This window comes from Leuresthes tenuis, unplaced genomic scaffold (genome assembly GCF_036924035.1).
Source record: "Leuresthes tenuis unplaced genomic scaffold, fLeuTen1.0.hap1 SCAF_10, whole genome shotgun sequence".
NCBI classification, from domain to species: domain Eukaryota; kingdom Metazoa; phylum Chordata; class Actinopteri; order Atheriniformes; family Atherinopsidae; genus Leuresthes; species Leuresthes tenuis.
The window spans coordinates 35017731-35089819 of record NW_027325364.1 but is presented as its reverse complement, the minus strand read 5'-3'; the positions used below and the strand labels follow the sequence as shown (position 1 = coordinate 35089819).

Here is a 72089-nt window from a genome sequence, read left to right as displayed (position 1 = left end):
TTATAAAAATTTGTACACTTCCAAAATTGATGCAGACTATATCGCTATGCAGAACTTCTTAGATAAATGTAATCTCACTCAACTTGATGAACATGAGTCAGCTCAGCTGAACTCTGAAATTTCTATCGAAGAAGTCAAAAAAGCCATCACTTCACTTAAAAGCAACAAAGCCCCAGGCTCTGAAGGCCTTCCAGGTGAGCTGTATAAAAAATTTAACGAAACTCTCTGTCCTTATCTATATAAGGTGTTTACTCAAGCTCACACTGATGGTGTCCTACCTCCTACCTTAACAGAAGCTGTCCTTACAGTGATTCATAGAAAGGGTAAGGACCCAGAAGAGGTAGGCTCTTTTCGTCCCATTTCCCTGTTAAACCAAGATGGGAAATTATTTTCTAAAATTTTAGCAAATAGACTAAGCCCCTTCTTAGAGAAATTAGTGCATCCAGACCAGACTGGTTTTATACCAAGCAGAAATTATTTTTTCAATCTTAGACGCTTGTTTAACGTAATGTATGCTACTAACAGACCAAAGGAAGAGTTAGCCATTATCTCACTCGATGCTGAGAAGGCATTTGACCAAGTTGAATGGCCTTATCTATTTGAAATCTTAAAAAGATTTAATTTTGGTGAGAGATTTATTTCAATGGTGAAACTTCTTTATAACCCCTGTGCTCAGATACTCACAAACCAAATATTGTCTCCCTGTCTTAATCTACATAGAGGAACAAGACAAGGGTGCCCTCTATCGCCCTTGATTTTTGCTTTAGCAATCGAACCCCTTGCCGAGAGTATCCGCTCAGATCCCTTAATTCATGGTTATAATACACAAAAATCTTTAAACAAAATTTCATTATACGCTGATGATGTTTTGTTATTCATCTCTCAGCCACAAGTCACGATTCCGCAGATACTTGATAAAATCAACACTTTTGGGTCCTTCTCTGGCTATAGGATGAATTGGAATAAAAGCGAGCTAATGCCCGTGCACGTACAGAATAATGCCTGGTTACAGAACCTCCCTTTTCGTGTATCTCCAGAAAAATTTACATATTTAGGGATTCAGATCACAAAGTGTCACTCCCAGTTATTTAAGGAGAATTTCCAACCACTGCTGTCTAAGTTACAGTCAAATATACAGTTCTGGAAGTCCTTGCCAATATCATTAGTGGGCAGAGTCAATGCCATTAAAATGATTTTCTTGCCCCAATTACTTTATTTATTTCAGAGAATTCCAGTGTTTCTTCCTAAATCCTTCTTTGATAAAATAGACATGATTGTGCTCCCTTTCCTTTGGGACGACAAAACCCATAGAATTCGTAAGAAACACCTCTGCAAATCTAAGATGGAGGGGGGCTTGGCACTCTCAAATTTTTTTTCATATTATTGGGCCTCACAAATTAGGATTATGGCATACTGGCTGGATGACACAGCAATCCCACCAAACTGGCTCAAATTAGAACAGGAGACATGCCAGCCTTATTCTTTGGGTGCCATTCTCCTGGCACCTTGCACTATTGAGAAGTCTTTATATAATTGCAATGTGATGATCCATAGTACAGTGCGCATTTGGAAACAAATTAAGTCACACTTTAAGCTGAAACCCATATCTTATGCACTACCTATCGCTAGAAACCCGACCTTTCCACCATCCATTATGGATGATACTTTCAATCTCTGGAGGACTATAGGCATCCATACAATAGGAGACCTATATTAAAGGTATGTTTGCATCCTTTGCACAGTTACAGAGTAAATATAATCTACCTGGACGTAGTTTCTTTGGGTATTTGCAAATAAGGGACTATGTAAAAACACATCTGCAAAATTATGAGACTTTCAAAGGCTTGTGTCTTGATAAATGCCTCCGCCCCATGTCTTGCTCAGAAAAATCAATATCTTTTATATATGATATCTTGCAATCTACTAGTCCTGTGAACTCCATCCCAATTAAAACAAAATGGGAGGAAGAACTGGGCACTGAGATACCGGACATTATATGGGAAGAGAGTTTGCAACACACTCATCGATGCTCCAATAATGCCAGGCACTGCCTAATCCAATTTAAAATTTTACATCGTCTTCATTACTCTAAGGAACGGTTACATAGAATATACCCCGAGTTGTCCCCTATATGTGACAAATGTCATGCAGCGGACGAGACGTTGCTTCACAGCTTTGCTCTATGTTCTAAGGTCAAGTTCTTTTGGTCTAATATCTTCAGTTTAATGTCTGAAATACTTAATGTACAGTTAGAGCCTAAACCACTCACTATTATTCTGGGAGTGTCAGATGATATTAACAAATTAAACAAATCCCAGCAATGTTTCCTCTCCTATAGTCTCATCGTTGCCAAGAAATGACTTCTCATGCATTGGAAATATAGCTTAATATTGTTGCTGTTTTCTTTGTAATTTATGTATCTGTTTTTTCTTCCCTTTACATGTTTGGCTATTATTTCACTTTCCATTGTTATGTAAAAAAACAAAAAGAGAGCACTGGATCCTAGCTGCGCACATTTCTATTTGGTGTACTGTATACTTATATGTTTGCTGTAAACGTGTAACTCTATAACAACGTGCTCTAATAAAATGATGAATGTGAGTACGTTTTTCCATCCCTGGCTGTGTCTCCAGCTGTGGGACAATGGCAGCCAGAGGAGAATGACTTGTTGAGTCTAGGAACCTCTGAGTCCACCGACTTTGAGACTCTGGGGAAGAAAGACATTTATTTCCTTTGCGTTAAGGTTGTAAACTCACGGTCACTGGCAGGGGTGAAGGTGTCGAGGTGGACTGAGGTTTTTGGCGTGAGAGCTTCCCTAAAGGGCTGTTGGCGGTCCCTGTACAAACCTCCTGGAAACAAACGGACAGGAGACCTCCAGTGGAGGATTGTACAAGGGGGCCATAGCTACGGACAGGTATCTGGTCCACCTTGATGCCTGTCCTTTCTGCTCCCAGTCTTTTTGTCCAGTGTTCCAGATTAGAGGCTCTGTTCAGACACCTTCAGAGGTGGTTTAAGGGGTTTGGTCAGGTGTTTTCCTTTAGTCTCTTTATTTTTGGCCCACGGTATTGTGCCAAACAGAAGTCTGTACACCAACTGGAGTGTGTGCTGTTAGAGAACACTCTGTGATCCTGAACTTTTTTTTTTTTGTATGGTTTTAATTTTTTAGTGTTTTTGTTTTTTTTTTAGCTTTGGTTTTGACTGTAAATAGAAGGATTTTGGAATAAAGGTTGTTTCAAAATCAAATTTGTTTTGGTGGCGTGCACACCTCCAGCAGCCCTGTTGTGAAACACTGCAGGCATCATGTGGTCTAAGAGACAAGACAAACAACACAAAACGGGTCTGAGGCAGTAACCAAGATGCCATAAACAATTCAGGAGAGATTAGACTTTGATCATTTTTATCATATTTAATCCTTAGTATCAGGAGATCAGTATGTTTTCTTTGCATGCTCACCTGTTCGTTCCAGAGTGTCTACTCATAGAAACTGAACAATTGTTCATATCTGAATCTTACCACAAAGTCACCTCGGTTGAGATTATTGTGTTTTGGTTTCAAATGAAAGATGGATTGAGCAGAGTCTGAATGTCATGATCTGACCTGGTTTGGAGGTTTGTTTTGAGTTTCAGGCTGGGTGAGCAGGTTTCCCTGGTTACCTGGGCGGAGTCTGGTGGCTGCCTGCTGACACACCTGTGGTGCATCTACCAAAATCAAGAGCCCTTCTTAAGAAGCAGCAGGAGCACCAGTCTTCACCAGATTGTTTTTCCATCTCTGTGGTAACTTGGCCAGCTCTAGCACGAGTGTTTCCTGCTCTAAGGTATATATTGTTGACCTTATCTTGTCCCAGCCTCAGTTCTGCCTCGTCCTCCTGAGTCTTACGGATTTCCTGGTTCTCTTTGCATTCTTCATATCTCTCGGCCTTCTGGATCTGCCTCACCCCCTGCCTGCTCAACCACTGCTACTCTGGATTACACCCTCCAGCCAGCCAGTCAGTCGCTACCTCTCCCTCCTGCCGTGGTTTCCTCAGATCAGAGTAAGACCATCTCACCATACTATTTGGGACATTCTTCCACTTGGATTCTTTCCTACTCATTTAACCTGTCATCACCCAGTGCTCCAGCTGCTCCGGACCATTGTGATATCTGTTTTCTCCAGGACACTGATTCAGTACCTTTTCTAATCTCCCTTTATGCAAATAAAGTCTCTGAATTTGGATCTGCTTTTGAGTCCTATCTGTGTTTTGGCAGTCACCCCGTGACACTGAAGTCTTTAAGGCTGAATAAACTTCTTTAGGAAACCCACTTCTTAAACTCAGGCCTTGTGTGTTGGTTAACAGCTTAACTGCAATCAGGCATTGAGTCGGCTTCAGGGCCAATATTTTGGAATGCTGTAATATGAACATTTTATCAGGAATGTGTGAACTGACTTATTGAAGCTTTGAAGAGCAGAGTCTAATGTTATCCACTTTCACCTTTGACTTATCACACTAAGCATGTTTGTACAGTACAGCATTACGCTTGTGAAATACTTCACACTGGCACCGGTTCAGAGTATTTCATCAGAAAGTTGGCTTATTTTCTACAGTTCCTGGTTGGATGATTGCATTGCACCCCTAAAAGGCTTTGTGGAAAGATAACTCTTGACTACATTTCAGTGTGCGCTGCAGTCTTTTGCTGCTGAGGAAAATTTACTCCATTTGAGTTAACAGCTTGCCAGTAACAGCAAATGCAGGATATGACTTGTACATCTGTTACACACAGCTAATGTAAATGTTTAACTGGAAATTCATGAGATCTCAGAATGAAAGCTGGAATCAAACATTCGTAGTTCTCAGGGTGACAGCTGAGAACTTGACCCTGCTGAAAAAGTGACCTACCATTATCTCTAAATAAGTCTGTAGGTGCACCATGTTCTCATGAGAATGTACATTGTGCCTCTGACTAAACTGCTATTTCATGTGGGTAATAATTTTCCAGCTGTGGAAAAATTCTGAAGTTTATTAAATGCTGACTTTAATTTAAGCAACTTTTCACAGAGAAACATCTGTTTCTTGACATTTCTGATCTCTTCTTGGGTAACTCGGTGCTCAGGTGTTAAGTTTTGTTTGCTTTAGGAACATGTTGCAATCTGCATGTTGTTAGGTTTTTACATTTTCTGTACAGTCTGCAATCCTGAAAACTTTGATGTTTGTCTTGGCTGTGTGTGATCACTTTGATGAATAATAAATTGCAATGAAGATCACATTGAATATAGCTAATCCAATGTTGAGTCAGTTATAAGGATCAGTAACAAGGTTCCTGAAATGTTCTTTACACTGGTCAACTGAAGGTAGATAAATCTTTTAGCAGCAAAGTAACAAAGCATGAGGAGCAACAAAAGCCAGCTTATTGAGTTATTCTTGCCCGGTGCAGATGCAGATATTCAGCTGGTTTGAGATTATATTAACAGCTCCCTGTGCATATGAACCTGATTCAGGGATTTATTTTATATTTTTTTTTTAAATCTTTCTTGACATTTTTGCATAATTACTTTGATTTCTGTAATAAACAGGGTGAAATGATCACATTATTCTGTCAGATCAGTGAGTTTTATTTTATTATGTTCCTTATCTCATATGAACTAATATCTCATAATTAGCTGGATGTTAAAAAGTGAAAAGAAAAGTAGGCGAACTCTGTTTTATTCAACTGAATGTTTCTATATTGTTTGGTATGTTTGCACCAGTAACAAAGCATGGTAGATGTCAAAGGCCACCTGACCAGTATGAGCAACTGGAAGTAGGTTAAAGGTCACCTGTCAAATTTCTTTGATGATCGATAAGAGGTCAAAAGTCACCTGTCAAATTAGTTTGATGGAAAGGTGTCCATTTTTAATCTCTCCCCTCCATCAGCTTCACCTGTGTTTCTTCCCTCAGCTGCACTCACTCACTAATCACCCTCCTCTGTTTTTAGTCTCAAGGTTAGTTCATGTTCTTTGTCAGATCCTCGCATGGTTGACTTGGCTTGGGTGACATCAAGCCAAGTCAACCATGCTGTATCTGGTTTGTCCATGTCAGGTTTTATCAGTTCCTCATAGTTAGGTTTTTGTATTCTGGCCCCACTACGCTTTTGTTGTTTGAAATAAATAAAGTTTTCCTTTATAATATCTGCATTTGGGTCCTCTATCGCCACCACTCGTTCTGACAGTAGTTGACTTTTAATGTGACATTAAATCAAACTGAATTTATGAACATAAATTATCTAGCTGTCTAAATGCATGCTGTTTTAACTGAGTAGCTTTTCATCCTATTTAAACTATTGCAGTTGTCTTTCTTATATTTCTGCTTTATATTCAATATTTGATCTTGAAGGCTGATTACAAATTAACTTATGATTTTGTAACTAACTCATAAGTTAGAAGATTAGTAAATAGTCAATAACAAGTCATTTTTCTGCTCCTTATGAAGCTAGGTATCTGAAAGTACTGCCCCTTGAGGATCTTGTGAAGGGTACCTCTTGTCTGAAGCCTGTGCAGTCAATAAGAGACAGAAATCTGCTGGTGCATGACATTTTCATGTTTCAGGTCATCCACAGGGTGCAAAGTCCATTCCACAGGTATTCACTACTGACAGGTTGACAGGAACAGAGTGATCTTTTTTGCATCAACCATCATGGTTTACATTTGACAGTTATTTTAAGTCTACAAAAAATCTAATTAGTTCATCCATGATTTCTTTTGTAATTTTTTTTTTTTACAGATTTTGTGAAGGATTGAAAACTCTCTGAGTACTTAACAAAATGCAAAGGCATCCAGACAGCTTTCGTCCCTTGTTCTGCTAACGGCCATGCACAATGACAGCTGATCAGGTGGATGATCTCAGAATTAGCCTTATTGGCCAAGTATGTGAACATACAAGGAATTTGACTCATGATGTACATAAACACAACATAACAAACATTCAACTAGAAAGAACAAGGACAACAAAAGACAATAAGTTAAAGAAAGGTATAAAAATAAATGAGTGAAGTGTTCAGAGGTTTGGCCTATATATTCCAGTATGTGTTATTTACAGTGAGGAATATGCCGTTCATTTATGGTACAGGTAGTATATTGAGCATACTGAGCATCATGACATTATGAGACATATAAAGTGCAAAGGGAATGATTGGTTTTGGAGTCAGGGGGTTACTGACACTGGGTGACTGATCAAGTGTTCATCAGTGTGACGGCCTGGGGGAAGAAACAGATTTTGTATCTGGATGTTTTGGTGTACAGTGTTCTGTAACGCCTGTGAGAGGGGAGAAGTTCAAACAGATTGTGTCCGGGGTGTGATGGGTCTGCAGAGATGTTACCTGCCCTTTTCCTGACTCTGGATGTGTATAAGTCCTGGATGGAGGGCAGGTTAACACCAATGATTCTCTCTGCAGTCCTGATTGCCCGTTTCAATCTGTTCCTGTCCTGTTTGGTGGCTGATCCAAACCAAACGATGGAGGTGCAGAGAACAGACTGGACTATTGCAGTGTAGAACTGGATCGGCAGGTTGAACTTTTTGAGCTGATGCTGGAAGTGCATCCTCTACTGGGCCTTTTTGATGATGGAGTTGATGTTGGGTGCCCACTTTAGGTCCTGGGAGATGGTAGATCCCAGAAACCTGAAGGTTTCTACAGCAGACACGGAGCTATTGAGAATGGTGATGGGGGGGCAGTGTGGAGGGGGTTGCTCCTGAAGGCCACTGTCATCTCCACAGTTTTGAGCGTGTTCAGCTCCAGATTTTTCTGACCACACCAGAGAGCCAGCTGTTCCACCTCCTGCTTGTATGCAGACTCGTCATCGTCCTGGATGAGGCTGGTGTCGTCTGCAAACTTCAGGAGTTTGACATATGGGTCTCAGGGTGCAGCCGTTGGTGCAAGTTTATTTGTATAGCACAATTGAACAACAAGGTGATTCAAAGTGCTTCACAGAGACATTAAACAGAAGAAATAAAAAGCATGATTTAAAATTTAAACAAAAGAAGGAAATAAGAACAATAGATAAAATCAGAAACAATTATATATATATATATATATATATATATATATATATATATATATATATATATGAAAGATAAAATCAATAGTTAAAACATGATTCCGTTTTGAAACTCAAGCTTATTCAAATGCAGCTGAAAATAGATGTGTCTTCAACCTGGACTTAAATACTGAGTGTTTCAGCTGATCTGAGGCTTTCTGGGAGTTTGTTCCAGACATGTGGAGCATAGAAGCTGAATGCAGCTTCTCCATGTCTGGTTTTGACTCTGGGAACTGATAAAAAACCGGATCCAGATGACCTGAGGGGTCTGGAAGGTTCATAGTGGGTCAGGAGGTCACTGATGTATTTTGGTCCTTGACCATTCAGAGCTTTATAGACCAGCATCAGAACTTTAAAGTCTATCCTCTGATGGACAGGCAGCCAGTGTAAAGACTTCAGAGCTGGACTGATGTGCTCCACTTTTTTGGTCTTAGTGAGGACTCGAGCAGCTGAGTTCTGGATGAGCTGCAGTTATCTAACTGACTTTTTAGACAGACCTGTAAAGATGCTGTTACAATAATCAAACCTACTAAAGATTAATGCATGGACTAGTTTTTCCAGGTCCTGCTGAGACATCAGATCTTTTAGCCTTGATATATTCTTAAGGTGATAGTAATTCAATTCAATTCAATTTTATTTATATAGCGCCAGATTACAACAATTGTCATCTCAAGGCACTTAAGTAATATAGTCCAATTCAAGCCAATTGGAATTCAATTCATTGTAATCATAATCCAATTAATTCATATAGAGCTAATTCAAAAAATTAATATCCTAGCTAAGGAAACCAACAGATTGCACCGCCATAGTAGGCTGACTTTGTTATTGCCTTAATGTGTTTGTTCAAATTTAGGTCTGAGTCCATCACTACACCCAGATTTCTGGCCTGGACAGTGTAGAGAGAGAAGAGCAGTGGGGAGAGCACACATCCCTGGAGGACGCCTGTACTGAATGCCCACCGCTGCAGCACAGCTCATTCACTCCAGTAAGGACATCCATCGTACTCAAAGTTGTCTCCATGTCGTCAAAATCTGATAAATATCCTGCCATGTTGCACAAAACTATCAGTAGCAAACTACGTGTGAAGTTAGCCGACTGTCTCAGAGCACGGAGTAAATAAGCTGTGCTGCAGATGCGTGCGTTGATGACATCATCCCAGTAGACGAGTGTGTAGAAAGCCCTCTATAAGCCCCCCGATAGCCGCCAATAACAACAACATTGCAGCTATGAGCTAACAGTGCAATAGTACGCTTTCATTCAGTCATTCGGCTTAAAGTATTGGTGAAATGAAGACAGATGATGTCTTATTTAGAGGTTGCATCGTCTAAGCCCTGTTCTCATCTGTTATATGGATATACTCGGATCTCGAGGAATCTAAATATCTTCAGAAGGACGCCGACTTTCACCAAACTGTTCTCAAACTGAGTAGATAAACGTATTTAATGACAGAAAGTCTAGGTTTAAAAATACCCTTTAAACAATTAAAATCCAAAATTGGCTGCTCTAGACTCAAACACGTCAGTACCATTCAGTGTTTTGATAAGAAAAATACTCTTTTAGGGCAAACTAAGGTTTTTGATATGTGCTTTTACTGTACCCACAGTCACTTAAGTTTACACTGTTTTATTGTTTTTTTTTTTTTTTGTTTGTTTTTTTCCAAAACTACAACAGATCTTGGCATTTGCAACTGGAACATCTATGGTGCCGCCCATTGACTTTTTTTTGCACTGGTTCATTCATAAAGAGGACAATGACTTCTTCTTCTCAATGTTTCCAATGGCCATCACTTGTATTAACTGCATCAAGTTACCTCTACACACTTCATTCCAACTTTCCAAGGAGAAGTTTGACTTTGCCTTAGGACACATCTATGGGTTTGGCAGGGCATAAACATGCCATGCTCAATTTGGATTTGTATCTAACTTTTGTTTTCCATAACTGCGTTTTCGTATAATGTTAAATGTTTAGTTGTGTGGTAGTACATGTTTTTTATTATTCTAACCTGCTTGTTTTAATTGAGAATATCATCCCATAATGAGTTTTATTCCAGCTGAGTTAACGTTTATGAGGTTGACATTTAGCATTTTTCTTCAATATTTTCACATTCAGGTCTATAAGGCTCAGTTTAGTCAACTGAGGTTGACATGGGATGTGGAGCACATTTGATTTATTCTTTCCATGTACCAATTCATCTCTTATGGTGTTTTAATCTTTGGATACCAACATACTTTGAACAGACGTTTCACTGTGACAAATATTTATAAAGACAACCAAACATGATATTCACTGCAGAAAATGTACACGTGAAGTTTTTGAGAGGCTTTACTTCATGGATAAGGTTAAGTGTGGTCTCAATGATAATAACATTAATATCTGGAATTATAACATTGTTATTAGTTTGAAGCTCAGGCAAAGGCCTCTGATCAATATTTCCATCAGAGGTAACATCAAAAATGTAATTTGTAACTGGCAGGATTCCTATGTTATGTATGATACCTGTATGCCATAGTTGAAGAGGTGTCTGCCTACATTGTGTTGAGAGGCCATGGTTGTTCCACTGATTCCAAAGGTATTCTACGCACTGTTCTTGAGCTAATCTGAAGGCCACATGAAGTTTGGAGGTCTGTAGTGATTAACTCTGCAGAAAGTTGGCGACCTCTGCTCACTATGCGCCTCAGCATCTGCTGACCCCGCTTTGTCCTTTTACGCGGTCTACCACTTCATGGCTAAGTTGCTATCGTTCCCAATCGATTCCACTTTGTTATAATACCACTGACAGTTGACTGTGGAATATTTAGTAGGAAGGAAATTTCATGTCTGGACTTGTTACACAGGTGGCATTCTATCACGGCACCACACTGGAATTCACTGAGCTCCTGAGAGCGACCCATTCTTTCACAAATGTTTGTAGAAGCATGCTGAGGTGCTTATTTATACAGCTGTGGCCATGGAAGTGATTGAATTTAGTTATTTGGATGGGTGAGTGAATACTCTTGATAATATAGTGCAAGGCCATAACTACCATGCAGGACACCGAGGTCGTGTCCTCGGTATTTTTGTTTTATTTTTTCTTTTGCTTAAATTGTGGTGATTTAATATTTGAAGAGCCAGGAGTAGCGCGACTGTTTAATGAAACAGTGGCTCAGTTTGGGCATTCGTGCTGCGTCATCAACAACATTCACTGTCTATCTATGGTAACTAACACACACAAGTTGGACTTTGATGTTCCCGCTACCGTCAGTGAGTCACACCAGTCACTGGAAGAGGAGCACATCAAGCTAAAAATGTAGGTGGAGAGCAGTTTAAGTGGTAGATGACTGTGAGAAAAAATGCATTTCATTGTGGAGATATTTTTATTGCAGCCCAGCGTACTACTCGGATAGCAAGGAAACATGCATCAAAGTTTAATTTTGGTTAACTCCGTCAGTACCTGTCGTCAATCAATTTCCACCGGTTGAGTCAACATTTATTTTGCGATTGAAATGTCGGCGACGTCTTCGATTGAAAATGAAATGTTTATTCAGTGTTGATTTTTCAATGTTGGATGCTGAACATGTTATAAATTTCTGCCGGAACACAACGCAGTAACACGGCACAGAGCAGATGTGTGGGACAGGAAGTCATGCGCAGAAACAAAAAAAAACACCCGGTTAATTTTCAAAATGATAATAATAAATAATTTTCTGTGGTAACTTGCCTTTACTTTTAAGATTTCTGACACATCTGAAAACATGATGTTGAAATGGCGTAATGTTTTCATTTCTATCAGTTTAGTATTTGACTGTGTTTATAGATTCAAGAGTTTTATTTGTCACATACATAATCATATAGAGTAAAATGTGCAGTGACATTTTCTTTTACCTGCTACCAAGAATTAAGGATAAGAATTTAAATATAAATATGTCAAATAAAAAAAACCTTGGCACAATAATTCCACACAAAATAAGAAAAATGCTTCAGTAAAAAAGTGTCGAGTGTAGGGTATTAGAATATAAGTGTCAAAAATTTACCATATTAACAATATTATTGACGTTAGCATTAAGGTGCAGGTGAGTGACATAGTCCAGTTTTTTATATTCTTCACTAAAGGGAAACAGGACAGGGAGGAAAAGGCTGAGCCAAACCAAGCTCATCTTTGGGCCAAGCAGCAAGAAGAGGAGCAGTGATAGAGGGAGAGCAGGTACTATAAAAGGAAGAGAGTATGCCAGACCTGTATACGTTTTAAAAGTCAGATGTATAATGCATGATAATTGAAGTATTGTGTAAGATTATAATAGAATTGTGTTCAAAAGCTGGTTTTCCTTAACCAGTTTGAACAGATTAGACACTATCATCAACATGATAGTGTAATAGGGCTTAGGTATCTATTTTAAATACTGAAGGAAATATGAAGCATTTGTATATATTATCCCTCTGTACCAGGACAATTCATTCCTTTTTATTCCTAATCCATGACTTGATGAAATTCATTCTCCAGTTTTTCAATGTAACTCATTTGCAAATCCTTTAGGATGAGGCTGATGTTCTCTGATAACAAACCAAAAAACAAATAAACCTAAAAGTCATTATTTTGTTTTTGTTCCTTTAAGACTCTGAAAATGGCCAGATTTAAATAACAGAATTAAAAAAAATTTCCAGGGGAGCATGCCCCTGAACCCGACTAGAAGTTCTGACTCATGACCTCAGTATTTTTTGGGCCCTGCGTACGGCCCTGATATAGTGTATCATTGGCAATAAAGTACATGTAAAATTTGTGTAATGTGAACATTTGTTCTTCATAGCTAAGAAAACTGTATTATTTAAAACCTTTATTTTGAACCTTGATGGAGCATGATGAGTTATTCAGGGGTTAAACAACCTTTGCAGCCATTATCCCAGGACTTATGAAGATACAAGAGTTTTTTTGGACAATATTGAACCATCACCCTAACATTACCACTTGACCTGATTTGAAATCTTTGCAAACTGAAGCTGTGTACTTGATGTTTTTATTTTTGTATTATACCAAAAAACGTGAAACCAAAATTTACTGGGTCAAAAGCCTTGTGGGGAAAAGCAGAAATTCTGAATTTTATATGTCAGTCTATTAGCAGTAGCCACCTTTGATAGTATTTACATTCTAAAAACACAGGGGCAACACTTTTCGACATTCTGGCTATTTCTGAAGTGGGAAAAAACCCTCCTTGTTTTATTTATTAATTTTTTCACAGATGAAGTTCATGTGGCAACTTCTGTGGCAACAAACACCAGGAGAGGGACGAAAAGCTGTAGCTCTCGATGACAGCCTGATTTTAATCTTTTTTTTTTTAATTTTCAGCAGAGTGGCTGACATATATTGCTTTCTGGTCGTGTGGCAGCCAGTGGCTTTAGGGATGCAGGGAAAAATGGATGGCAGTGTGTATTCAAATTTTGTCCAGTTGGAGAGACAAGGTGAAAAGAGGCTGGCAACAAGGCAGAAATATCTTTATAGACTACAATTTGAAATAGAGATGTGTAATGACACACCTCCCAGGCCTCAACCAGAGAACCCCCTACCTCCACCACCCTGTCTGTCCTTGATCAAGGATGAATATAGCATCTTCTTTTGCAAGTTAGTTCAGAAGCAAAAGTTCTTTCTCCTTCACTGAGAAGTATCTGCTATTATGTTTGTGATGGAATTATGTTCTTCCTATATGATTGCTGCTCCCTCATTTTCTCAGTAACAATATCTGTCGTTTAGGATTAAGACTGAGGAAAGTAGAGCAAGAAATATATAGAAATGTTTATGGTTCCATGTTGATGTGAAAATTTCACTTGCACAATTTCCCAGTCTAACCACAGAAAGTGTAATAGATACATTTGTCCACATATCCTAAACAAAGTCTTGTAACAGTCCATGGTCAAAATTTGTGAAATGGAAAAGTGTTGTTAGTGGCAGCATCAAAGATCACACGACAGCAACAAGAAGCACAATCCCTGAGTATGAGCATGTGTAACCTGCAAGCGTGGGTATTTTTAACATCTGAATCAAATTCTGAATATCAATTTTTACTTGAACTGTGACTTTAAACTGACCCAAGCCCTTTGCAAGTAAGAGAGAGGAACATCAAAAACTTAAGGACTCACGGGTGGGAGGGGAAATAGAAAAGTGGAACTGTGGAAAAATAAGGAACAGTACTCGCCTCAAACTTTATAAGATATAGCATAGCATTAGTCATCAGATTTATGCTATCCAGCACTCCTTCTTTTCATCAGCAACAAAAAATAACCATGTTTAACTTGTCTTCTTCATCATGTAGAAAGATGATGCTGGTAATTTATCATTATGCAGCAACACTTTGCAGCCAGTGTTGCTGCTATATGTCCTGTCAGGAGATAGAGTTGTGCACAATGACGAGTGTGTCAAGCATACAGTAACCGCTGCTTAAGCACTACTGAAGTTTTAAGCTTTAAGTTTATTGTGGTCTCTCCATACATATTGAACGTATCTGCTTTTGTTTTGGTCTGAACCATTATACTCTTCCCACTTTTCCCCAAGTGAGAAGAGCACAATGTGAAGTGCCACCCTTGCTAATCTTACGTCTAAGCCTCAACAGAGATGGGGGTTAGGCGAATCTAATGCTGCTAAAGAGTTTCAAGATTTGATGATATGTAACAAATCTAAAGTATCAAGTGGCTTTCTAAGATTAAAGAATCATAAAGAGCAGTCAGTAAAGAGAAATAATTTTAATTTATAAAAAATGTACAATATCTTACATATAACACATACTGGCAAGACAAAACATCTTTGGCAAACTGCAGATTGATATCAGCAAAACAAACTGTTTTAAGATATACATCCTCATGAAGCCTTTCGGTCTTTGTGTTCCACAGTAAGCTCTTTAGTAGGATTCATTTCCCTTTTTGGCTGATTTCTCTCATGTGTACAAACAACGAGAGCACCCACATTGGCATTCATGCACACGCACACGCACACGCACACGCACACCTACACTTACACACACACACACCTACACCTGACCTGTATTCCTTCGATAAGTTACTGGTAAGGATGTCTCCAGCATTGTTAGTGTTAAGGCAACTTCTCTGCTGACATTTGAAAAAACGTTGAAATTTGAAAAGACTTTCAGGAAAAAGCATGTTATAAATGAGAAACACATGGAAATTCTAAACATCTGTAATACATAAGTATGTCATGATAAAGTGCACATCAAACATCTTTGGTTTAAAAGGTATAGGTCTGTTTATTTCCCATATAGAGAGCCTTGGGTTAGGACAAAAGCCTGTTCAACTCTGTATGTTCAACACATCTTAAGAGGTTTCAAGTTCATTTAAGTTGTTTGGCTATCTATCTTTTAAGCTAATTTAGAGGAGTTGTTACAATTTGGAAGCAACATCAATCAGACTTTATCTTTGTTGGGCTACAATTACATAAGACATGGGGACTGACACTTACTGGCTTTAAGTGTTGCAAGAGCTCAGCTCCACAAACGTCACCATACTCAAATCAGAATAAACATGCTTGTGAAAAGGCCATCAGTGAGAGTCCGCAAAGATGTAGAGCTTTTCCTCACTTTTTGTCACTCACGGAGCAGTCCACAGCTATGATGTTCTGTATTTCATTTATTTTAACCTCTTCTTGTGGGATTTCCACTGCTATTGGGATTTTCAGCTCCTCTAGGATCTTCTCTGCTGAAGAGCTGCGGCTTGACAGCTTGTCCAGCTCTTCCTCCATTTCGAATATGCGTTCCGCGACACAGTGGGCGGTGAGGCGGGCCTCGGGATCGTGGTCCCAGCATTCCTTGATTGTTGCACAGATCACTGCAACGCCCTGAAAAGGATAGAAGAGACTGGATCTGACACTCTCGCTACATCTTAGATCATCCAGAATTTTCTAAAGATAAATCAATATGTTTTTATTAACTTAATCTTCTGTAAGCATTTCCCTTTTTGGTCAATTTTAGTTTGCTTCAAACTGTCCGTTATTCTTTCTTTAAATCTTTTGACTTGAAATAATCAAGTACATTAATATTTCCTTACATTCATTTAATGGATGCTTTTATCCAAAGAAACTTAAGTGAGGTACACATGGCTACAATGTGTGGTCCAATATCTTGTGCAAGGACACTACAACATGTAGACTGGGGGATGTTGGAAACTGAACCAGTAACCTTCTAATTAAAAGAGGATAATTGTAAATCTGCTTACTGCCTAAGTTTTGAAATACACATTATCTAAAAGGTAGCTAAGCACGGCCCATGGACTTAAGAAACTACGTTGTACTACCATGACTAAAACTGCATTTGTTTTTCTTTACTCATGTAGCATCAAATTTGGTAGACTTAGAGCTGTGCGATGTGTGTGTTTCACCTCCCCACATGTACTGATTACATATGGAAAATTTGCTTGAAACAAACAGTTTTTCCAGACTGGTGTGTATAGAAAATCATTTATCATTAATTAGTTCAGTGGTTGTCATACTATAGATTAATTCAGTACATCAGTTTGCTGTACACAAACAACACTTCTGCAAAATACATGGTCTGAAATGCTTGAAGAAAGCTCATTTTTGACAAGGCCTTTTAAAAAAAAAAAAAAAAAAAAAAAAAAAAATAGAAAACCATTTCATTTGCCAGTGTCTGAAACTGGATGAGAAGTTAGCATAAAGGCAAAGAGTGAATTTTGAATGTGAAACTTGTTTTGTTTTCATGCACTTTGTTGTTTATCAGTTTTAAATAATTTAGTTTACATATATACTGCAGAAATATGCAAGGAATCGCAAATGGATAACTGCATGTGACTGATACAAAGTTCTTTCAGAATGGAATGTTATTTCAATTACTAATGATATACAAACTAATAAAACTATTAAACTTAATTTTCTTTAAGGGTCTGTTACACATGAATGAATATTTACCTGATGCCTGAGCCAGCTGTCAGGGATCTCAGGTCTCCCTCTGTCTCTCAGCACGTTGTCCTTCATGCTCTCCACACAGGGGTGCTCTCGCACTTTAGAGCCATATGCTGGCTCATAGTCCTTTACCTCTGAAAAACAAGCGCCCACAAATCAGACATGGACAGAGGTCTTCTTCTGGGCTCCAAGTGAAAAAATATCAAATCAAATTTGTGGCATTTACATTCATATATCTGTTGAACAAAAGACGCACATGAATAAAGCACCTTGGATGCATTTGAAAAAAAATTAAATAAAAAAGAAATCATAGAGAAATTATAGAGAAAGAAAAAGTGGAACAGGTTGACTTTTGAATTATTGTGATATGATAAGTATAAAAGTATGAGGTAATTTCACCCCAAAACTGTCATATCCCCCAAACTTTATACCCCGGCACTAACAATGCTGACGGTAGGAAATGTTGTTTCTGCTACTACAGGAATGTAATGCCTGCCCTGACATTTTGTTTCAACCCAGGCCAAAAAGAACCAAAGTCAGAATCTCTTAATTTTTTCCATTTTGAGTTGAAAAATTAAACGAGGTAAAAAAAAAACAACAACCAAATAATGAAAAATGAAAAACAAAGTTCTGAGTCCAGATTTCCTGAAACCAAACTCACAACAGCTGTAGTCTGTCTTCATGCCTGAAGACAAAGTTCTTAGGGACCTCAGAAGTTAAATGAATTTAATGGAATAATACTTTATAAATCTCGGAAGGGAAAACGTAATATTGCTGTCTGAATTATTGAGGAAATATATGTACAGTAAATGAAAATAATATATAAAAGTAAAAATCAATTTGCAAACTGTTGGAAAGTTGAACGCGTAGCAGAGAGAGAATCATGGTTGAAATCTCCAGGGATCACCATAAATGCAATTAGAGGGTTGTGTTTGTGGCAGGACAACAACTGAGTTGATGATATCACATTCATTGTCTGCAGGTATGTCACCGATTCTGTTCCTAACTTTTATGGACAGAATTTCTAGGCGCAGCCAGGGCGTTGAGGGTGTCCGATTTGGCGACCTCAGAATCGGGTCTCTGCTTTTTGCGGATGATGTGGTTCTGTTAGCGTCGTCAGGCCGTGACCTGCAGCTCTCACAGGAGCGATTCGCAGCCGAGTGTGAAGTGGCTGGGATGAGAATCAGCGCCTCCAAATCCGAGACTATGGTTCTCAGCCGGAAGAGGGTGGAATGCTCTCTCCGGGTCGGGAATGAGATCCTTCCCCAAGTGGAGGAGTTCAAGTATCTCTGGGTCTTGTTCACAGTGAGGGACGAATGGAGCGGGAGATTGACAGGCGGATCGGTGCGGCGTCTGCAGTGTTGCGGGCTCTGCACCGACCCGTCGTTGTGAAGAGGGAGCTGAGCCAGAAGGCGAAGCTCTCTGCTTACTGGTCAATCTACGTTCCCATCCTCACCTATGGTAACGAGTTGTGGGTAGTGACCGAAAGAACAAGATCGCGAATACAAGCGGCTGAAATGGGTTTCCTCCGCAGGGTGTCTGGGCCTCCCTTAGAGATAGGGTGAGAAGCTCAGTCATCCGGGAGGGGCTCGGAGTAGAACCGCTGCACCTCTGCACCTCCGCATTGAGAGGAGTCAGATGAGGTGGCATCTGGTTAGGATGCCCCCTGGACGCCTCCCTGGTGAGGTGTTCCGGGCACGTCCCACTGGGAGGAGACCGCGGGGAAGACCCAGGACACCTTGGAGAGACTATGTCTCTCGGCTGGCCTGGGAACGCCTCGGGTCCCCCGGAAGAGTTTGAGGAAGTGGCCGGGGACAGGGAGGTCTGGGTTTCTCTGTTAAAGCTGCTGCCCCCGCGACCCGACCCCCGGATAAGCGGCAGATGATGGATGGATGTCTGCAGGTAACAGGTGATCTTTCTTGCCAGGTGAAATTTACAGCCAAAGGTGCAGAAGCACTTCTTCTCAGTGACATGGATAGGATCAGGCTGCTCTCACCCACAGTTCGTATGAAAACGTATGAAAAGTTATGCACAGATTTTAGTGCATAATCCTACGAATATCCATCAACACGAGCAACCAGTGTGCCTGCACAAAGCCTGAAGTCAGGGCTGATGTGCCTTTTATTCACAGAGGAAAATAAACATTTTAAAATAGTTACATGTCAGTATGAAAATTGTGGGCAGCTCCTGCTCCTCAGAGGTGACCTTTGAACCTTGACCCATAGATATTTTTGAAGGCTTACAGAGGAGCAACAAAATGGGCTACAGACCAGTTGTAAACAGTTTTGGAAAACTCTTGACCTATACTACCATCACCTATAGGGGCGCCACTAAGTAGGGTTTAACTTTAAGCAAGATCAAATCTGGCCAAACAGATGTGCTTACCAACCCCAAAACCTATAAGAAGTCTGAAAGTTTCCTGGTCATAATTTCACATATTAGAGGAAACACAATCGAACTACAAAACATATGGTGCTGCCCGCCACTGTGTACGGCAATTTAATACATATTGGAGTTTTTATATCATGCTTTCGGGTTAGGGTTGCATATATATCTGCGCATTCTTCAACTGAAAAAGTATAACCCTAACATGTACGTTTATGTCGTGAGAAAAGCTATGTTATGAAAACATAAAAATATGCTAATTTAGACATGATTCCTGCCACTCTGTTTCACTGATGGAAAGGGGCGTGTTCAATAGCTGAAACGAATGGAAGCCATTTTTCACTACAGGAATTGCGCATGCACACTGGTCGCCTTTGTCATTGGATATTCGTAGAACAATGGATGAGAATCAATACATAACTTTTCGTACGTTTCCATACGAACCCTTTCATGAGAATACGTTGATAGGATCACACCATCTGTTGTCAACAAGCATCACAATCCCTCCTACTTCTCCTCCTTGATGTTATTGTTTTACTATTTAGTTTTTTACCTTTCATTCTTTATCATGCATTATTTTATCTACTCATATTTTAAGTAAGTACATTCTTATTTTATTTCCTATGTTTTTGTTATTTAATCAGTCCATGGGACCCATTAAATTGGATTTTTAAGTTACAAAATTAAGTAAAATTGACTGAAAGCTAATAGCTAATTTAGCCATGTTGATCCCTTACATTTATTTATGAAATAAGATAATATATATATACACATACTGTATATATACATATGTATGATCAAAACTTCCCATATTGCCACCAGCAATATGGGAAAATCTAGTATAATAGTATAGTACAGGATTTTATAATGAAATCTAGGAAAAGCTGTGTTGCTGCATAAACGTCACGCTTCCTGTATGTCTCGGTGCTGCTGTGTCCTCAAATCCAGGAAGTTTGGAGATTGGAGCAGGACTTCCAGTCAGGAAGTTGGAGATCTGGAATCGGGACTTTGTACAGAAAAGCTGACTCTACAGGCCCACACTTCCTGTTTTGACATGTGGAACTTCCCTCATTCTTAGTATTTTAAAACAAAGTCCAGCCCATTCCCCTGAAGGTTGTTTATGCCAGAGCAGGTATTGTCCTCAGGTCTCTGCTGTTTAGATTTCCTGCGGCAGAGATGGTATAAATACCACACATTTTCCTGGAGCATACAGCTGAAACATAGAGCAGCAGAGAGTAAGCTGATCTATAATGAGAAAGTTTAAAAGCAAAAATAAAAAGAAGCGGCATACTTTTTAAACATTAAGGCAGAGTGGAAAAGACCTAATTTCATGCTCAATTACTGACTTGGAATGTATGCACTTGTCTTTATGTTTCTAAGAGACGTAAAGACCATCAGTACAGTCTATACAAGCTGCAGCTGGTTTTCCTTCACTGGACATTTCAAAGCTATGAAATAAATTTCATGTGTGGTTTGAGAACAGATTTTACAAAAGTGCAATCAGAGCATCAGTCTCACTTTCCTTTTGCTGTCTGGGGCCCACAGTTAAAACCCTAGTATATTCGATCCAAGGGGCGGAAAGCAGTTTACAACAGTTTCCTTTTCAGATTATTTGTCTGAAACCTTTGTGGCCTGGAGGTGAGCAGAAACTCCCATGGCCGCCTACATTCTAAAACAGTGTCTTGTTTGCCATTCAAAAGACCTTAGATTATCAAGAGGGGAATAACAAGCGACGTACTAAACACTGTTACAAAACAAACTATATTACGGCCATGCATAAACTGTAAAAAAACACACTATCATTGAGACTATATATTCTTGCATTCAAACAAAGCATCTGTCCATCTCTAGAGAAAGTTCTTTGGCAGGTTTGCGGTTAGTACATTAGTGCTCTGTAAAAGTTAAGTACAGCCTAATATGTTTTGGTGGGAGTTTTGAAAAGTTTATGTCACGTCTTTGGGTTTTGTTGTGTTTTTGTTTCTTGACTTTTTTCTGTCATGATTATAGTTTTTGTTTTCATGTTTCAGGTTTATATTCAGTCAATAGTTTTTGCCATGTTTCCCCTCAGTCACTCTTGATCATCAGTTCACTCAAGTCACCTTTGCTTTCCCCATCAGCTGCACTCCATCACCAATCACCTCCCTTTAGTATTCAGTTCCGGGGGCCTCATGTGCAAAAAACAGCAAGTTACTAACTTTGACCACCAACTACGATGCTGTGAAGACGGGATAGAAATTGGGGGCGCCATGGGCAATAATATTAGGACAATCACACGAATAAAGTTACTCACCAAGAGGCCACCCATCATGCACAGTGCCAACTTGTTGTCTGTTCCCAACAATATTGTTACGCAGAATGTATGAATCGTGCGTTGAACCAGGCAATATACAAATTCATCATGTGATGGCGCTTGCACGTGTGTGCAGTCGATAGCTCCAATTACATTAGGAAAACTGGCTCTCGCTTTAATGTCGGCCTGTTCAACTGCATCGTATGGGAATTTGATTTACCTGCTGAGATGCTCATGGGCATGGCTCCTTGCTGTGTTGCGCTCCAACGCCAGCAGCAGCTCTGGGCACAGTTCCAGGAGGATTGCCCTCAAAACGGCTGATGAGCCAGTTGTCATCATGTGCCAGCAAATCCCCTTTATCTCTGAACACATACTCTCTTCCAATTGCACCATTTGCAATGTCTTCCAACACCGCTAAAGCAGCCATTGTTTTTAATGGTATGCACTGCAACACTTTGCGCATGCTTTTATATCCACTCGTGTAATTGCAGACACATGGTTGTTAATTGTTCATCAGTGTTAATTGTTCATGTGTCTCAGATGTGCACATCGCTCATTCTGAGGACAAATTGTGTTCACATTTATTTATTATAACAGTTTCCCAGCATCACCTCTAAGTGTCGCCAAAGAATCAACAGCTGTAGAAACGTGCGTACGACAGCCCTGAAGTTGACGTGAGGCACCACACATTTCTACGGTCGTTTCGCTCTTGATACATCTGATCGTTGACGTGAAAAGGTGCGTACGTCACTTTTTCGTGCGTAAGCACCCTTTGTACATGAGGCTCCAGGTCTCCCCTTGCACTTTGCGAAATCCTCACCATCATTGATGTCACCGTCATTCCTGTGTTCAGGTTTGTCTCGTTAATAGTTCATATTCATAGTCATAGTCAACTTTGTTTTCTAAGTCAAAGTTAAGTTTTTTTGTAATCCGGCTCAGCCACGCCTTGTGTTCCTTGTGTTTTAATAAATCAAGTTTCACTTTAAATTATCTGCATCTATCTGGGTCCTAACTCCCACCACGCCACGCACAATCACCACCAAACCTGACAGTTTAAGTAAGGAAAAGTAAGCAATATCCTTACTGTAAGCAGGTGAATTTAGTTTAATTAGAATGTAGGTCTGAAACTTAGAGAAAACTGTTTTTTTTTTACTTTATCAAATCATCAAGAAACTGAAGTGAAAAGCAAACAGCTGAGATACCACTCTTCTTTCTGCATTAAAAAAAAAACTTATGGCAAACGTTGAAATGTTAGGTCCATCTAAAGATTCATATGCAAATCTAAGAATCATTCTACTGTTACCTATAGATGGTTAACACAATCATTGAATTCATAAGTGGTTTATGTGTGTGGGTTGAGTTTAGCATTTAGCACCACCAGTGTGAGGTGATTCTGACTCAAAATTATGGCCAACATTTATGCCTGCATTTCTGTTTTTTAAAGACAGCTTGAAATTATGGCAACAGAGACCAGAAACTAATCAGAGAATTTATGGAATTAGTGGGAAATAGTTCACTTTAATTTTATATATATATAATTAGGGTACTGTTGCCAATAGCTGTATCCTGCCATAGACCACAAGGCTTTTGTTTGGCACAGTGCGAACTGTACGCTACGGTCCATTTACCCTGCATACCCTCAGCTCAGAACATGTAGGCCCTGCTGCGCCCTGCAGGCTAATTCTGGATATGTAAATAGAATGCTTGGAGACACACAGAGAATGTACTATAACTGACGACAGCAACAACGGCAGGGGGGGGGTTGAATTTTGATCCTGCATTCTGACCCCTGTTGTTGTTGTGCAAAGGAAACACGCACACGTTTACACGCGTGCATACACACACACACACACACACACACACACACACACACACGCACACACATACACATAAGCATATGTAACGGAGTTAAGGTGTAGTGGATTCCACTTGCCATAAAAATTAATCACACAATACTCAAACTTAATTGTCCTATGGGACTTCAATGCAGCACCCCTGTAGATTAGGGTCGTGAGTCCCGGGGGAGAGCAGCAGTCGGACCTTGCTGTCTCCCTGGTAGATGCACGAGTATGAGCTCCGCTATTGTTTTATATGAATTACTTTGATTTTAATACTAAGGTGTGGTTTAAGTATTCATTTTATGAATATATACCATACGGTCGAGCACGTCCTTTTGCATAAATAGTTGATGGTGTTTTTGTTTGTTTTGTTTATAAAATGGCTAGTGCTGCATGGGGTTAGCTAACCTGCACTTTCTTTTCATGTTACTATTTTTCAGATGTGTACGGTGTGTGTGCGTGTGCATGTGTGTGTGTGTGTGTGTGTGTGTGTGAGGGAACTGGGACTGACTGTGTGTGTAATCCTTTACCAGGTATATTACACTTTAACTATTTTATGTTCATTTTAATACTAATTGAGCAGTCAGGACTTGCTGTCTCCCTGATGTCCGAAATAAACAGCAAATTTGCCAACAGTGACGTCCTTTTTCTGTCAAACACACAACGCAAGAGAGAGTACAAAGCCGCTACACATAAACACAACCCAGATTAAGATATAGAAAGAGGGCATAAACAGTCTCCATCTGTATAAAATGCATACACAGACACATATTGGAATGTGGCTGTCTCACTCTAAATGTCTCAGACTGTCTCGAACAAGGAACAAGGTTGACTGTGGAGACTCCCGCTCCACTTTCTGGAGAGTAGAGTAAAAACAAAATAATTTGTCCAGTTCTATCTTTAAGAGATCCAGTTTGACATTTAGTATGTAAGTTTTAATATGTTTTTGGAAAGCAGGGCTTAATTGAAAAATAAACAATAAGGACTGAATTCACAACCCCAATTCTAAAAAGGTTAGGACGCTACAAATAAAAGCAGAAAGCTATGATTTGCAAATCTCAAAAAAGTATGGAATTCATAATAGAACATAGAAAACATAAAATGTTGCGAGTGAGAGATTTGACCATTTTATGAGAAGAGTTGAAAGGTCTTCTTGAATTTGATAGCAGTAACATATCTAAAGAAAGTTGCGACAGGTTCTTGTCTCCCACTGTGTAGCACACTATTTTCTTTAAACAACAGTTGCAGGACCTTTGGGAGAGGGATGTTGTTTGATTCTTGCCTGATATGAGGTTCTAACAGTCCTGGGTCTTCTTTGTTATGTTTTGCTTTTCATGATGCGTCAGATGTGTTCAGTTGGTGAAAAGTCTGGACTGCAGGCTTGTTAGTCCAGCACCTGTTCTCTACTAAGAGCAATGCTGTTTTAATAGATAAAGTATGTGGGGTTTAGCATTGTCTTGCTGAAACATCCAAGACCTTGCATGAAAAAGATTCTGGATAGAACCATAAGTTGTTCTGAAACCTGAATATACTTTCCAGCATTGATGGTGCCCTTATAGATAAGCATGTTGCCAGTTCCATAGGCACTAATGCACCTCATACTATTAGAGACGCAGGATTTTGAACTGAGCCTCGATAACGAGCAGGGTGGCCCATCTCCTAGTCTTCTCTAGTCTGGAGGACATGGTGTCCATGAGTCCCAAAGGCCTCTTTAATGAACAGTGATGCCAGGGGTAACTAATACTGATTCTTTGTTGGGTCTCTTGTAGATAATGAAATATTTAAAGTCTTCAAATCTTATGTGAAGGGAACATTATTCTCAAATTGCCCTACAATTTATCAGACACAGTTTCCTGCAGATTGCTGAATCTTGGTTACTGACCTAACCTAACTAGTTGCAACACATTCCTTCAGCTGTTTCTTTTAATTTTCCAGTCATTTCTTTCCCAACTGTTTTGAGAAATGTTGCCATCAAATAAAGATAGCTCACAGTTTTTCTTATAAAATTATAATTTTCAAAATTTGATATTTTTCATGTTTTGTAGTGAATAAAATATTGGTTTATGGAGAAATAAACCAATACAAATAATTGCATTATTTTTTTGTAATTTACATTTTATACAGCATCCAAACTTTTCTGGAGTTGGGATTGTACTATAGTCCTAATATAATTTCATGCAAGGCTCACAAATCTTTGTCTTTTCATTTAATTTCTTACCGTTAGATTCCTTTGCAGCCAAGCTACACTGGCTAAAACACAGGACAAAATCCACAAAAAAAATCATTATAATGCTTTAGCTAACACGATGATTATATGATATTTCCATTCAATGATGGCCTCTGTCAAAAATGATCCCTCATCAGGTGTAATGAAAGTATCTTTGTTTGGGGAGCTTAGACTTGCCTCTCACAATTTAAACACCTTGTAGGTCTTGATCACTGTTTGAGTAGGAAGTCTTTTCTCTGGGGGAAGCTAGTAGTCTACATCAAAATTAAGCAGTTGAGATTGATTAAATGAAAAAAAAAGACCAATTCCTTTTTGTGTTCAAGAGTCATAGTGCATTTCCATAATATACACAGAAATGTGCACAGCTAGCTAAAACAGGTACAGTAGCCACTACAGCTCTCTCCCTGATGTTCTGCCCAAAGAAGGGCAAAAGCACAGTCTTCTCCCTCACACATCAGACATTCCTCAGATTCCTGCTGAAGACCTGGAGCTAAGATTGAGGTACAGTCTGACCGACCAGATCATCAGAGTCTCCGCTGACACACTAACCCTTATCCAGTGGATAACAAGAAAAAGTAAACTAGTATCTTCACTATGTATCACACACAGAAAAGCATACTGTTGAAACCCTTTGCATAGGCAACTGTGTATGGAGTCCAAGGTGACAATGGACCTGAATGTTTATTATTAATAACAATGTGTGTGAATTTATTTCCTGGATCAAACTAAACAATCTGCATGCTATTTTTATCTTGTCCACACAATGGACATTTGTAGTGCAACAAATCTTGACTGTGTTCCAAATCACCTCCATTGCTGGTGTAAATCAATTGTGAAAGGTTGTCTATTTAAAAAAAATAATAAAAAATAAATAAAAAACACAAAGAGATAATGAAAGGCACTGTGGTTTTTCTTTGCTCAAACCACTTCAATGTTCATTTTCTTTATCAACAAACACTCCCCCAACCTTCAGATAGACAGCCATAGGCCATCACTTTGAGTATGCCAATACTCAACAAAAAAACACTTTTGTCATTCAGTGGCTCCATATGACATATAGTAAGAACGTATCTGTTGAAAACATGCCCTGGCAGTGTTTTAAAAAAACACTAAAACTATAAAAATCTTTATTATGCGATAAAAACATGCTCATGTCTTACATGACATCATGTTCCCAGCAGCTTGAAATAAGTATACGTGTGTTTGTGGAATGTGTGAACGTGTGCTCACGCTGACCTCCAATGGCTTCACATCTTGATGTAATTTCCCACAGAACCAGGGCCATGGAGTAAATGTCAGTCTGTTTGAAAGACTCAATGTTCTCCAGATTCAGCCGAGCCTCCAACACCTCTGGGGCCATGTAACGTGCAGTTCCCACCTAAAGAACAGAGGCAGCAGAAAGACTAAACACACAAGCACATACACATGACACACACTGAGCAATGGTATACACTATAATAATGGAAACTAGAGTTAATAAAAGAAAAAGTGTCACATGAAACACTGAATCAACTTTTGCATTGAACTTCTTCCACTGTTTTGCCTCTAATATCAATAATGAAACAACAATTAACTGTTTGACTTTTTTAAAAACCTATTTAACTGTAATTGGGTCTAAGCAAATGACATTAGCTACATTACATTATCTAGTAGACTGTTTACATTATACACATTTCCATGATACTTTCAAGTTGCAGTGTCAATTTCACATAACCAGAAGTGCGAAAAAGTTATGTCCCACCTCGGTCCCATGTCAAAATCAATAAATATCAGTTGAAGAGCTACTCTATATTCACAGTCAAGCAAACTAGCTTAACCAACGCTGCATGGGGAGCTGCTATGCATGACTCAGTATCAGTCTGAATAAGTGTGTGTTGTGACAACCCTTTAACAACACTTTTCAAGCAGGAAAAATGTGATCTCATAAAATGAAAGTAAAACAGAATCATTTTACCACTGCTTTGATAATGCTATTCAAAAAAGATGTTTAGTTTTTAGAATTGCAAAACTTTTAATCTATCAAAATGACATTTACACAGAGATTTGAACAAGCTTGCTGGCTCTGCAAAAATACTATAAATATATATATATACACACATTGTATCCTATATCTGGTTCTTTAGGCTACACACATTCTGTTGCAGCGGAAAGAAAAGCTGAACCACATGAGCACATACAAACACATAAGCTGAGGTTATAAATAAAGCTGGGGATTTCCAGCCTCCAACTGTCAGTGGAACACTTAATGACAGCCAAGACTCAGAGTTTGGACATGTGAGTGGATGAAATGATAACACATGCAGAACAAAAGAGTTTTATTTTGAAGGTAAGGACTGTATGGCAGCAGGCAAATATGTAAAGTATGGGAAGATGAGTGCATTTCTAAATGATCCTGGATTTTGTTGTGTTTGTGTGGGCTAAATTCTACAAGCTTGCAAGTTACAACAGAGTCTTTACCTCTCTCTCTATTCCTTGATTGCCTGCATGTCTTTGTAAGATTGATCCTGTTAGCAAACAAAGGCTTATCCCATCAAAATAAACTCACAGGAGAAGGACTTTGTTAGAGGGAGACAAAACAAACACAACCAGCTCTTAACTCACTCAAAAACCAAACCAAAGCTGCTTTTAATGCAGGGCTTTTACCACAAACATATAGAATAGAAGAAAATAAGTTTTCCAAACCTACATGTAGCAATATCTATTTTCTGTATCTGTTTTATCCATTTACGGATCAGAAGGGGGGTCTTACAGGGTCAACACAGATGCAATTAACCATGCCTATTCACTCCATTGATCACTTTCAAATCACCAATTAATCGAATATGTATATTTTTTGACTGTGAGAGGAAGCCAGAGTACCTTCAGAGTATCCACCTATGTGTGGGGAGAACATGCTAACTCACAGTAAGGCCCCAGCTGTGATTTGAACTGGACATCTTCTTCCAGTGAGGCAACAGTACAAACCACCATGCAGCCTTTACCAACTACCAATTGTACTAAATACAGTCATCTAAGCAGAAAAATGGACAACAGCAGATAGAAGATCATTATCAAGCAGATACAGCTCTTTGGTGCAAATGTAGGCTTTCAGAGAGATAGTATATTTTATATGATATTTTATTGTGCATCTTGTTCAGTCACAAAGAGCATATGTGCTTTTTCTGCTATAATATAATAAGTGATAAAAACTATTGTGTGGTGATTTTGACCTTTTGTTGCCATTTTAGTTTAGTTATGTTTGTACCTGGGTGCTGGCTGGTTGTCTCCTGTTGTTTTTTTTCAGGCTGGGCTCTCACATTCACACGAGTACACACAAGATCTTCGGAACACTGGAACCACTCATCTACCGAGCCTTGCACGGAGTCACCAGGACACGGAGCCTCCTTCCACCTCACCTAATAAATCCCTTTTTGACTTCTACCTTCTGTCTCATGTTCGCTTTTGGATCCAGTCCTCCCCAGCACCTAACAGAATATTCCGACCAAGAAATATGGATCCAGCGAACCCAGACGCCCTCCAGGAAGCCCTCAGCACACAGGGCGCTCTGATCGGTAAACATGATCAGCTGCTGAGTGGAGTTATGGGAACCTTACAATTGCTTTCCCAGAGCGTGCAGCAGGTAGCCGCTCAAGTTTTTCAGCTGTCGGCAGCCAGCTCTGCTCCGCCTCGCCCAGTTACCAACCCACCTGTCACCTTACCCCCGGCTCCTGTAAAGGAACCCATGGTTCCCACCCCAGAGCCCTACGCTGGTGAACCTGGTTCATGCAGTAGATTTTTGTTAAATTGCACTTCAGTTTTTGACCTTCAGCCCTCTAGTTACTCCACTGATAAAGCTAAGATAGCGTTTTGTGTTAATTTATTAAGAGGTAAAGCCGCCCAGTGGGCCACTGCATTGTGGAACAGCCACTCGGCAGTTTTGAGTTCTTTTTCAGTGTTTTCGACTGAGCTTCGTAAAGTTTTTGATCACCCCGTTAAAGGGCAAGAGGCCATGAACCGGCTATTTTCGTTAAGACAAGGGTCTGGATCAGTGGCCAGCTTTTCCATTGAGTTTCGCATTTTGGCTGCAGAGTGTGGATGGGATGAGCCCGCACTTATGACCTTGTTTGCCAGAAATTTGTCCGAGGAATTAAAGGATGAACTGGCCTCCCGAGATGACTCAACCTCTCCCTCCCCCAGACAAATGGCCAGACGGAACGAGCCAATCAGGACCTGGAAGCAGCGCTACGCTGCGTGACCGCTCATCACCCGGTCTCCTGGAGCTCTTTCCTGCCCTGGATTGAGTATGCCCACAACTCCCTCTCATGCTCCGCCACAGGTATGTCCCCATTCATGGCTTGTCACGGCTTTCAACCCCCGTTGTTCCCAGCCCAAGAGGAGGAGGTGGCAGTTCCTTCCGTGGAGGAGCATCTTCGGAGAATCCGGGAGGTTTGGAGGACCGTGAAGGCAGCACTCACTCGCTCCGCTGATAACAACAAGCGGCTAGCAGACCTGCATCGCTCTCCGGCCCCTGAGTATTTGGTCGGGCAAAAAGTGTGGCTCTCCTCCCGAGATCTCCCACTCCAGACGGAGTCACGTAAGCTGGCTCCCCGTTATGTGGGGCCCTTCACAATTTCCCGCATAATAAACCCTTCCTCTGTCCGTCTTATCCTCCCGGATTCGATGAAGATTCATCCCACGTTCCATGTTTCCCTCCTCAAGCCTGTCTCCACCAGTGACCTCAGCCCTCCGGTCGTTAACCCCCCACCCCCCCGGCTCATCGACGATCACCCGGCATTTACGGTTTCCAGGATACTGGACGTCAGGCCCCGAGGGCGGGGTTTCCAGTATCTTGTGGATCGGGAGGGTTATGGTCCTGAGGAGCGCTCCTGGATCTCGCGCCGCCTGATCCTGGACCCGACGCTCCTCCGGGATTTTTACAAGGCCAACCCGGGAAGACCCGGGAGAACGCCAGGAGGCGTCCGTTGAGGGAGGGGTACTGTGGTGATTGTGATGTTTTGTTGCCTTCGTTTAAATATGTTTGTACCTGGGTGCTGGCTGGTTGTCTCCTGTTGTTTTTTTCAGGCTGGGCTGGACGGCTGGGAGGAGCGCTCTCACATTCACACCTGTGCCCCATTACCAATCTGGCACCTGTTAAAGCCTGCTCCCTCCTGGCCTGCGGTGTCGGAATATTGCCTCACAACGGACGAACACGCATGACTACTGGATACATCTGTCGGAGATCGGTACCCAGCCCAGCCTGCCACCGAGCCCACCCGCAGCCTGTATCTGAGACTCACTACACGAGTACACACGAGATCTTCGGAACACTGGAACCACTCATCTCCCGAGCCTTGCACGGAGTCACCAGGACACGGAACCTCCTTCCACCTCACCTAATAAATCCCTTTTTGACTTCTACCTTCTGTCTCATGTTCGCTTTTGGATCCAGTCCTCCCCAGCACCTAACATATTGAGACATAACGTCATCTTACCTGTCCACTGTTGGCGAGATCATCCACTGACAGGCTACTGTCCAGACAGAGTGCCAGGCCAAAGTCACACACACAGCATGTCAGGTCATTCTTCACCAGGATGTTGGAGCTCTTCAGGTCACGGTGGACAATTGGTACCTTTAGGTAAGATCAAAGACCAAAGACCAGGGTTTCAAAATAAGAACCAGACAATAAACCTGTAAATGAAAAAAAGTAAAGGATCACAAACTATAGGAACAATTCTGTTTAAATTCTCAACAGTTCCAATAGCATCATCTCTCTTTTTCTGTCGTTAATTCTAAATAATATTTCTATTTTGAATACTGTCTTCTTTATTGTGTGCGGCAAAGCAAGGGAGTATTGCCAGAAAAAAATCATTTCACTGTATGTCACACTATGTGGAACTGCAAGTGACAAAGAAAAACTCTTAAACTGGACTCTTTACTTTGCAAAAAACTTTTGTAAAAGTTGTCTTTCCAAGATTTGAAGATTTCATTTCAAAACCAAAAGCCAAACCTAACCTGGAGCCCATAAAACAATCCACAGATCCTAAGATAAAAAAAATCTAGGTCTCTCAGATATTTCTGATATCCCAGAAACCCCTCTCTTTGTTTAACCAATAACGTTGGGTTATTCAGTGGAGGAGATATTAAGTTTTCTTGTCCAGAGAGGGCTGCTCATGCATAAACATTGAAGTGTGGACAACAATTAAAGACAATTAAAACAAACCATTTAAATCAGGAAATATGAGACACACAACAGGAAGACAGACTGCATGCTCTCAAAAGAAGATTAATATACTGCTATATCCTCTCATTGCAAGTTGTTGTTTTCTGCTATGTTAGTTTATAATTGAAACTTTAAAACCTCCAAGTCTGAAATTAACAGTTAAGATGCTTCTGTTTTTCAATTATGGGTAACTTAATAGAGTTTATCTAATCACAAATACATAACAATACACATTTTATTAAACATTAATCCCTGAATTTCAGAATATTTGTGAGTGTGTCTCTTCACTTTATTTTAATACATACACACAAAAAGAAAAGGCCTTCAAGCTACATTAACTCCCAGCACGATGTTCTAGAGCGCTTGATAAAATGAATGATTGGCTTTATCGGTATTCATGTGCCCCATAAATGTTTGTTGGGGTAGAAGAATGTCAGAAAGTAAAGGAAATCCTTTGCCAGTCAACACTGCTTGGCTTTCTACAGTCCTAAAGTAGTTTTGGCAAAGCTTTGAGGAGTGTTGGACTTAATATCCTGCTGCAGAATGGAACACTGTCCTTGAAGATGCAAACAAGTCATTGAACCATATCTATGTTGAATAGAGGCCTACTTTTCCTTGATAAGGATAGACAGTTTAGTGCAGGTTTTCCACTACAAATGGTTAATCGCCTTACATTACTGTTCTATTACTGCTACAAATCTCAAGCTTAAATTCATCAGCAGTTACTGTACAAAGGTGTTTTTTTCAAAGACTTTTTTCATCCCAAGTTTTTGGCCTTGTTTGCAATCCAAAGGAGGGATTTAGAGAAGGTACTCATCTTCAGACACCTCTACTCTACACAAGTAGCTGTCTTTTGACAAAATGTTGCTGAATGGTGTGTGGTTTTATTTACTGACGGCATCCAAAATATTTTCTATCTCTCACTTGACATGACATGATTATTATAGCTAGAATATTTTCTAGCTCTGCCATGGCCTTTGGCAAAATGTAAGATGGATGTATTCACATGGGCCAACCTTAGGGCGCCCACAGGAGAGGCGGTCACTGTGGAGGTGGGCAACACCCTTGGCCAAAGAGCTGCTCAGCACCTGCAGCTCCTCCCAGCTGATCACGTAACGGGTCAGGTGCTCCTGTGGGGCAGAGAGACATTGAACGTTTTAGCATTCCTAAAAGTTTTATTCAAATCTACTGCTAGGTAAAAAGGTCTGGAATAGAAACATGGCATCTCCACTTATGGTTAGAAACAAACAATGACCCACATGAAGGCGGCGCATGTTCAGCAGTACCCAGTGTACAAAATGAATATACTCAAAATGGGAAATCGGACAATAGCGGTCTCACTTGTAGGTTTCCTCTGGGGTGGAAGGCAGTTATAAGCCAGTACTGTTTCTCCAGTTTCCTCTCCTCGGCTGTAAGGAAGTGGAGGATGTTCTCATGTCTGAGGTCTGTATTAGAGAAGATGTCCTTCTCATTTTTCCAGGAAGCATACTCTTCATAGGGAAAAATCTTCACAGCCACTGTTTCAAACTGATCGGAGGTTGTCTGCTTTAGTTTAGCCTTGTATACCTGAGCAAAGCGGCCCTTTCCCACCTGCGACATAATCAAATGGGTTTAGTTAGAATTTGAGTTAAAAGCGAAAGAGTTCCCCAGAGAAACTCTGACATATAATATTTGTGTGTACCAGCAAATCCAGCTCTATAGGCAGTGGCTCTGTGTTGTGGTTCAGGTTGTTAGCATGAGTCGAGCTGCTGTCTGACCCATCATCATTCACCATAATAGCACAAGCATCACTGCAGTCCAGCCCACTGGCTATTGGCTTGCGTTTTGTAATGTTGCTCTCCCAGTCTTGATTGAGATGGCGTCGCCGATACACTTGGTACCAGTAGAACATACCAACAACAACAACTCCCATCACCAGCAGGGGCAGCAGGCTCACCAGAATTACAGACATCAAAGGATCACCTTGAGTTGGATTCACAACTGGACAAAAAGACAGAGAGAATTAGATAAAACATGAGTAAGACAATGTACCTCACAAGCAATACTGAGATAAGATTTATGGCAAGGTTAAAAAAAACAGGAGGGGCACATAAAGGATGCACAAAAAATGTCAGAATTTCATTTAAAGTGTAAGGATATAAAGTTTCCCTGTCTAAGTGCTGAACAACAGGTTGTGCATGACCTTAAGACAGACTTTGAATTGTGCTCTGAGTTGATTGTTGTGAATGCTTTGAAGAAAATTGCTCATGATTGTTTGAGGAAATGTCTTTTTCTTTTTTCCTTATAGCCATGAATGGCTGATAGCAGTGGGAGTCTTTGCAAAGTTCTCTTCTCAAGTTTTAGTTTTTATGTAAAAGCCCTGCGCTGTTGTAAATTATGGCATTACAGGTGGCAACAGCAGGGCATACTAAGTTGGTCAAAGGAACCAACACAGATTATATTGATTGGGGTTTACTGGTGAAGTTAAAAATTAATCTACATTCAGACATCTCTTTGCTGCCAACTCACACTGTCAACACCAAGACAGGGTGATATCTGCACAAAATATGCAGTATGGTATAATGATTAACTGTAAGGTGTTATTAGGAACCCCATTAACATTACTGTAAACACATGTCTGTTCTTCAGAAAGGAGCAACATCACACTATTTCAGAAAACTTCAGAAAAGGGAAAGTTGCGATATAGCGGTAGCTCTTTGAAGGATACACAGCCTTTTTTTTTTCTGTCAGCAAAGGCATAGTTTCCTATCCCCCCTTATACAATACCCTTTCAATATAAGTAAAGCCCCCATAGAGGTTATTGCTTGAACCTGCACAATATGAACTGCATGCTGTTCCCCACTGGATGGAGTGATAAGAATCTTGTAACAAATACATTCATACATATGGGCCTGCATGTCATATTTAACACTACCTCTGAAAATGTCTACAGTGGACCGACAAAGTAAGCAGTTTACAGCTTCATGAGCTAGAGCGATAACTTCATCCTCTAACTGAGTGCCACTCCGGACAGAACGGCAGCCAACCCTCAGAGCTGCAGTAGCAAGGAGAGAACAGTTTAAAGTCTGTCTGGTTCAGCTTTTACTGGCCTGGCCTGGTCTGCGCTGGCTGGGCACCTTTTCAAAGAGTGTCTCTCTCAGCACACAGGGGAAGATTAACCTCATTGCCTGAATAGAGGTGCTCTGACCAAGGGCTGACTACTGAAGAACTTGCACCATCTTACATCGATTTTGCAGGAGGATTTTTCAACCAGGGCTGCATGGTACTGTTGGGGTTAGCACTGTTGCCTCACAGCAAAAGGGTTCCTGGTTTGAATCCCGGTTATGTGGAATTTGCATGTTTTCCCCGTGTATGTGTGGGTTCTCTCCGAGTAATCCAGTTTCCCCCACCATTCAAAAACATGCATTTCAGGTTTAAATGGGTCTCTCAATTGACCCTTGGGGAGAGTGTGCATAGTTGTTTGTCTTGTTTGTCTCTGTGTAGCCCTGTGATGGACTGGTGACCTTTCCAGGGTGTACCCTGTCCCTCGCCCAATGACAGCTGAGATAGGCTTCAGCCCCTCCCCCTGCGACCCTGAAATACATTAAGCATGTATAGAAAATGGATGGAGGGATTTTTCAAACGTATTCAATATTCAGAAGGGATCATATCCAATTTTAAGGACGTTTCTGGCCATATAGACATATGGTAACTTTGTCTAGTTAGAATAGTAAAGGCATCTGGTTATTCTTGAATAATTTTGAGAATGAATTTATTGATATAAAGTTTATGGTCTGCGAAATAACTTCAAATGTAGTTAGTACCAGCCATTGTATCAGACCTAGCCAACTGTCACAAGTGTATTCTACAAGGGATGTTTGCCGGCCTCAATCAGGAACAGCAATGCAGTTCTCCTAAATTAACCTATGACTGAACATCAGTGAGGCCAAAACTACTGAAGCTAATGATGGCTTATAAGATAACAGCTTATAAAACTTAGCAGCTGCTGCAGTAGTCAACAGTTGAAATGTCTTGTGGTCATTGTGTTTTGGGATAATTTTCATTTCATTTTAAATTGTACCTGAAAATAAAAAACAAAACAAAAACTACAGCATGAAAAAACACTGAGAACCTTTGTCAAGCTGCTCACTCTAAAATGTGTTATAGAGTGTGAAGTGACAGTTGTGGCTGGTTTGAAATAATGTGCGAGGATATCTGTTATAGAGCCTGATTAACTGTCTGATTAACACAGTTTAAACTGTCTTATCAGCAAGCTGTACACATGCTTCCACTATAAATCCAAAAGTAGGATATGGGAATACCTTCAGTTTGTGGGGTAATCTGTTTGTGTCAGATCACAAAGCAATAAATCTTTCTGAGATTGCATTGAACAAAACCACAGATCCAATTAATCTGTAGTATTGAACACAAAGCTGTCTTTTTCTTTAAATTATAGTGTCTGAGATCAGGTAGTAAAGTGTATTGCAAGCAAGCCTGGCAGACATTCAGACTCTTCTACCCATATTTCATATGTCTGCACATGTGTGTATGTTTTTTAAGATTTCTTGGAGGTCTTTGGAGTTCTCACTTAATTACTTTCTGACTTGCTACCATGATGAGAGCATGCAAATGTCAGTAGAGTTTAACTGTGTCTAGTTCATAGAGTATAAGTGGGTGTATTTGAGGTATAAACACAGCCATTCACTCAGTGCCAATACAAACTGGCAGTCGGATTAATATAGCCTTTTCCAATCGGGATGCCAGTGTGTTCTCATGTTCTGCTCAAAGAAGTTTGACACAGTTCTGAAAAATAGAGGAAAATCTCATTATCAGTGTGTGCATTTGTTTTTTACTATTTGGGATGTCAATTCTGGGTTTTTGCACCCTGACATCTCTGACTCATACTCCTAATGCTCTAAACAGTTGTTAATGAATAGCTGGAAATTTAAATTGAAGTAATTTCCTGATGGGTGGATGTATGGCAGCCATTGTAAACAAACTTTCAAAATATTACATGTTCGTTCATTCATTCTTCTTAAAGTATTGGTGAAATAAAGACAGAAAATGCCTTATTAAAAGGCAGCATCGTCCCTGCCCCGTTCACTCCGTTATATGGATATATGCATATCGCGAGTTATCTAAAGAGCTTCTGATGGATGCCGACTTTCGCCAAACTGTTCTCAGTGAGTAGGTAAATCTATTTCATGACAAAAAATAAGGTCTAGGTTTAAAAATAGCGGAATTCCCCTTTAAGTATTTCTTGCGTTTTTTTATTTTTTCATATTGCTTTAATGTTGACAAGTTCACTGTTTCATGGCTCTCATCATGTCGAGATTAATGTTCAAGGGGTACAACAACATTACCATCCCACAAAAGAAATCCAACCATTGAAAATGTAAACACAGTCGGTTTTCTTTTAGAAAAAAACCCTTCACAACTGTTTAAAGGGGACATATTATGCAAAAATCCCTTTTCCAGCTCTTCTGCACTAATATATTTGAATTGGGACAACCCCCCCAGTGTTAAAAACAACCGCGTCCATTTTGTGTGCACTGCTGCAACCACTCACTCTCTTGTCCCTCTAGTCTGGGCGATGCATTCAGATTCACTGAACTCCAGCAGTGCCCAACACCCAGTCTCCGCCCATGACGTCCTACAGGTTATAAAACAGCAAAGCCCAGGTGAGGCGCCCATATTTCATTCATACCTGTTAGGCAATCTAACTTCCCTTACCCTGCAACTATGCATAATAGACCTTGGAGGTGAGGGAGGAACAGGTAAGGGTAAAAGCCCAACATCAGAAATAGGGTTGGGAGGGCAGCTGCGGTGGGCTTGGCAAGCCAGCTCAACTGCCTCATCCTGGAGCACGTGAGTGGGCTTCAAACGATCCACTGAAACTCGGTCCTGACCAGTCCCTATCTCGATCAGAAAATACTTAGGCCCTGCCTCCAGTACGCGAAAAGGACCATCATATGGGAACAGCAGGGGAGAACGGTGTGCATCATGGCGCATAAATACATATTTGACCAACATAATGTCCTTGGGAATGTATGATTGAGGAAGGCAGTGGTGTGCCGCCACAGGTGAGAAAACTCTTACCTCCCTCTGTAACCCAGACCTGCCTGTGAAACTAGAAAGGAACTCCCCTGGGACCCTCAAAGACTGACCTAGAACCAACTGAGCAGAGGAAGAGTGCAGGTCCTGATTAGGGGTGACGCGCAGGCCTAACAAAACCCAGGTCAACCTGTCCACCCAGCTACTGTCCACTAAAGATGCACGGAGAGCAGCCTTCATAGTACAATGAAACCGCTCACACAGTCCGTTGGCTTGTGGGTTGTATGCAGTCGTCTGGTGAAGTTTGATCCCCAAGCTCTCAGCTACCACGTTCGACAACTCAGAGGTAAACTGCGAGCCCCTATCAGATGTCAGGTCGAAAGGAACCCCGAACTGCGACACCTAGGAATAGATGAAAGCCCGGGCAACCTCTGATGACGTTGTGGACGACAGGGGAACTTGCCTCAGGCCACCGCATGGTCCTGTCCACCAAGGTCAGGAGGTGAGTAAAACCTCGGGATGGGGGAAAAGGGCCGACTAGATCGACATGAACATGTTCAAAACATCTCTAAAGGAGCTTTAACGTGACATCGCAACTTTGCACGAAGAAGCCCAAGTTTTAACGTCCTTCCTGAGGCCGGTCCACACAAACTTGGCATCCACCAACTTAACTGAAGCTTTAACTCCAGGGTGTGACAGGGAGTGAACAGCATAAAAAACAAGGCAGCGCCAAGCAGCCGGAACCACCGGGTGCGGCTTGTCCATGTAAACGTCACAAAGGAGTGTCACACCGCCATTCTGAAAAGTGACATTTTCCAACTAGACTCGGCTGTGCGCAATGCCTGCACCTCCGAGTCCGTCAGCTGGTCTGCAGCCATCTCAGCATAGTCCATTCCTAAATGGACAGTGGCAACCTGGGCATGCGAAAGGCAGTCAGCAACCAAGTTGTCCTTCCTGGCAACATGCTGAATGTCAGTTGTAAATTCAGAAATAGCAGAAAGTTGTTGCTGCTGCTGCGCTGACCACGGTTTTGGCCGTAGAAAATGTAAGGGGCTTGTGGTCAACAAAAGCGGTGAACTCTCGACCTTCCAAGAGAAACCTGAAATGGCGTGTGGCGAGGACAAAGGCCAAGAGCTCTCTGTCAAATGTGCTGTACTTTTTCTCTGATTCTCGCAACTTCCTGCTGAAAAAGGCCAGGGGCTTCCAGGCCCTGTCTGCCCACTGCAAACAACTGCGTAATCAGAAGCATCAGAGGTCAGGGTGATAGGCGCTGCAGGGTTGGGATGGGTCAACTAGGCCACGTCGGCAAGCACTATCTTAGCTTTATCAAATGCTTCTAACCTCTTCGTGGTCCACTCAATGTCCTGGTTAGCCTTCTTGCCCTTTAATGCTTCATACAAAGGGTGCATAATGTGGGCAGCTCTAGGAATAAAATGGTTGTAAAAGATAACCATGCGCAAAAACTCCGGAAGAGGTTTCACAGAGGAGGGCCCGGGTAAAGCTAAAACTTCTTCTACCTTGGTAGGGAGTGGCACAGCACACTGTGAGCCAGAAACTCAATCTCTGAAAACCCAAACTGACACTTACCAGGATTCACAATAAATCCATGTTCAGTGAGGTGTCCGGACAATAGGCGGAGGTGTAACCTGTGCTCCTCCACTGAACTACTTACCACCAGTATATCGTCCAGATACAGGAAAGGCATATCCCTCATTACAGAGTCCATGAGCCGCTGAAACATCTGCGCTGCTCCTTTCAGTCCAAACGGCATTCTCAAAAACTCGAATAGCCCAAATGGAGTAATATCAGCAGTTTTGGGGATGTCCTGTGGATGGACCGGCACTTGATGGTTGCCCCTCACTAAATCTACCTTAGAGAAAACGACCCCTGCAAGATGCACAGAAAAGTCCTGAATGTGTGGGATGGGGTATCTGTCATAAGTTGTAACATTGTTGACCACCAGCCCTCATCTGACTTTGGAACCATGTGTAAAGGTGAAGCACACAGGCTGTTTGAGCGTCGCACAATGCCCAGCCGCTCCATGTAGGCAAACTCCTCTTTGGCGACGGCCAACTTACCCGCATCCAGCGGGGGTCCCCGTCCATGTCCCAAAGTGTCAGTAGAGGAAGGGGGCATGATGCTCCACTGTGCTCCCGAATCCACTAGAAAACGTCGTCCTGACGCGCTGTCCTCAATGAAAAGCAGCCTATCATCGTTGCCGGAACACACAGCTGCGAGTGAGCGCCGGCCTTCTCGTTTCCCGGCTGCTGAAAGGAACACGGTGGGACACAATGCCAGGCCTTCACTCCAAAGTGGCGGTGATAGAAACACAGACTGCTCTCCCTCTTCCGGCGCTCCGTGACAGCAGCCACTTCCACAGAGTCGTCCTTATCATGCACGCATGGCAACAGGGCGTGCACTGAGAACTGTCTGGATGCCAGCAGAAGTCTGTCTGCTTCTTCGGCCAAACCCCTGTAATCTTTAGTGTGGATCAGGGGAGAGTTGGCAGGGTCCCAGGGGAGTTGTGCGTACAGGTGGAAGCTGATCAGGTGGGTGAAAAGGAATGAAGTATTACCATAGCCAAGCAGTGCCAACATATTCTCCATCAGTTCAGAAGGTCTGCTGTCCCCCAAACCAGTCAGAGACAACAGACGATCGTCCCGCTCCATATCTGAGAGTTGATACAGTTGCAGCATCTCCTTCTTCAGTGCTACATACCTATCGGCTTGAGGTGGGTGCCGTAGCAGTCCCATTAACCTGCGTGTGGTGGCCGAATCCAAAGCTGCGACGAAGTGAAAATACTTCGTGTCGTCCCTGGTTATGCCATGCAGATGAAACTGAGCCTCGACGTGCTGGAACCATGGCTCTGGGTCATGCTGCCAAAAGTCCGGTAGCTTAACCGTAGCTGCGAAAACAGGTTCTGTCACAGCGGCGAAAGACGAGGTTGCCTTTACTGACATATTTCAGTCAGGGTCACCAATGTGGAGTTTTGAAGAAAAAGAGACGATGTTTCGGTGACTCCCTGCTATTTATTCTTCTCCTTACTCGACGTAAAAGAAAACTATTAAAACTGACAATAACTGACATCAAATGACAGACAATACATTTCAGTTTTCATGACAACAACCGTTGTCATGGAGACTAGAAATAGAACGTTATTTGTCTGTGCGTTCTAATTCATAAGTGTCGCCACAACAGAAACCTTTTAAAGAGTAGCACTTATTCACCCACATAAAGCATTTTCATCAGACTGTCAAACTCAACAAGCCAAATGCATGACCCAGATATATTATACACACACACACACACACAGACACACACATATATATATATATATATATATATATATATATATATATAAACTCTCTTAAAAGTATATAAATAACTTGCCTTTATCCAGGCTGGTATCGTATTATGTTGTTGTGTGGAGGAATCCAGCCACAGGGAGGCTAGTAACACTTATCAAATGAAAACAGCTCATGCTCACTGTTTACTTGTTATGGTAACAACGCTGCTTTTATAACCAAGACTGCTTAGTAAACATGGCTCATATCGCTCCAGTTCAGCATCACCTCTGTTCAGTCTCTTTAATATTTTGTTTCTTTCTCTCCATCTACTTTATCTTCTCCTCCTAATCTTCCCTGTCCCGACGACAGTCTGTCCTTTTACCTCAGACTGCTTGTTCCTTTTTTTATATGCATACAAGATAAGGTCTGCTTGAGCCATTTCTCAATAAAGTAGTCTGCTGCATGACTGAAGTACTCAGAAATGAGTAGTCAAGATTCCACAGTTAAAAAAAACATCTAGGAACATCCACAAAGCCACTTTTGTATGTATTTTCCCTCTCTTCCTCTTTGTGAGCTGAATCAAGAAGTTACAGTCATTATTTCTTTCCAAATTTTTCTTCTTGTTAATCATCAAAATAGAAACACTTCAGTGGTATCAAAAATTCCAACTTCATGCAATGACAAAATAACCAATAAATAACTTCAAGAGATCGAGTCACATCTGTGTCAAAATGCAAACTGTACAAGTGGGGAAAAAAAATCAGTTCTACCTTCATCTCATTCCTCACACCTGATCGTCTCTAAAGCTCCAAGCATGTAAAACTGATTTTCACAAAGGCACAGCTGTAAAAGTGGACCTAAAACAGAGAATGTTGCTAGACAAGACAGAATTTACTACTGAAGCTAGTTCACAAGCTTTGAACCATGTGTAACTGATGCAGTCTGAAAGGTAGTTTTAGTCTGCTCGGAATCACTTTTACATGTTCCTAATTAGAAACAGCTGCTGTTTCAGAGCTGTGCAGGTCTCTCACTCAGAATATAAGAGTTAATCTCTGACCAGTTTTTAGGCTCTTGGCATAATAACTGGGAAAGTGTGAGTCAACTTGAAGATTTAATGAGTGTGGTCAAATGTTTTATTTTCTATGGTTTTGGCTAACATAAATATCATATTAATGTCAAAGAACCTATCTCATTATGGTTGCAATAATAATTGAGCAGATGTGGTTGTAAGACACATTTCTAAAAGACAGCAAGAAACTAGTCCATGCATTTGTTACTTCAAGATCGGACTACTGTAATTCTTTATTATTGGGCTGTCCCACATATTCTCTGAAAAGCCTCCAGCTGATCCAAAATGCTGCAGCCAGAGTTCTGATTAGAACTAACAGGAGAGATCATGTTTCTCCAGTTTTAGCTTCTCTTCATTGGCTCCCTGTTAAATTCAGAATAGAATTTAAGATTCTTCTTCTCACATATAAAGCTCTTAATGACCGAGCTCCATCATATCTTAAAGATCTCATTGTAAGATATTTTCCTAACAGAGCACTTCGCTCCCAAACTGCAGGTTTACTTGTTGTTTCCAGAGTTTCTAAAAGTAGAATGGGAGGTAGAGCCTTCAGTTATCAGGCCCCTCTCTTGTGGAATAAGCTGCCAGTAAATGTCTGGGAAGCAGACACCCTTTCCACCTTTAAGACTAGACTTAAAAATGTCCTTTTTGATAAAGCTTATAGTTAGGGATGGCTCAGGTGATCCTGAAACATCCCATAGTTAAGCTGCTATAGGCTTAGACTGCTGGGGGACCTCATCTGTCACACCTTTCCTCACTTTGCTCTCTTTTTCCCCCTGTTTAATTTCTCAAATGATATTATGTACATGTGACATTATTGTGGTTATTAACTTGTGTTTCCCTGTTCCAACAGGTATCCTTTGAATGGTGTTATGGTGTTTTTCCCCCCTCTTTTCTGTCTTCTCAAACCTCAGCTGGTCGAGGCAGATGGCCACCCTTCCTGAGTCTGGTTCTGCCAGAGGGTTCTTCCTGTTAAAAGGGAGTCGTTCCTTTCCACAGTCGCCTCAGGCACACTCAAGATGGAAGATTGGATTTAAGAGAAGTTTCGGTGCAATCTGTTGGTTTCCTTAGCTAGGATATTGTTTTTGAATTGGCTCTATATGAATTAATTGGATTATTTTTAAATTAATTAATTGGATTTAATTGGATTATGATTACAATGAATTGAATTCCAATTGGCTTGAATTGGACTATATTATTAAAGTGCCTTGAGATGACATTTGCTGTAATTTGGCGCTATATAAATAAAACTGAATTTAAACTGAAGTGAATTGTTGACCCATCCATCAACCATGATCTTCTCCTTGTAAATTTTGAGTTTCTTTAGCAACAGCTCATGACCTCCTCTTCTTGTCAATGCAATTACAGCCACTTGAGTACATACACAAAAGGGTCACACTTCTTTGCACAAACAACCTACTGTATGTCATTGGATTCAATGGGAAGCCAGTTTCCTAAATATCAAGAACAGTAGCCAGTAAAGTTTAAATGATAATGCTTTTTAGATCTATATGTTATCTACAAAATCATATCTTCATTAATCCTAAAATGGCAACTCATTTAATCTGACGAAAACTTTTTTTTTCTAATTGAATAATGTCTATTCATTGTCATCTTTAGCAATATTGTTTTTTTCTTAGCTGTTTTTAGATTATTTTAATATGTAGGCAACATTTCACACAACAAAGCAAATAGGACCAGCTGAATTGCACCCAAGTCAGTCTAATATTGGAAAATATTTTCCAGCTAAATGCTCCTCTTTTTTCTGTGGCATGTTACTAACTTTGTCTGTCAGTTTTCTAGTGATGGGGAGATAACTGAGAATTAGTTAAAATCATTGATATTACAAGCACTGTTCGGGGAAAAAAAGCATTTACGCCACATATTTGTGCGTTACCGATAGGTATCTAAATTAAAACCATTCGTGTTACAGGCACTGCTTGGGAAAAAAAGCATTTGCAGTATGTATTTGTTTATGTTACCATACGCATTTAATTAAAAGTGTTACATCTTTCTGTCTAAATATCTCATGTTACAATGTGGACACCTGCGACTTATAATCCGGTGCGGCCTGTACAAGTACAAAATGGATTTTCTTTTGAAAATTAGAGGGTGCGGCTTATATTCAGGTACGTTCTATAGTCCGAAATGTACGGTAATACTATTGTAAAGCTTCATTTTGTGACATGTATACACAATCAGCCCTGCATGATGAATTAGTCGGGCTAAAGCCTTGTGGCAAAAGACTTAACTTGATGAGTAGCTTTGATAAACTAATACTTTGACATCTTACGTACTTACTTGTCACACAAGGCTGCTGACAGCATATCACTTATTTCCCAGTCCGATTAACTAAGTCTTGTTTGTGTTGTGACAATGTTCACGTCTTTATAATGATATTTCAATGCACCAGCACACTAACTCTTACAATTGAGAATCCACATGTGTGACTTTCAAGCAATCAACTGCATGTATTTACAGACACTATTCCAAGCATGTCACAGGAATGTAATGCAGGGGAAGAACAATGCAAGGAATTTCTGGAGGAATAGGCCATATGGCAGTAGTCCAACAGTCAAACAAGCACTTCCTGCTACATGCATCCTCAATGGAAGGAAGGAACCACAACCCTTACCCTCCCATGAGTGCATGTGTGTCACAGTTAAAGATCAGACTGACAGAAACAAAGATACATTTTGATTTACACAAAGTAGCACACACATTCCAGATAGAACTGCTGAATGTGATCATTTAAGTTTGAAGGGCTAAGGTTTTCAGCTTCTAAGTAAACACTCAGTTGATAAACGCAGCAAAGTTTTAATTCTAACTCGTTTACAAAATGTGTATGAATGGAAAAACAATGCCCAACAGTGCTGCACATGGCCAGGAAGCTCTACAAAAGAGCAAATTCACAGCCCATCTAATTACAGTTTGCAGGTGAAGCCTTGCTACATCGGTTGTGTGCAGTATGCAACACAAATGGATTATTTGGATTTATTACTGTGAAATTCATCACCACAAGGTAAGCAAGATCAGTTATTGTGCTAGCTTTTCTAGTTAATGAATACAGTTTGCTCTCATAGTTAGTGATAAAGAGCAATTTACTGGTGAATGAATACTATCAGCTAAAGGGGTAGTTTATCTATACTTCACCTAAAAGTTGTTTGGTATAGTAAAAATTAACAGAGCATGAAGATAATTCTCAGTGAGGTCATACCTGATTCGGTATGTAACCAAACTCTTGGTTTAATGAAAGTGTCCCATCATGGAGAATTTTGGATATCTGCTTTTTTTTTTTACACACCATGTTTTAAGGATCCTCCTTAAACTGATGTTTTTTTAATGCTAACTTATATGTAACTTATATGTAACCATATAGGTATGGAAAAAAAATTGAAAATACAACTTGATGGATATAATTTCCTCATTACTCAACACAGATTTAATGTCTCTACTCAACTATTGTTTGTATAATGGTAAATGGACTTGTACTTGGATAGCACTTTTCTAGTTGAACTTGACCACTCAAAGCGCTTCTAACACTACATGCTACATTCACCCACTCACACAGCATGTCTTAGGATACATATAACTACGTTAGTAGTGTATGATGTATCCATCATACCCTGATGGATACATCAGGAGGCAACGTGGGGTTCAGTGTTCTGCCCAAGGACATGTAGCCCGGGGAAGCCAGAGTCGAACCACTGACCTTCTGATTGGTGGGCAACTGCTCTTCCTCCTGAGGACCTTAGTGTGTGAACTGGTGGTCACGATTACGTGTTTGCAACATACAGCCAATATTATTGAAATGGTTGCAAACAAACGCTAAAGAAACATCTAAGAATGTCTGACATATGCAGCAGAAGTGACTAAAGTTGACTGGTGCATGCAATAAGGTGCCAGGCTGTTTTTGTAGAGCATGTCCTGTTATAGGAAACTTAGAGGTGGCAATGTAGAGACATCCTGCACAAAAGGTGGGAGATGACGCATCTGTGAAATTGTATCCTAGATAAAGGTTCACATCCTTGGATACCATCCATCCATCCATAATCTACCGCTTATCCGAGGGTCGGGTCGCGGGGGCAGAAGCTTTAACAGAGAAACCCAGACGTCCCTGTCCCCGGCCACTTCCTCAAACTCTTCCGGGGAACCCCGAGGCGTTCCCAGGCCAGCCGAGAGACATAGTCTCTCCAACGTGTCCTGGGTCTTCCCCGGGGTCTCCTCCCAGTGGGACGGGCCCGGAACACCTCCCCAGGGAGGCGTCCAGGGGGCATCCTAAACAGATGCCCGAGCCACCTCATCTGACTCCTCTCAATGCGGAGGAGCAGCGGTTCTACTCCGAGCCCCTCCCGGATTACTGAGCTTCTCACCCTATCTCTAAGGTAGAGCCCAGACACCTTGTGGAGGAAGCCCATTTCGGCCGCTTGTATCTGCGATCTTGTTCTTTCGGTCACTACCCACAACTCGTGACCATAGGTGAGGATGGGAACGTAGATTGACCAGTAAATAGAGAGCTTCGCCTTCTGGCTCAGCTCCTTCTTCACAACGACGGGTCGGTGCAGAGCCCGCAACACTGCAGACGCCGCACCGATCCGCCCGTCAATCTCCCGCTCCATTCGTCCCTCACTGTGAACAAGACCCCGAGATACTTGAACTCCTCCACTTGGGGAAGGATCTCATTCCCGACCCGGAGAGCATTCCACCCTTTTCCGGCTGAGAACCATAGTCTCGGATTTGGAAGTGCTGAGTCTCATCCCAGCCGCTTCACACTCGGCTGCGAATCCTTGGATACTCTTCAGCATTTAATTTTGGTTACCACATGTGCATAAAATGCTGAAAGAAGAAGACTGATACAATTTTTTAAAACAATTTTTTAAAACATTGTATCTAGGAGGAGAGTAAAAGAACATCTACCTCACTGACAGCCACCACAGAGATGTTCTGCGCTTACGAGTTCTTTTCACCATATGCTGGAGATGTTTCTGATTTGAGTTAAACACAGACAGGAAACCATATGTCTGCACTCTCGAGTGTGGCTGGCCTACACAACCCCATACACACATATTTAGAGGCTGAGACAGAAACCCAGTTATTCTTCTCAGTGCTGTCAGAGGCATCCAGATAGTCGACTATGTCCACACTGAGGAATCCCTAAATGTTTGTTACAAATTATGAAAACACACATTTTTACATCTTGTTTGTGATGACAGCGCATTCTCTACTTATTCCAAAAGACAGCAGTGGCCAAAATGAAGACCCCCCAAAGATGTCCACGTCTTTGTGAACTTTGTATAAAACTTTAAATGGCATTATACACACAGAGTTTCCATGTCAGTGGTTAGAGGGAGGGTCAGAGAGGGAGAGGAGTTGGGGGAAGGTAGCAAAGAGGAATGATGATTTATTAGCATGAATGATACAACTCATTGAACACATTTTTAAAGGAGAGTCAGAGAGGTACAGTCACAAGCACTTGGTTACTCATTTACAACTGAAATATGAGGAAGGAGTGCAGATGTGATATTGATTTTACAGTTGGTACCAGATATGCAATAACAGCTGTATAAACATTGTTAAACAAATCTCCTCTATGCTCTGCCTGATTTAACTTCTATAAATGAAAATTAGCACAATTTTTTTTCCCTGTGTAGTCAAATACATTCAGAGCAAATTACTGAATAGACAATCATATATTTTCAAAAATCAAAGCTATATATTGTTAGTATTTTCTACTGTCCAGAAATAAGATGCAAAGCTCTATAAGCTTAATCAATAATCAGTCCCAAAAATACAAATAATGGTGACATACAAATGTTTATATGTTGTCCAGCTTTTTTAGGAAGCTTATGAGTTTTAAAAGTGTTTAATAGTCAGTATTTCATTTTCAAAGATCTTTTGTAGAAATAAACATACTTCTGTTGTGGTTTAAGTACAACAGACTGGGTAACTATTTGGTAGTTTTGGACCAGCACACTACTGGTCATTTGGTAATTTAAAGTAATTACAGTCTGTAAATGAAGTTCTCGTGGAAAAGTGGAATAAGCTGCAAAAACAACATTGACATATTGTCATGTTATAAAGCTGAAGTTGAATGAGTTATGCATCTCTTCACCAGATGAGTTTAAGTCAATTTTTTTCTCAGATTTTATCTCTGTTTTGTCCTCCACCTACTCCATGACAAAATATCTGGCTCCTAATAGGCTAAATGCTTCTCAGTGTTCTCAAGTTGCCAGCTTACTTTAGACCATGCCCTTTCTTATTCATACCCCTGAATCTATAGCTGCTCCTTTCTCCTTGAAACTAACTACCAGGGGTAAGTGGTTGATGTATTCTATAAAATAGGAGAGGACACCAATATGTTATTAATTGTCACCAAATGTTGTAGTTATCTGCAGAAAATCTGATAAATTTATGAAAACAAAAACAAAACAAAAAAATACATTCTAGCTAGCACGTATTACTCTAGAAACTTCTGTTTATGTTGCATTAGCACATTGGATTAGAACATCATTGTAATGTAATGTGTTCAATTTAGCAAATCATGTGTTGATCATGTGCTTTGTGAAAATCTGTCATTGGAGTCTCTGAAAACCTATTATTGGAGTAGATAGCCCAACAACTTTTTTGTCCCCCTCCATGGAATACCCAACCCCATGGCATGACAACAAGTCCTTCAATCAAAAGGACAAAATAAGTAAATGGTTCATACCCTTTAACGTGACCCATAATCCGTCCCCTAAAGTGCCTCCTATAAATGTGGTAGAAGGAGAATATGACTTATATGAGTGCATACCATTCTTAAGAGGTTTTTTTTCAACAAACCCCAAAGTCCTCATAAGAAGGAAGGAAGGGGGTGGATGGAGCAGTTACACACAGCGCTCTCAACTATGCATCTCCTGAGTTATCTTTAATCAGTCACATAACACATCACAAATCTCTGATTAGGGTTAGAAACCAAAACTACTTGGTTAAGGTTGGAAAACAGTAATACATTCTGAATACAAGGTGAATGTCACCTTGATGAATACAATTTTGCTGGCTGCCTTCATTACACATAACACAATAAGATGTGAGAAACAAAACTTTATCGATTACTGAACATATTTGGGCAATAACATCCCTCAGTTGGCACATGTACTTGATCTCATAACCTATAGAGTTTGCATATTATTTTAACATAATCATAGGCAGTCTAGACCTACATGAACAAATGACCCATTTTTTGGAAGAAGATATAATTTCCTCATCTTAGAGTGAACACGCAATACAGAGAGATAGGGCTAATTGATGGAGGCAAGAAGGTGAAACAGGATTGGTCCCTAGTTTAACTGTTGTTTGCTTCTGGGGAAATATTAAAGAGGGTTTATCAAAAACTTTTCACTGAAAACTACCTCCTGCTGTTTTTGGAAAGGATGACTAGAGCAGCAAGTCTGAACCAAAAAAAACTGCAGAATTCCTAAACAAGCAACTAAGATATGCTAGATTTGTGAACTGCAGGATAAATTCTTCTTGGGTTTATCAAACCAAATGTATTGACATTTGTGCATGTTGGTTTAAGGTACTCACTGGGGGAGAATAGCAGGTGGTCATTACACTCTTCCTCTGAACAGGAGCAAAAGTGTGCCATCCCAGTCGTGGAGTTCTTCTCCTTCATCACACAGGTGGAACTGTTGTAATCATCCAGCATAATACCATACAGTGGCATGGACGGGTTGTGGCAGAGAGTTTCAATAGTGGAACCTGTCTCGTTTTTTCTCCTGGAGTGACAGAGTAGAGGTGCACTATTTTAATTGTGTATACCTTAAGAGCTATCTAGTTATCAATAAAATAAAAAAAACAGAGATAAAGACAGTTCTCTGATCTTGAGTACCTACCAGATAGCAACACAGACCTCATTGTCATACGAGCAGATGGATGTAATGGAGCAATTGGATGTGCAAGTCCCTGTGCCACCACAGGAGGAAATCTCCAGATCACAGAACTTACAAAGCTGTCTCGTGGGGTACAACAGCGATATACCTGTAGAGCACACACAGAAAAATATCCATCAAGGTGGCTTCATATATTTTCATAAGAGTTTGCACTCTAACTTACCAATTAATAGGCCTGCTTCTCTTCAACTTCATAACAGGATGTTTTCTCAATAACAACTTCAGATGTGGGACTAGTTTGTGGGACGAGTTTAGTAATAAATCCAAAATTCTCTAGTGCAATGTATGTGATAGTGATTCACTAGTCACAATCCACAGACTAGACAGTTTTAGCCTAAAAACCGTAAAAGCAGTATTTTATATAGAATACATTCATCCTTGTTTGAACTGAAGACGTGTAAAAACAATGAAAACTTATTCTCAAAACATTTGAAAACTTTCTAAAATGTATTGTATACGTTTACATAGCGGCACGTACAAGATACCATTATGGATTGTATTGAAAGGTATGAAAAACAACCTATACTATGATTAATCTGGGACTTTTTACATTAAAGCAAACCAAATCTCACGTAAGCTTTAAAATACCTTCAAAATTAGTTGTATAGGGTTCCCTGAAAGAGGCAATTCATTCATGTACTAAAAAAATGTGATTTATGGGCACTTTTGAGATTTCCTGGAAATAAAAGATTAATGGAATAACCTGTAAACTAATCCAAACAAATTACTGCAAAGACCATGATGAATAATGTGGCTAATTACACACATGGACACAGACTTGAAAAACGGCATAGACCCCACATCAGCCTGTTTGTCACTGCCTAGATGTGTGCACCAGGTTATAATTGAAATCAGTATTCATGTCCTGTTTTAGAAATATCTCCAATAGCAATTTCTGTTTTGATTTTGGCTTCAGAAAATGTCAATTTGCAGATATCGTTACATTGTGTGATATCATCTTTCACTGATTGAGAAGGTGTACAGCGAGTCAAGCGTTGTCTGGGCTGGCAATGTAATCAGTAAAATCTCATCCCTACTATTCCCAATTGCATGACTTGAGCTTCATATGCCTCTCCAATCCCCTCCTTCTGATCTGCTCAGACCTGTCTGTCCAACTTCTAGACAGGAAAGACCATGAAAAAAAAAAAGGAAATCAGGTAATCCACTTCAGCTTTTGAAGCTTACAGTTAGAAAATATCAATTTTAAGCTGTATTTTGGAATCTCTGAATGAAAGTAAAGTTTCTCATAATTTTTTGGTCAAATAATCTCAATTTGCAGGTAATTCATGTGTTTTACAGAAGAAAAGTGGTTTTAGAGGCATGGAAACCTTCACAGTTGTGGACAGTTAAGCTACACTTTTTTTTACTTTTCAAGCTTTGAAAGCTTTTCGTCCTGCATTGATTTAGAATAATATAATGGATGTCACAATAAGGTGCTAATACCAAAATAAAAATTCCGATTTTGTTGGGCTTCATGTGTTCATGCACAATCAATTTTAAATGAGTGTTCATGAGTCAGCGATTTTGAAACGACTGTAAATGCCTGAACCGATGCTACATACTTTGTGAATTCCTTTTCCAATACCCCATTTATTTATTATCATTACCAGAAAACTCTGCAGTTTAAACACTGAACCCCCCCAAACTACAGTCTGTGCCATTGTAAAATCAGCAGTACATCTGCAGAGTTGAACAGAGAAACCTGACCAGACTGGAAGAAAACTTCAATTTTCACAGGGATTTTCATTACAAAGATGCATGCATGTCATCAGACTCCATCAATTAACTATTTAGATTTTCTTGTTGTAGTGATTGTTTATATGAGTGGGTGTATGTGCTTCTGTGACACCCAGTCATGGTCTGCAAATGGATGGGTTATGCTTTTAAAAGGAAACACAATATACTTTCAAGACACATTCCATGACACAGAGTCTAGCTTGGGAAGGCTACAGATAATGAAACAACAGTCTGCTAACACCCACACAACTTGAGAGACAAATAAAACTGATGATTTAGAGACTACATGAATCTCCGTGAGCAATGTAGTAGGAATTACAGCCTCTGAAATCAGTGACTCTTAAGTGATTCATCTTCACTGTACTGTTGGGATTTGCATAATCGCCTCACAGCAAAAGGGTTCCCGGTTTGAATCCTGAATCCTGTATAACTTTTTATGTACCACTGCTGACCTTTTATTTTAGTAATTTAGCTTATGAATGAATGAACTCGTACTATTGCACTGTTAGCTCATCGCTGCTGTGTTGTTGTTATTGGCGGCTATCGGGGGCTTATAGAGGACTTTCTACACACTCGTCTAGTGGGATGACGTCATCGACATGTGCCACTGCAGCACAGTTTATTTACTCTGTGCTCTGTGACAGGCAGCTATGAACTAACAGTGCAATAGTACACATTCATTCATTCATTCATTCTTCTTAAAGTATTGGTGAAATAAAGACAGATAATGCCTTATTTAGAGGCTGCATCGTCTAAGCCCCGTTCACTCCGTTATATGGATCTGGAGGAATCTAAATATCTTCCGAAGGACGCCAACTTTCACCAAACTGCTCTCGATGAGCAGATGAATGTATTTCATGCCAAAAATAAGGTCTAGGTTTAAAAATACCAGAGTTCCCCTTTAAGTTTGTTTCCCATATGAAAAGGTTCACCATTAAATCTGAAGAGAAGGAAAAACTTCCTCAACTGTAGACATTTTTTCAATAAATATCAAGGCTAGCCCATGACTTTGTCCAAGTTTTTAATTTTGGCCTAATGTGTTTTTGAGGTTGACACCCCTGCTCTAAGGTCTCAGCAGTTTAAAGTATATCAAAATATGAAGGATCATGTTGTTATGTAGATCATTGTTTCAGCTGTCAAAATGCTTCAAAAGTGTCATTTTCTATAACTGCTGCTCTTTTTCCTCTCTCCAAGTCCATGTGCAAGAATTATGAAAACAGAAATGGCCTCCGTACATCACAGGAAAACATGGATTGTGATTTAGTGTACTCATGATGGCTCCTGAAGGGGCTGTAATTGAAATGTGAGTCCAATGTCTAACCTTTGTGAATTCAAACCAGGGAAAGTGAAGACAAATTATGACATGAGGCACAATCTGACTTCAGTGGCAGTTGTGCAAAATTATTTGCAATGAAACAACCTCAATTCCAAAAGATTGGAAAACTGTGTAAAATGTAAATAATAACAAAATGCAATACCTGTCAAATCTCATAAATGAATGATTTATTCACGATAGAGCATATAATAGATATAAAATGTAAACCTTTTGCTTTTTCATAGAAAATACCGCACATCTTCAATTTGATGTCAATAGAATGAATCAAAAGTTAAAAGAGTTATAATATGGGCAATGAAAGGCAAGAAAAGTAAGTAGTACTTAAAAAAAACAGCTGGAGGAACATATTGTAACTAATTAGGTACATTTGCAACAGGCCAGTAACAAGATTGGGTGCTTATCTGTTCACACAACTTGCCACTTAGAATTTGCTAATCTACATTCTGTTTATCAAGAAAATATGACAGCCATATTTTCCAATAATTTTTCAAATCCATTACATCTGATGTCCTAATGAATCTATCACACTTTACTATCGAAACAATAATATATCTGGGTATGGCAAAGCAAATACTAACTTGAGCTTTTTTTTACGAAGAGCACCTTGTCCCATAACACCCTTTCAGTTTCTCTTCCTCCCTCCTAGCATTTCAAACACACTGAGGGTATAAGCTCACAGGGCAACAATTAATCCAAGAGAGACTATACAATAGAATAGAATAAAATAGAATAGAACAGAAAAATACTTTATTCATCCTCCAGTGGGGGAAATTCAAATTAGTCAAGTAGCTAAAAAAATGTAAATAGTAATGACTGTATATTAGACAACAACAAAAATAATAATAAATTACTAAATAAATAAATTTGAGAAGAACATGTCAGCAGTCACTGTTAAAAAGTCTTATGGCTGTGGGGACAAAGGACCTCCTGAACCTCTCAGTCCTGCAGCTGCTCCTCTGTCCTGCCAGGATGCTGTGGAGAGGATGTTTATTATTCTCCAAAGCATAGTATAATTTCCTCCTCATCCGTTGCTCCACCACAGCACAGAGAGGGTCTAGCCTTCTGCCTACCACAGAACCTGCCTTTTTCTCCAGTTTGTCCATGCGCCTACAGTTTTTGTCTGTAGTGCAACTCCCCAAGCAGACAGCAGCATAGAACAGTGCACTCTCAGTCATAGTGTGATAAAACATGCACATCATATCACTGGAGACATTGAAGGACCTGAGCCGTCCTTCTGCACACTGCTTCTATGTTGGCAGATCACTCCAGTTTATTATCCAGCACCACCCCCAGGTATTTGCAGGTATGAACAGTCTCTATCTCCCCTCCATCAATGCAGAGTAACTGGTACGGAGTTTTAGATCTCCTGAAGTCCACCACCAGCTTTTTGGTCTTGGTAGTGTTTAGGAGCAAACAGTTATTTTTGGACCAGCCATTGAAGGACTCCACAACCTTCCTGTACTCCCTCTCCTGTCCATGGCACACACATGCCACAACGGCCGTAGCGTCAGAATACTTCTGTATGTGGCAGGACTCTGAGTTGTACCAGAAGTCCAATGTGTATAAGGGGGGAAGGAAAGGAGCCAAAACAGTACCCTGTGGAGCCCTTGTACTGTATTCCAGTGTCCCAGAAACACATCTCCCCATCCTGACATACTGTGGTCTAGCAGTCAGATAGTCTATAATCCATGATGTCAGGGAGGGGGCCACACCCATACCTAGAAGCTTATATTTCAGTATGGGACGGTGTATGGTGTTGAAGGCACTGGAGAAGTCAAAGAACATGATTCTCACACATGAACCAGGCACATCCAGATAACCATATGCCCGATGCAGCATGTACGTCTTCCACTCCTATGTTTTTCTGGTAGGCAAACTGGAGGGGGTCAAGATCCTCAGAAACCTGCAATCTCATGCAACGAACAAGGAGTCTCTCCAAGGTCATCATGATATGAGATGTCAAAGCCACCAGTCTGTAGTCATTCAGCTCCACCAGTTGCCCTAATTTGGACACCGTTATGAGACAAGAAGTTTTCCACAGCACCGGGACTTTTTCCATCTGAAGGCTCACATTGAAGAGCCTCTGAAGAGGGACAGAGAGTTGACCAGCACAGTCCCTCAGAAGCCTTGGACAGACTCCATCTGGGCCTGCAGCCCTCCCTGACTGAAGTCTCCAGAGCTCAGCTCCAACCTCTCCTCTATAGCTATATATAACTTTATAAAGTTATATATATATATATATATATGATCTATTGTTATAGTATTCTGCTCAAAAGCACTTTTTTTTTTTTTTTTTTTTTTGCATTTTAACAACAGAAAAGTGAGGTGCACATCAAGGAGGATTTAGCTCTCCAATAAAATCAAAGTTTGATTGGAGTTGTGAGGTTTCATCATTTAACCAGGGCACTGTTAGTCAAACCTAATCAAACCACTCCCACTAAGCTTGAGCCCCTCTTGTCTTGTACAGGGTGCACCCAGCTTCTCGCCCAATGCCAGCTGAGATAGGTTCCAGCCCTCCCACAACACTGAACTAGATTAAGCAGGTATAGAAAATGGATGGGTCTTTACTAGGTGAAGTTTTTGGGGTCTTCAATGGGAGAAGTTTTGTACTGAACTTATAGGTGTCTCCCTGTACGATGGTTTAATGAGCACACATTCTAGTATGAGGCAATTTGTCCTAATCTAAGCCTATACAATCACTGTAACAGATTTCATAACAGACATTTTTTTGGAGCAGTACAGCACTGCAAATAAAAAAGTGAAAACATCTTAGTGGAAATAATAGCCCTTAATTTTGGTCTCGTCCTGTCACTAAAATGAGCAGAGACAGCTGGCAAGAGGCTGCTCAGGGCTACATAACTGTCACAGCAGGCGGGTTGGCTCTCCCACTCTGCTCCTGAAAGTTATCCTCCCACATCTTTCAGTTCACCTCTCTCTCTTAATTCTCTCATTCCTCCCTGTTTTTATCTTCCTCCCCTTTAAAGTAATTCTTCCCCTGGTTCCTCTATACTTTTATCCCTCCTTCTCTTTGACCCACAGGATTCAGCAAAGCAAATTGAGGATGGAAAGTTGACTTATGTCCTTAAAAGAAAAAAATCAAGGAAAGACATCAGACAGATTAAATAATCTGTCTGATGTAATCTTCTTTTCCTCTTCTCTTCTCTCTCTCTATGCTGATTCTCAGCAAAATTAAAGTAAACATAGTAGGAGAAACTAATTCAAACAGAAAGTATTTCTTACCCCTGGAAAGACCATTGTTTCCCACTCAATAAGTTTTTCTTGACCAGGACCTTCAGTTTAGCTATCTTGGCTAAGCACCACCAAGAAAACCACACACACACACACACACACACACACACACACACACACACACACACAGTGACCTCTGCCTCAACAGGATGAAGATTCCCTTGAAAGGAAGGAAGATGGAACCTTCCTGTGAGAACCCACTAAGCAGATCGTTATCAACATGAACTGAAAGCAAACTATGAAGAAAAAGATAAAAATAACAGTGCCATGCTGTTTGGAATGTCAGGCTGCTCTGATACTGGTAGTGTGACAAGTAGCTTCCTACAGCCTGAGATGCTCTGGAGAGGTCGGAATATCAGAGACTGCATGTGTGTCAGTGTGGAATTGGTGGAGCGAGGGAAGAGGGGCATGTGGGTGGAAGTTTGTGTCTTCTTGTGCATGTATGTGCCTATTTGTGACACATAATGCCTCCGGACCGCACAGTCTTTCTGGTATGTGGGATTTCCAGGCAGGTTCCAAAAAGGCCCTGCCATGATAGGAGGGCTGGAACAAGCAGCAGAGAGAGGAAAACAAGGGAAGGAAAGTCAAGTGGGGATTTCACATGACATGTACTGAATTGGCACAATTAAAAGTGCTCTTTGTAAAAAAAAAAAAAAAAAAGTTCAACAACAGCCATCAACGGAATTGTAAAAAGCAATACTTATAACATTATATGAAAAGACGCATATGTATCATGTATCATGCAGCCTAGATATACAACTGAAATTCTTAAGGGGCAAACCGGACTGTACTGTAATATCACTTTGTACCACTAGATGTAACATGAGAGTATGTGATTTGTCCTTCAGCCAACAGAGGAAGAGGCGGAGACAATAGTATGCAGGGCAACTAACAAGAGCATAGAGGAGTAAAAATGAAAACACAGTCATTACAAAAACTAGCAGAAGCTCCAAGCAAGCAAACATTATCTTTAACATCACGCCCCTCCCACAAAGAAACCATGTTCATCAGCAAAGATACCAAATGACAAAAAAAGAGCCAAGACAAGAGCCAATATTGGTGATACTTTTCTTCACTGGATAGAACTTTTGGGCAGTAAAGGGTTGAGATCTGGTGCTGAACTTTCTCACTTTTTTGCATGTCTGAAAAAATAATTTAGTTAACGTTGTGGTTGCAGCTTATATTGTCACTATAACTCTTCTCAGATGATTGTACATTATGGGCTTGCTGTATGTGTTAATATGGCACTGAGCAGACACGCACATCACCAGTAAGATCAAACTTATGCTTATCTTATTGATAGTCGTTAGTCTGCTGTTGTTCTTGAGGATATTTCATTCAAAATAAAATGAATAAATAGTAGTGAACATGATCTAATGATAAAGAGTTTCCCCTTTTGTTGTCATCTGGTATGCTGGAGAAATAAATTGACTTGTGAATTGATAAATGACTCAAAAAGGAATGGAAATGTCTATGTCACCTGGTTAAACTGCCCCATTGTAATGATCTTTTTTTTTTTTGTATAAACCAAGGTCACAAAAGCACCTTTAACATATCGTAGTGAAAGAACCACTACTGCCATTAATTAAAACATATTAAAAAAATACTGTTTGGATGATGAAAAATGCTTCCTATCAGTTGTAATGGTATAAATCAAAAATGTCATTCAGCGTAAAAAAATATGTAGGTTAAGTTGGCATCTGTAATAAGCCAAGGTGAACTCCTCAACCTTATAGGGGCATTCCTGCAGCTTTCCAATTTGCTTATGAAAGACAAGGATATTCACAAGAGGAATGGCTTAAGCCTAAGCAGAAGAGTAGGATCTATTTGCCTTCTGATAATTTCTGTCATACATTCTACACTTCCCATAGCACATCTAAGTGTCTTTCATTATTGAAACCCTACTGTTAAAAGCCTCTTTTAAGCATTCTCCCTTGTCATCAACCTAGAGAAAATGTTCTTCATGAGTAAAAATGTTGATGTGACTCTTTAAAGTTACTTAACGGAAAATATATAGATTGATTAAATTCAGCAGTGATACAGGGGAATGTGTAAAGTGAAAGAGAAGCGTGGTAAATAATTCACTTTCTACAATTACCTTATCTAAAGTGAAATGTATGTCCTCTGGTTTATCTTACCATGCCCTTAGTAGTTAATGGTTTATCATTATGATAAATATAGCTACTTATACCAAACGCCAGGCTGTTTGATCATAAACCACGCTGTTTCCGACAATAGAAAAGAGAAAATGTCCTTATGCACACTGTTTACAAGCACCTTCTGCGGAACAGTGGTCACCAGCATAGCTGAGCAGTGTATCAGCCCCGCTGTATGAGTCACCTGTTGCGCCAAGCTGATCTAAGCTCTCTGGAGACCAACGCATAACGTACTTGAGTAGAACGTTCCCAGGCCTCTTTTAATTGCAAAAGTCTAGCTTTGGTTAAAAAAGACAGTGACAGTGAAGAAGGCGGCTGAGCTCATGTCAGTCAACAGGCAGAGAGTTTGTTAAAGTGTTACTCACCCGCAGTCCCGGACTCCAGAAACACCGAAAAGAAAACGAAGGATAAAACTCCCCCTAAAGATGAAGAGCAGCGCAAATATGCCTGCATGTTTTCGTGTCCTCTGTATGAAGATTCTCATTCACATCAAAGGTAACGCATAAAGAGTGTAGTGAAGACAATTAGTTTGGTGTGTTCGCTCTGCTGAGCGCTCTACTCTGCTCAGTAGCAGGGGAGTCACTGCTTCACCATGCACACGCACACACAGGCACACACACACACACAGGCACACAGGCACACACACACACACACACACACAGGCACACACTCACAGGCACACACACACAGGCACACACACACACACACACTTATACGCACACACACACTCTCACTCAAGCACACACACACACTCACAGGCACACACACACACACACGCACACACTCACAGGCACACACTCACAGGCACACACACACACACACACACACACACACACACACACACACACACACACACAGGCACACACACACGCAGGCACACACTCACAGGCACACACACACACACACACTCATACGCACACACACACACTCACAGGCACACACACACAGGCACACGCACACACACACTCACGCACGCACACACACACAGGCACACACACACACACACACACACACGCACACAAACTGTTTCAACAGGAAACCAGAGGAGGGAGGGAGGACTCTCACTCTTTCTGTTTGCATGTGTGCGTGTGTGTGGGGGTGTGTGTTTACAGCGCGTGCTAGTAACTAACAACCTAAATACTGAAAATCGGAACAGTAAACAGCTCTTTATACATACATAAGCGCATAGCAGCGAAAACTTGCCAGCCACCGGTTTGGAATATAACAGTAGCTCTGAGTTTCAGAGGGTAGGATAGATGAATACATTGACAGCTTCGAGAAAGTGAAAAACTTCATTTAAGATTAAGAAAAATCTTCAAATCAGTCATAGATGAAAGAAGTTGATGTACATTTTGAGGAGTTTAGGAAAAACAAGATTCAAGATTCTTAATATGTATATTTATAAACATGAGTGGACAAAATAAAAGTGGACAGTTACAAATGTGACATTACAAGCTGAACTGCCACCTCCCACATGCCATCAACAATCCTCTGGAGTCTACCTTTTTGCTGTGCATGCAATCTTATTACAAAATAAGAAATTAGTGTAAACCTGAAAATCTATCAGAATGATTTGTTTGTGTTGTTTTTTTATGATTAGGGTCAAAGTCTGTTTACCTTTCATTCAAAATAACAGCAAAATTCAAACTGATGATTGTAAAGAGGTGAAATGGGGCAGCTCATGTCCTCACTCTTCTCTATTGGAATTAAATCATTTGTCTGCAGAGGTTTGTTGGTTTTAAATCCTGGCATGACCTGAGGGGTGTTCCACGAAGCTGGGTTAAGGGAAAGTCTGGCTTATCTGGATAATTCTGACACATTTAAGAGAGAGTTCAATTTCCAATGTGGCTTATTTAAATGCCTGCTGAGTAACCATGGCAACTTATCCCGCAGAATTAGCCTGCTCCTGGGCAGGCTAACGTTCAAGCTGAACTTAGCTTTGTCTGACTGTCTGACCGGCTGTAACAGACTCCCAAAAGAAACCTGGTAGAATTCAGTGCTCCCGCCACATGTCTTGTATAAAAAACAAAACTAAACAAAAAAATTGTGGTTATCATATCATATCATCATATCTAAAAAAAAAAAAAAAACAATAAATCAATCAGTCAGTGCTAGTGTAACTAAAGAAACAACTATACAAGTACTGAACATGAAATTAAATGAAAAAGAACATGGTATTAATTTAAACTAATTGATATCTTATTACATCTCCGTCCCACATTTCACAAACACCCGACCTACACCCACCCAAGACCAGACCAAAATGGGGGACAGGTCCTTTCAGGCTGCTGCTCCACATTTACAATAGCCGATAATGTAAAACAACCTACTGGCTGACGTATTTGCATTAAGTTCATCATCTCCCTCAGGCTTCCCCAATGTTATCGGTGCACTAGACTGTACCCATGTACGCATCCAGGCCCCTGCTGGACCTGTGGAGGCCGACTACGTAAACAGAAAGTTTTTCCATAGACTAAATGTACAGGTACATTAATGCAATGTTACATTAATGCCCTGTGAAACCAAGCACCTCATCATTGACTCCTACCCTCCATGCATACAGATGATCTGCGATGCAGCTAATTTTATTTCCAACATTGAGGCTAAATGGTCGGGATCAGTTCATGATTCTAGGATCTTCCGAGCATCCTCACTGGAACAGAGGTTTGCACAAGGCCAGAGAATTTTACTTACCTGAAGGAGTGTACTTTTGAAGTAAGGTGTATATAGCAGAGGCATAGTTTTGGTAATCTAATGAGAGGTCAGGTGTAGAGGTCATCTTAAGGAATTTAAAGTGCTCGTCCTACTTTATTATATATAGTCATATAAGGCACATATTGCCAAGTCTTAACACATGTATATCCAACCGACATTTCTCTTATTCTGCAGGAGAGTTCAATGGTGTCCTGCTTGGCGACATGCTGGCCATACCTCCTCACGCCATATCCTGATCTAGGAACAAGGGCGGAGAGGGCAGTCAACCATGCACATGCTACAACAAGGTCACGGATAGAAATGACCTTTGGCCAAATTAAATCCAGGTTCATTGCTTAAAGTTCTCAGGCACCATGGCTGACTTCTGACAGAGCCATCTTAAATTAATAGTATACTTCATATTTTGTACACTTTGTCTTGTGGACAACTTTTCAGGCTCAAGTCTTTTCTTGCTTGATTCCCTGCAGGTTCCAGCGCCTGAAAGGACTCAGTTTCTCCTGACACAGTGAGGGACCTATACAGGGTTTGAGTTAGAACTTATTTTCATAATTTAGCATTGACACAGTAGCAGTTTAAGTTAGAGCAAGTGTAAGAAGGCTAAATGAACAGAGATCATTTATTCATGGCACCCCACTGCAAATATAAATTTATAAACAAATTTCTAACACTTTGCATGAACCGTACAATAATGACAAGTTTCAAGTTCAAGTTGTGTTGAATTGTTTAATTAATCATGTTTTTAAAGCTGTGGAGAGAAAACAGAATTAAATGCCGTTCACACCATAACCTTCTCCTTTGTCAGAATTTAGAATTTACATCCCGGCTGTAGCTCAGGAGGAAGAGCAGTCGCCCACCAATCGGAAGGTCGGTGCTTCGCCTCTGGCTTCCCCGGCTACATGTCGAAGCGTCCTTGGGCAAGACACTGAACCCCACGCTGATGTATCCATCGGGGTATGAATGTGTGTATAAATGATTAGAAAGCATGTAGTTATGTGTAGTATCTTAAGACGGGCTGTGTGAGTGGGTGAATGTGGCGTGTAGTGTTAGAAGCGCTTTGAGTGGTCAGTTTGACTAGAAAAGCGCTATACAAGTCCATTTACCATTCCAGTTTCATAATCTCTGGCTTGATCTTTTTTATTTTAAATTTTTTTAATTCCATATCTAGTTTGGTGCTCTCTATACCCAACAGAAGTGTCCTTTTTAGAGTTTGGACATCCTGTGATAGAGGAAATGTGCCTGTGAGAAATGAAGTGTGTAGGTAATGATAGTAATGTGAAGAGTTATTTACTTTACTCCTTGCTGCTGGAATTTGTGTTCCTGTTGCAACCTGCAGGAAAGTGTATTGATGATAATTAGGCCTATTGGTATAGAATAGGTAGACTGCAGATGCATCCAAACCGTTTCACAGGTTTAATAATAAATAGCCTGCCTGTGGCATTTTTGTGTCTACAGACATAGTTTCATCATCGAATGCCCGAGATGTGCTGGGGCCATCAAACTGCAAACAGTGAAACACTGCAGTTGTTGAAGCAGGAGATCACAGGGATGCATGAGATGCAGAGTATTTTCATCAAAAGATAATTAAATTGAATACAACTACTCACACATGGGTTAGGGATGTCTTCTGTGGTCTGAGGATCAATCAGGCAGATGGTGTCTCCCACCACTGACAGATACAGGCATATCATCAGTTATTATAATTGAGAGATTGACAATTTGAGGGAAATTGATGTTATGAAACCTGTATAATTTACGCATTTACTCTGTCAGCAGGTGTTTCCCTGCCATTTCCCTCACTTTATTTATCGCAGCTGTATTATCTTTTCTGGTGATCACACTTTTAAAATCCTCATACAGCTCTATCAGCATTTTTTGTTCATTTGCCAAGAAAATGACAGCTCTCCTTTTCTGCTGTCTCCTTTTTTCCACTAACCACTAGTCAGGGCTTCTTGCGTTCCTGAGGCACTCGCACATAGCGAGGATTTGTAAGCCTCGCTTGAATCAGCCCCGATTAGATGCAGCTGAAATGTCTTAGTGGAACGACTTGAGGCTTAATTTGGAGATGGCATTAGTTTAAGCAAGGCTTTCCTGATACAGCCTGGCTTTCTTTCACTACATTCGTGGAACACCCCTCTGGAGGCTTCTCAGTGGACACAATCATTTCTGTGAGGCTAATCAAATGATTTTTTTTCTTTGGAGAGGGGGGTTGCACACACCCCAAATCTCTTATGGTGAAAGAAGTTGCTTTTACTTTCGTAAAACTATCAAAGACAATAAATTAAAGCCCTACATTTCATCATGCAGCTGAAATGTCTTAGTGGAACGACTTGAGGCTTAATTGGGATGTGCTTGGATGAACCGAGATGAGAAAATAAAATAAAATGGTGAAAAAGCGGTGTGTGGGATTACAAGGCTGACATCTGTATCAACAGAATACCCTCAATCTGCCCTCTGTTTGCACAATGGGGCCAGACATGGAACAGTAGCTCTTTTCATCAAAGACAATGAAAGCTCTAAAACAGTATCTCTATCCACCAATCAACACCTGAACTACTTTTTTCCTAGTCTCTCAGTCACTCAGGATAACCCCATTTTGCATCCAGCACAGCTATGGAATGAAACTCATGGGAATTTAGAAAATAAAAAAGCAAGCATGTGAGAACAAGGACATACAAACCGATGGCTCTCTTGACATTTTCTTCACTGATGATAAAGACACTGATGAACAGCTGAGATTCTGTCAAGCATGAAAAGAAATGTTATTTTTATATCTACAGCAGCTGATTTCATTGGGTCCTCAATTTTCACAGATGATGCAGCACAATGGCAAATTTTTCCCCTGTCACTAAGTGTTTTGCATATCCTTCATTTCAGTTCAATTCAAAGCAGTTTATTTATATAGCAGCAATTCACAGTAAACATAATCTGAGACACGTTACAGAGAAAGAAAATAAGTTCAATTTAAGTTTAATTAAATGTAGATACATTTGATTTAATGTCACAATCTTATTTTTGCTCTGCTCTGCTTGCCTTAGCTCCTAATCAGGCCCACCTGTGTCTTGTAATTAGTCTCATGCTCCTCACTTGTTTTCCTTTGTATTTAAGCCTCCTCTTGACACTCCTTCATCACAGATTGTCTGCTGATGTTTGCTTAGTGAGCCAGTGGTTTCCCATAGCCACTAAACCTCACAGAGTGTATGACGTCTTTTTTCTGGCTCAGCCTTGCCCCTTGGTTTTGTTTCGGAGCTTTGCTTTATTCGATGACCATTTCCTGCCTGTGTTTGGACCTTGTAAATCCAAGTTCTTGTTTGCACTCATAGAGATACTGACCATTGCTGGCACTTTTGTTACTCTTTTGGATCACGGATTAGATTACTGTTTGTGGACTACCTGTGTACAGACTCAGAAGTTGTGCGCAGTTTGGATTACATCACTCACCCTGTTGCCTGTTAATGACGTTAATTCACTAACCACCTCTCCGTTTACCTTCAGTGAAAGCAATCTAACCACTTGCCTTTCCAAGCTCGACGACTCCAATCTCTCCTCACCTTCTGCTTGATTACACCGCTGGAAATCATTACCCTTGAAGAAACACTTGTCTCCATACTTACAGCTGTGGTTGAACTGCAGAGCCTGTTGGTGAGACCCAGGAACCCAGTTTGCACATTTTCCATTGCTGTTAAAACTTTTCATTCTGTATGGTGGTGGATTTGTGTCTGAGGTTTTTTGGCCATTTCCATTTAATTCATTCTAATCCAATATCAAGTATCCTGTATTTATTTAGATTTTATACTTACTAACCTTTTTGGAGTTGGGGTTGTATATGTTGCTCAATGAAAACATCTTGTATTTTATTAGATGGAAGTACAAAAGTATCAATATGGAATATATGCTAAATATTTGTGCTGGTGTAAACCTTAGTGGATTAACACTGTTTATGCAGCAATATCTAAAGTGTATTTTAATTTTCAACTTGACATTACATGAAAATAGTTTAAAATCTGTTTAGCCTAAAGTGACAAGTGATTATGATATTTACATGAATTGTCTTGTTCAGAATAAAATGGTTCCCACTGAAATAGGGTAACGCTTCACAAAAATTCTCAATTAGAAGTAAATTGCATAAAAGCAGCCATGCATTCTCTTAAAGGAAATGAGCCTTGTGCATGATCATGTAGATGATCCAACTTTAAGAACCTGAGACTGAACTATTAAAATGACTCTGTGTACTCATGGGAAAACTGAGAGGCTGTCTCATCTGTACATGAGCGGCTGTAGGGGTTGAGTCCCAAAGCTCCTTATTTACCCCTCATCCTTATCAGTCCCTCTGGGGTCCAGCTCCTTTTAACTACAGGTCAGGGCCCAATGGGTTAGAGCTCTCTTTGGTTTTAGGTTGTACATGATGGCCTTAGTAGAGTATGTTTTATACAAGGAGTTTGGCTAATGCTTTTCTAATTGGGAAATTGTAAGATAAATTCTATTTATTTATATCATCAGCATTTGTGTCATCTTAAAATGGTACCAAACAACCTGTCACATATATTTTTGTTCTACCATGTTATTCTTCTGTACCAATTCAGATATTTAACGACCATTATTAAATAATTAAATTCCCAGCTAAGTTCTTGCTAATGAGAAATATAAACTTGTTTCAACATTTAATACTGATTCCAAATTTAATTCTAAGGTTGCAAAAATCTCCAAGGGACCTAAACTGTAAGTAATTAGCATCTTTGTGGTGATCTCTGCATTGTCTTAATCTACATATATGGGTAGCATCATAAGCTACTTTTCTGGGTTTTGCTGTGTTTTTGCATAGTTTCACATCAAATAGATATTTTTTTTTGTAAAAGTATTTGCCATTACTTATTATTTGACATATTTCTATTGAATTTACTGTTCCTTGGTGTCACTGGAGATAATGGGATCTTTATTGGGATCTGAAGCACACATTGAAGCAGGAGTCGAACCATGACCTTCCGACTGGTAGACGACTGGTCTTCCTCATGAGCTACAGCTGCCCCTATGAATAGAAGAATAGACAGCAATGCAGTTAGAGAAACTGAAACAAAGGAATAATTTATTTTTCTAAATTTTTTTAAAAAAAGGATCAGCCCAGGTCAAAACTTGTGGATTGAGATCTTGAGTCTTATGGGATGTATTGACAGTACAAATTGGTTTTGTGCCAAATTGATTTCCAGGAGGATAGGAATGTATAGAAGGTGTGTAAGCCTGAATATGTAATTAATGTTTCATTATTGGTTTCTATTCTTAACACCAACAGCTGTCTGTCTCCAAAAAGCCAAGGGAGCTCTATTGTGAAATGTATGATTGAGTAAGCAAATGCTAATAGACTTGATTCAGTTTCAGTACATATAAACTCAAATTTTCCTCCTTCAGAAAAGTTTGTTTGTATTTGGTGTTCATTTCTATGTATGACAGTTACCATCCCGTAGTTCTCCAGACTAAGAGAGTTTTGACAATAATAAAAACTTGGAGACAGATTAGACAGACCTTAGACTGTTATCCTAGCTCAGAGAGTCATTAAAAGTAAATTTTATTTTTATATTATTTTTTTTTTCTCCTTTCACTTCAACCCAACTACCTGCATCTTTGCTTCCTTTCACGATGTTAAAGTAAACATACACAGCACCTGACTTGCATGGAACAGACTCCCAAACACAACACAACATACCTATTATACAGACATCTACACACATCCACAGAAGTGCAGAAATAGAAAACGTACATCAAACACTCACTCCACTAATTTAACCATGAGCACACCGAGGTTTCTTACATGGAATATGCATGACGCTGGTTCAAGGGAGAAGATAAAAAAATGTCACTCCATTTACAAGAGACTCACCCCACTATTACAATATGACTTTAATAGTAATGAGTAGTGGTGCCAACCACCACAACACTGTGCAGCCTATTTGCTCTGCTGAGTAATCGGCAAATGACTCCCTGAAGCTAAATGTGGAGAAAACCAAAGATATGGTTGTGACCTTCTCCAGCAAGCAAAGAGAGCTGGCTGTAGAAGCTGTCAGCATTATTCACAGTCGAGATGGTGGAGGAGTATAGATAGATAGATAGACAGATAAATACTTTATTGATCCCGAAAGACATTGTGGACTCAGCAACTGTTAGAATGACCGTTTTGTGGCTGGATGATGCTGTAAGAGAAGATGAATAGGCAAGGAATGTATGTATCAGCCAATGAATGGTTTAGTGCAGTTTTTGATCTGACAGCCATGGCAGCAGCATGCCCAGAAACATCATCAGCAATCCCCACAGATTTTGAAACTCGCACCTTATCTACAAAGTCACTAATAGTTTACCTGGGTCTCTACTATTAGCAGGTGCTGTCCTTTTTGCTATTCAATAAAATAAACTTCATTAGCCCAAGCTCATGTTTTTTATGTATATTATATTCACATTACATGTTGCTACTCACAACCTCCAAATAAACCCACAAAACCATTGAAAATAATATACCAATAAACCCCAGAACTGAGAAATCCCCTTCTCCTATCTAACCACTTGGTCCCTCCAGGAATGCTTATGAGCGCGGTTGTTTCCCGGGGAATCTTTTTGGATGCGTACCTGGGGGCATACACAGAATCGAACAGGGGAGTTTTTCACACAACAAGTTATATACTTTCTGTGACCTCGCGCTACAATACACAAATTCACCTAGCCACAATAGCACATAGATGTTTGACAATGGACATTTCTAATTATCAATTTCTCCTCTGAGTTTCTGTTGCAACCATGTCAAATACTCAATAAAAAGCAATAAATAAACTGATAAATATTACTACTGATATGTGCAAATATACAATGATTTGGTTCTGTGCAAACATCGCTAATAAAGTGCAAAGTGCTATTCTTCATGTGGTTTGTCATTTCTTAAAATGCACTTTAGTAAAATGCAATACATGCCCACAACTTGTGCAAGATTTACAAGAGCAAAAACTGCTGTCAGGACTATTGACAAAGTCATCTTTGTTGCAGCAACATTTGCATCAATAAAGCAAACGTCAACAAAGACCAAAAAGTTGTGTCAATTATAAGAATCTAGTGGAGTGTAATAAAGTGACTTGAGTACTCCTAAAGTGATACAAGTTAAAAAGGTGATTCACAGTCCTACTCATTGTCCATAGCACTACCTAGAGCATTGTAGTTCCGTAGTGCCCCCCTCCCTCTACCCCTTGTTAATGTGCTGTTAAACAGTTTAATGGCCCTGGGTAGGAAGGATTCTCTGAGTCTGTCTGTAGAGCAGTTCAGTGACAGCAGCCTTCTGCTAAACAAGCTCCTCTGTGCTGTGATTTGGGCATGCAGAAGGTGGCTGACCTCATCAGTGATGGTCAGCAGCTTGTCCAGCGTCCTCTCTGCAACCGACTCCAGCTCCATCCCATCCACAGAGCCAGCACGTCTGATCAATCTGCAGGGCTGTACAGTGCGACATATATGTCGCACGTGCTACATCAAAACATGCCTGTGCTAAGAATTGATCTGCCCTGTAGCATGGGTGCTATGGGCAGATTTAGCCACAAAAAAAATCTTGTTTCGAATCTCGATTAAAATAAAAAATCCTTCTGTATGTCTACGATGGTAACATGATTACCATTCCTGGTAGTTTTAGTCAACTGTGGTCAGTGATTAACGTTATGTCTTGTGTATTGAACACCAATTCCTCACAGCCGCAGCTTCGCGCTCTGTCCCATGCGGCTGGGTTGGCACAGGTACACATTAGCTAACATTACTCCCAGGCTTTGTAAAAAGGGGAGATTTGTGCTGAGAATTATGACCATTTTTAAAATGTGATTTAGTGTCAGAAGCAGAGCCAGGAGCGATGAGGGGACTGCGTGTGTGAACAAGCAAGCATTGGTTACAATATAACCACTTTCTATGCCCAAACGATAGTAGCGACCCGTTATACTTTTGTCAGTAAAAGTAAGATAGTAAATACACAAAGCCCACAATTGAAAGGGAATAGGATGAAAGCAATATGAATTAAACCTGCATATTTTGCCATTGAAAATGTCTTAATTGGTTAAGTCAAAATGTGTTTTCCATATCAAATGTAAGGTTAAAATGACACGATTTTAATAATAGCTTGTGTTCTAAAGTGAGCCGGTCTGAGGCATGTTCAATGCGACAAAGCTGTAGCAGTGACACACATTTTTAGGGTGTGCTACAATTCTCGGGTCCTGTGCTAAAAAGTCATCAGCCTCTGTAGCACTAGTGCTATGTGCTGAAAAAGTTAACGTACAGCCCTGGTCTGTCTAGTCTATTTGTGTCCCTCTTTTTGACACTACCTCCCCAGCACACCACACCATAGAAGAGAGCACTGGCAAACACACACTTGTAAAAATCTGCAGAAGTTTTCTGCAGGGGTTAAAAGCTGCAAGCCTCCTCAGGAAATGCATCCTAGTCTGACCCTTCATGTAGAGGTGGTCAGAATACACTGACCAGTCCAGTTTGATGTCCAGCTGCAGACAGAGGTACTTGTAGGACGACACCACCTACACCTCCACTTCCTCTATGAGTACAGGCTGTTGGGGGTCTTGTCCTACAGAAGTCCAGGACCATTTCCTTGGTCTTTGATGTTCTTGTCTGAAGCTGGTTCTGGTGACACCACACCATAAAATCCTCCACTAGTTTCCTGTATTCACCCTCATGCTCCTCCCTGATTTAGCTGACGATCGTCTTGGTCACCCAAGACCTTCTGGATGCAATATAGCTCCGAGTTGTACTGGAAGTCTGTTGTGTACAGGATGAAGAGGAGGGGGGACAGTACAGTTCCTTGTGGTGCTCCTGTACTGCTGGTCACCATGTCTGATGTACCATCTCTCAACCTGACAAACTGCTGTCAGTGAGGTAGTCCATGATCCAGCGCACAAGGTGGGTGTCAACCTGCATCCTGGTCAGTTTATCCTGCTGGAGGAGGGGCTGGACAGTGTTAAAGGCACTGGAGAAGTCAAAGAAAAGAGTCCTTACAGTGCCACTTTCCCAGTCCAGGTCTATGCGGGTTAGATGGACGAGGTAACACTGTATGCGAACTGAAGAAGGTTCTCAGTGTGCCGCAATTGAGGTCGGATGGTGGTATACATACTTGGGTAAAACTTTTGACAGTATCCCACAGTTTGTCTTCAACACCGAGGACATTCTAAGGAGATGTCAGCAGGTAGCTGAATCTCTTGAGGAGCTCAACAGCTTTGGGTTCAATAAGAACTCACACAGGACCTTTTATTACTCCTTTATTGAAAGTGTCCTCACCTTCTCCATAACTAGCTGGTTTCATGCCATCAGCTTGTAGCACAGGACCCATCTGCAAAGCACAGAGAAAATTTGCTCTAAAATCATTGGCCTCCCTGTTAGAGCACTTCCATCCTTGTGTGAGCAGCAAACATTGAAGACAGTGTGCAGGATCCTATGGGACCCCTCCTACGCTCTGTTCCCAGAGTTTAAATTGCTTCCCTCTGGACACCAGCTCTGCTTGCCCAGGTTGTAGTACACAGACGATGAGAGCGATCTTTTTTCCCAGAGCCGTTCAGCTCTTCAACTCAGAGACTTCCTATCCCTACTTTTATACATCTGTCATTATGTCAATCTGTATCATGCACAACATATATATATATAAGGTAACTGTCTTTGAAGCCAAAGAGAAACGATAACAGGTCACCACAGAGCTTCAATCTATACTCCTAAAAACTACCAACCAGGCCAGAAATCTGGGTGTAGTGATGAACTCAGATCTAAATTTGGAAAAACACAAAGTCAGCCAGTGGCGTGCACAGCCTTTTTGAAGGGCAGGGGCGGAAAGAAAACAAAAGGCACATATAGCCCGCCCTCACCACTGTAGAGGGCACTTTGGGACGCATTTTGGCTCCCAAGGGGGCACTTTAGCACACGTTTTGGCTCACAAGGGGGCATTTTAGCATGTATTTTGGCTTGCGAGAGAGCACTTTAGCATGTGTTTTTCAACAATTGGGCTGTCCTCACTAAGACCAAAAAAGTGGACCACATCAGTCCAGCTCTGAAGTCTTTACACTGGCTGCCTGTCCATCAGAGGATAGACTTTAAAGTTCTGATGCTGGTCTATAAAGCTCTGAATGGTCAAGGATCAAAATACATCAGTGACCTCCTGACCCAGTATGAACCTTCCAGACCCCTCAGGTCATCTGGATCCGTTTTTTTATCAGTTCCCAGAGTCAGAACCAGACATGGAGAAGCTGCTCAACATGTCTGCAATAAACACTCTGAAACTGAAATACACTGAAACACTCAATGTATTTAAGTCCAGGTTGAAGACATCTATTTTCAGCTGCATTGGAATAAAGCTCCAAATAAGCTTGAGTTTGAAAACGTAATCATATTTTAACTACTGATTTTATCATCATTTTTCAGTTCATTTTATCTTTCATATACATAATTTTATTACATTTTTATTCAATCACAACTTTATTGTTCTGATTTTATCAATTGTTCTTATTTCTTTCTTTTTTGTTTAAATTTTAAATCAAAATAAAATCTACTGTTTTAATGTCTCTGTAAAGCACTTTGAATCACCTTGTTGAATTGTGCTATACAAATAAACTTGCCTTGCCTGGCCTTTATTGTGTATAAAGTTACATACAATTCGTCTATGTGCATTAGATTGTCCCTTGTGGACATATAAAGTTATTTGAATTTAT

At 40.4% G+C, this 72089-nt stretch overlaps 1 protein-coding gene across 3 annotated transcripts; it reads right to left on the bottom strand.

The window, feature by feature from the left end:
• Positions 1–14729: 14729 nt before the first annotated feature.
• tgfbr2b (transforming growth factor beta receptor 2b) lies at positions 14730–59257 on the bottom strand. 3 transcript variants are annotated; one of them, XM_072394976.1, is made up of 10 exons: positions 59034–59257; positions 50134–50278; positions 49826–50016; positions 33555–33853; positions 33215–33463; positions 32890–33003; positions 31145–31282; positions 26910–27051; positions 16940–17067; positions 14730–15853 (listed from the first exon to the last, which is right to left on the bottom strand). In XM_072394976.1, exons 1-10 carry the CDS (start codon positions 59119–59121, stop codon positions 15593–15595), a joined length of 1755 nt encoding a protein of 584 aa, XP_072251077.1. In that variant the 5' UTR covers positions 59122–59257; the 3' UTR covers positions 14730–15592. The 3 variants fall into 3 exon arrangements, with proteins under 3 accessions (XP_072251077.1, XP_072251078.1, XP_072251079.1); XM_072394977.1 differs by lacking the exon at positions 59034–59257 and adding an exon at positions 58853–58918; XM_072394978.1 differs by lacking the exon at positions 59034–59257 and having other exon boundaries at positions 50151–50202.
• Between the last annotated feature and the right edge of the window lie 12832 nt (positions 59258–72089).

Excerpts from the sequence above, each read along its gene's own strand:
- tgfbr2b (XM_072394976.1), bottom strand. The coding sequence starts at position 59,121 with ATGCAGGCATATTTGCGCTGCTCTTCATCTTTAGGGGGAGTTTTATCC. Across the intron at positions 33,004-33,214 it reads ACCCCAGAGGAAACCTACAA|GAGCACCTGACCCGTTACGT; the intron begins GTGAGACCGCTA and ends TCTGCCCCACAG. Across the intron at positions 17,068-26,909 it reads AAGATGTGAAGCCATTGGAG|AGGTAAAGGACTATGAGCCA; the intron begins GTCAGCGTGAGC and ends CTTGTTTTTCAG.